The sequence below is a fragment of the Sceloporus undulatus genome, chromosome 4 (assembly GCF_019175285.1).
Source record: "Sceloporus undulatus isolate JIND9_A2432 ecotype Alabama chromosome 4, SceUnd_v1.1, whole genome shotgun sequence".
In the NCBI taxonomy this organism is placed as follows: Eukaryota; Metazoa; Chordata; class Lepidosauria; order Squamata; family Phrynosomatidae; genus Sceloporus; species Sceloporus undulatus.
Genome location: NC_056525.1, coordinates 49,638,418 through 49,710,506, shown reverse-complemented (window position 1 = coordinate 49,710,506; position 72,089 = coordinate 49,638,418). Strand labels below are relative to the sequence as shown.

At 40.5% G+C, this 72,089-nt stretch overlaps 1 long non-coding RNA gene across 1 annotated transcript; it reads right to left on the bottom strand.

The window, feature by feature from the left end:
- Nucleotides 1–21,306: 21,306 nt before the first annotated feature.
- Nucleotides 21,307–69,410, bottom strand: LOC121930035. Its single transcript, XR_006103803.1, has 3 exons — nucleotides 69,293–69,410; nucleotides 66,456–66,614; nucleotides 21,307–21,682 (listed from the first exon to the last, which is right to left on the bottom strand). It is a non-coding gene; the product is annotated as an uncharacterized LOC121930035 (long non-coding RNA).
- Between the last annotated feature and the right edge of the window lie 2,679 nt (nucleotides 69,411–72,089).

Genomic DNA, 72,089 nt, shown 5'->3' with positions numbered 1-72,089 from the left:
TCCCTTACTTTCTACAAGCCATGCTAGGAGAGAGATATGATTTGTCCTACACTCTGTTCCAGGCAGATCAGGATAAGGTAAGGAGAAATTTGCTCATCTCCAGGGACAACTGTAACATTAGGCAGATGCTGCCTCAGGTAATAGATGGTGGGGGAGGAAAACAAAGTTAAAGCTCTGCATATGCCTTATGGCCTTTCTTGGAACACACAAGCTAGCCTGCTGCCCTCGTATGAGATGAATGCTGCCCCATCACCAGTGCTGAAGAGTCAATTACAATCTTGTTGACTTATTGTTGGTCCACCTTGGGGAGCAAAATGTTTTGGGCCAGCCCTGCTCGTCCAGTGACCTTCCCTGTATGGAATGTGTACTTTGGGAGAATATAGGGCTGGAGTACCTTAGTGCAGGGATAGAAATCATAAGTCCTTCAAATGTTTTTAGAATACAGGTTCCAGCATTCTTTTCCATTGACTATTCTGGCTAAGGTGCTGGGAATTACAAGTCAACAAGATCTGGAGAATTTCCAGCCTTGTTGTGGTGGCTCAGTGCCACAGAAAATTCAGATTTCATCTTGGATATAAACCTATCATGGGACATTGCAGAAGATGTTTTTCTTGTTTGCCTTTGCAATATAAGGCAGGGGGTAATTTCCTTTATAGAGTTGTTGAAAGGCTTTATTGAGTAGTGTTTCTGAATATATATTTTTGAACAGTAAACACTATATAAATGAATTACATGCGATTAGTATTTTTATTCCACCACCTGCACACCAGTTTGCAAGAATGCATGCTAGTTTGGAAGTGATCATATTGACAATCTTTCTTGCTGACATACACTCTTCTCCATTCACTGCTTTACCATTTAGTAGGCTGGGCGTTCTGTGACTTTCACCCACTCTAGACTTTTCAGCCCTAGCCTGGTGGTAAAACCTCATCCGTACAGCTTTAAATACGAGCAGATTGTGCCCATACAAGCCCAGGAAAAATACAAGGCAGTCCAGCAGCAGGGTGTGACATCTCACGTGTGTTAGCAACTCACTTGCCTTGGTGCCACTTGAAGAAGGAGGGATAGACTGGATATGGAAAACATTTGCCCTGCTTTTTCTCTTCCTGCTGGTGGAGAGCAGAGCACTGAGGTCACCTAGGGGAGAGTTTTTCTGCAGTGCTGATATCTAGATTGACTGGATTATATATTTATTTCTTCAGAAGAGCACAGGTTCCTGCTTTGCTGCCAGTTGTTCAAACAGCACCTTTTCACTAGGAACTGACTATAGCCTCAATTTCTTAAAGCTTTTGCCAGAGCAGCAGTATTTGCTTTTTCCACAGGCATGGTGATGGTGATGATGATGATGATGATGATGATGATGATGATGATGATGATGATGATGTGTGCTTTCAAGCTGTTTTTATCATGAGGATTTCTTAGAAAAAATTTTGCAGAGTGGGTTTGCCAGTGCCTTCCTCTTGAGGATATGAGAGCGTGATTTCCTCAAGAATCCTCAGTTAGTTTTTGTGGCAAGTGGCAATTCAAACCCTGCTCTCCCAGAGTCCTAGCCCAACATTCAAACCACTGCACCACACTGACTTTTTACAAGCAGTATTACAATCTGAATATGCTTTGTCCAAACAGGAGGGTCATTTCTAAACTATTTTATATAAGAGGCAGAGCCGTACTTAAAATGGTTGAATGCCTTTTGCTTGAATTCAGTATTTTGAAACTGGCTAGCAATATATTTTAATTATTGTAATTATTAAAAATTATAATAAGACCATTAACATTTACTATTAAGTCTGTGGGTCTAATAGGACCACTAACAACTTACCATTAGGTTTCTATCAATGTGAAAGCAGAATGAAATTAAAAATGAGCCTTTTTCATTTATTTCTTATGTTCTATACAAGTTAGCATTTATCGGTTGTCTTGTTCATGTCATGGTCTTGTATGTCCTCTTCATGTATACAAATTAGTGGCATTCTTTCAATTGACCCCCCCCCCCAAAAAAAAAAACATGAAAAGCTGCTTATTTCAGTGACCACAAAAAAATTGGCTGTGTGAATGTGAAGTTAGTAATTCTCAGTATGAATATTAGTGCTTTATGGAAAATATAAAACAGGGATCCAAAATCATGTGCCAGTGGCATTCTGTAACTTGTCTTTCCCACTTCAAATAAGTCATATAGGTTGGAAACCAAAATAAAACACTCAGCTCATGAGAGCTGATGAGAGAAGGGAAAACCTAAATCTATTGAAGATAAACTCATGAATACTTAATAGACTCAGTTCACCAAACATATTTAAAAATTAACTGCAGCTTGGTGCAGGCAAGATTAAAGATCTGGGCCTTCAGAGAGAGATAGACAGTAGGGAAGAAAACAATTGCTTCCTCCCTGGGGCTTCCCTGATAACCTGCCCTTTCTAGTGGTTTCGTCTTTATCTGATTCTTGCCTTAATCCTTTGGTGGCTTAAAGATAATTGGATAGTACCTTAAAGCCATTTCTCTTCTTCTTAATGTCTGGCTGCTGGAGTTTAATGGTGTTTCCCTAAATGGTGGGTGGCCTCTCTGTAACCTTCACTGAACACCAAGACTCATGTATTAAATGATTCTCTACTAGTGGAGAGGTTTGTCTTCTAACAACTGGCTGTTCCCCCCCCCCCCCCCCCACTCCTCTGCAGGGTACAGACACAGAGTTTTAAGGGCATTGGAAAGCATTCCCTTCATTGGGGGGAAAAAGGCCTATGTGCAAAATGGCCCCTAGATGGCAAACTGGTACCATGGATATAGCTGTCAAAGGGCTACATCAATTCTGATGGGCATACTTACATAACAGCTTGCATCCATCTTTGGCAAGTGCAGCATGGTGGTAAAACAACAGGAGAACAAAAATACATTTAACACCCAGTAGGCCATTTCCAGGGGATATGAATGATTGCCAGGGCTGATGAAATCTTGGTTTAGTGTAGTATTATTCACTCGGAGGCTGGTAATTGTACGTATTATGGAGCAGCCTTGTGGCCCTTTAATTCAGTTAAACTATAGAATTGGTTTAACTGATCCGATTCAGCTAATGAGTGCATCTACCACCTGTCTGAAGAATTTCACACTTTAATCCATCCTTATGTCTGCTGGGTTTTTAGTACAATACATGCAAATTGGAGGCCCAGCTAGCTATTTTTAAAACAGCACTTTCTGCTGCAGAGATTGCATTATCCCAGCAACTACAATCAGTGTGATGCAATTGTTTTATCAAATGCAGCCATGCAATTGTCTTGCAGTACCTACTGGATACTCCAGACCCTTTCCCCTATTTGTTTTGTGGCCTTTTAAAAATGTCTGGAGACAGAGAGGTTATTGAAATTTTTTAGAGGACAAACATTATATATTGTGTGCTTGTATAGACAGTTATTTTTTTTCCAAACTGGGAAGATAGAATTTGGGGGGGGGGGTTAAAATGGGGGAGATAGATTAGAATTTGACCATGTAATTCAACATTTGCACTTCTGGATTGCAAAATAACTATTTTGTTTATCATCCATTCAAAGGGATGCTTCTTTATTTAAACAGATGACTGTGAAAATAATATGAACTAAATGCTGTTGCAAATCAGTTACCAAATATTAACAGCTACTGCAGTATTCCTAATGTCAATACTGGTGTTGAACATAAAGTATTTGCTGAATTTCTATCCATTTAGAAAATGTTCTAAATGTTGAATCTTCTGAATATTGAAACTTTGAAGAATATTGGTTTGAACAACTTAGGTTCATCTCTATAGAAAAATAGTTCCTTCCTCAGGAGTGTTCTGCTGTTTTATTAATTTTAAGTGTTTGTCCATTTTAAAATTATAAAATTAATAGTTATTTAATATAACTGTCATAACTAATCAGAAGGTGCAAAGTTCGTGTGAGGCAGGAAGCAAACTTTAAAAAGATCCATATACCAAACTAGTGGTGAATTTTAAATGGGCCTGGTGTTTCTCCGTTTTTATAGTCTTTTTATTCAACAATAAAGCATCAAGTACCACCTTTTTCTTTTTTGGTTTCTATCTTCATGTTTTCAAAGAAACTGAAATCCCACTCCTGATGAAAGAGATTGTTCCCCCCCACCCCTCAGCACTTTCAGATAAAATGTGGAAAACCACAGCAAATAAGCCATGTATTTATTTATTTTTAAATGTATTGAAATATTTCCTTTCCCCCCCTGCATCGTTTGTTCTAGTTCTGCCATCCAAGGGGAAGAGCAGACACTGTAATTCTTCACCAGGACCACTGGAAACTAACTAAAACTATTGCTGGGTTTGGAAATATTATCTCCTCATAGCTGCTAGAAACTTGCTTTTCCATACAGATTCCTTTTATCTGGATTCAAACACTACATTCCATCAACACCAGCTTTTGAGCATTTCCTTATGCACATGCAGAATGGATACAGACAATCTCTAGTAAGTCAAGGGTAATGCTAATACTTTAATAAATGCATCTCCTACTTATTGAAAGTAAATAAGGCTCATTCCTAAAGTGCAAATAATAGTTTCTCAGTTTTCTACCACTGCCCTGATGTTGTGGCTTGCACCAAAGCAATACACACCCAGTGTCTTAGTTATATAAGCCTATACCACCCAACCCATATTGCATCATAAATGTGAATATGTTTTATCATGTGTACTTTACATGTGTACTTTAGTAAAACATTTCTAGAACTGTTCACATGGTGCATTTTGGGTGTGTTGTCATTTGAGATTACATCAAGAGCCCAGAATTAGGGCTCTGAACAAGGTACATTTTGAACTCTTCTGTTTTATTCTGATGAGATAGATCTACATTCTTGTAAAAGTTTGGTACACAATCTTCTTATGTCTAATCTTCATACTGCTCTTATACTACTTGCTGCACACTGTGCCCTGAATCCTATTGAATCAATTGTTAAATGGTGAATCAATTGCTTCAGTTGGTCTACTCCAGTTAGGACTATGAATAAGACCAAGGCATATGTATCCAATACTTGGATGATGGTGTGCTTTTGGACAATGAAACATTGCTATGAATTCATACTTCTGTTGTTCCAGCAAAATGCCACAAAACACCAATCTGCATTACACCTGCTCCCTGCCAGCAGCACTTTCCAGCTCTTGCTCTCCATCCTATGAGCCAAACAACATGCTATGGAAAGCTTTATCCTATCCTAGTTTGGTGAAGGGAGAGCATTTTTAGCTATACAGTTTTTTTTTTCTTCACAGTAAAGAAAAGCAGAAGCTCTGTAATCCCATTTATTACAATGTACACAAACCTACATGAGCAGCTTTGCTGCCCCCTGAAGCCATTTGTAGCTCAGGATAGATGAAGTGTGTACAAAGCTCTGAAAACGATGTTCACATGTATTTACTGCTTTTGGCTCATAAACACTGAAAATATTTTTGTTTCAGGTTACAGAACAATAATGGATACATTTCATGTTAACCCCTTACCAACCTTTTCTCCGTTGCCTATTCCATTAGCAAAGGGTTTGCTTTGTGTATTTTTTTACCATAGCTGTGCACCTTCGTATGTTCTGTCCATTTGTAACCACTTTATAATACTCTGCCTACGTAGATCTTTTCATTGTCCCATTGGCCATCTTGATGCCTATGGGAAACCCATAAGCAGTATATGAATGCAATAGCACATTTGAAGCCATGTTCCCAAGCATCCCCCCCCCCCCTCTCTCTCTCTCTCTCTCTCGTGCTGCTTGGGAGTGAAATTTGTGAGCATAATCTTCCAAGTCTTCTCTTCCCATCTCATACAGCTACTACAGTTGGAGCTTGGTGGAGCCATGAGTGAACAGTGCGATGCAGCAGCTAAAAAAGCCAATGCAATTTTAGGTTGCATCAATAAAAGTATAGTGTCTAGATCAGGAGAAGTAATAGTGCCACTGTATTCTGCTTTGGTCAGGCCCCACCTGGAATATTGTGTCCAGTTCTGGGCACCACAATTCAAAAAGGATGTTGAGAAACTGGAGCGTGTCCAAAGGAGGGCAACTAACATGGTGAAAAGTCTGGAAACCATGCCCTATGAGGAACGACTCAGGGAGCTGGGGATGTTTAGCCTGGAGAAGAGAAGGTTAAGAGGTGATATGACAGCCCTGTTTAAATATTTGAAGGGATGTATGTCATATTGAGGAGGGAGCAAGCTTGTTTCCTGCTGCTCCAGAGAACAGGACCCGTAACAATGGATGCAAGCTACAGGAAAAGAGATTCCACCTCAACTTTAGGAAGAACTTCCTGACAGTAAGGGCTATTCGACAGTGGAACACACTCCCTCGGAGTGTAGTGGAGTCTCCTTCCTTGGAGGTCTTTAAGCAGAGGCTAGATGGCCATCTGTCGGGGATGCTTTGATTTGGATTTCCTGCATGGCAGGGGGTTGGACTGGATGGCCTGTGCGGTCTCTTCCAGCTCTATGATTCTATGATTCTATGATTCAAATTGAAGAGTTACAACCAAAGGTTTCTTATTCTGTGGCTCTTAGGGGCTGTGCAGATCTGTACAGACAGACTGGGGTTTTAGCAACTGAATGCCACGACCCCGATCTGGCCTTTGCTGGGCCAAAAAGGAGCTGCAAAAAGGGGAGCACAGAGGTGGGATATTAAAGATATTTAGACAAATTGTAATAGAAGGGAGGAAATATATATATAGAATTATGTATTGTATAATGATCAATATTTAATGTATGAATTTTAATATTTTTTTTAAAAAGCAGCTCCTTTTTGCACCCTGCAAAAGGCACAATAGCTACAGTGCTGCGACTTTACAGTGCTCCTTGGTGCTGCATCATGTGGATGCAGCGCCAAAGGAGTGCCGTGACACTGCACGCCGTGTGGTGCGGTGTGTGGCATCATGCTGCCCTGTGGGCAGAGCCGGGGCATGCATCATAGGGACGCTATTCCCTGACTCTGTCACCAACCCAGCCTTTCCCACTGGTGTGCACAGCCCCTTAGTTTAAGACCTCAGCAGTCCACTTTAGAGAGATGTTGGGAGAAGGAGTGTCTGTAGCTGGATATTTGTGCTATATATGGTTATATATGTGGGCCTTTCAGAGCCTATAGTTATTTGAGTTGAGTGAGACAGCCCTGTCAGTTGTGTGTTTTATGTCGACTGTCCTTGAAAGATATTTGAAAACAACAACTATCAGGTATCTTCAGGTATCAGGTATATACAACTATACAGGTATATACAACTATCAGGTATATTCTTAAAAACCAGATATTACCAGTCTTGCATCAACTGCTTGCTACTGAGCAAAATTCAAAGTACTGGCTTTGACCTATAAAGCCCAAAAAACCTTAAAGCCAGGCTGTCTGAAGGAATGCCACTTCTTGTATGAAACTGCACAGAATCTGAGATCCTCAGTGGAGCCCCTACTGTGTGTGTCTCATCACCCCAAGAGGTTACGTTTGTGAGTAAATGAGTCAGTGCTTTCTTAGTAGAAGCACCTTGATAGTGGAACTCTCTTCCAACTGAGGTCATGCTAGATCTATCAAGCTTCCAAGGGCAACTAAGACTAGACTGTTTTATGGCCTTTGGACCTAACTTTTAGACTGTTTTAATTGATTTATTTTTTAAAAAATTGTATTGATTTGATTTACAATGTTTTAATAGGTTGTGCATTTCTTTGGGGGCTGATAGGAATTGCAAAACCATTAAAATAATTAATAAAATAAATAATACTAGATGTACAGTGGGACCTTGTTATCCGCTGGAGTTTGGTTCCAGGACCCCCCCCCCCCCCATGGATAACAAAGTCTGTGGATGCTCAAATTTCCTTAAATATATGGCAGAGCAAAATGGTGTTCCTTATATAAAATGGAAAATTAAGGTTTGCTAATTGGAATTTATCATTTTTAAAAATATTTTCAAGCCATGGATGCTTGAATCCATGAATAAAAAAATCTGTGGATAAGGAGGGCCAACTGTACTATACAGGTATAGCCAACATTCTAGCAGTCCTTCACAGCTTTGCCCTCTATTAATTTATCTAGTCTCCTTTTGAAGGCTTCTAAACGAGTGGATTTAGCAACATCTGGAGGCAGTAAATTCCAGTTTGATTAAGGGCCCTTCCACATGACATGATTATAGCTTTGTGATCTCACTTTATCTACCATGGAATAATTCTATGGAATCTTGAGATTTCCAGTTTTGAGAGAGGCATTGAGAATTCTTAGCCAGAGAGCTCCAGTTCCTCACCAAACTACAAAACCAGGCATTCATAGGATGCAGCCATCCTATAAGTAGAGTTAAAGTAGTGGAATCACAGTTAAAATGGAATCCTAGTGTTATAATTATGTAATTAAAAGGACCCTAAGTGCTGCATAAAAAAACTGCTTTGTTTTGTCTCTCCTAGCTCTGCCACTCCTTTCTTTGCTTGTCCTAGTTTTTTTTTAAAAAAATTACTACACATGGTAAACCCCAATTACATCAGGACAGAAGCAGCATTGCCCATAATTGTTGCACAAACCACTTCCCATTCATAGCCGTACCATCCCTGACCTGTCCTTTTCATTTACAGGGAAAACCCTCAATGACCTGGAAAGTGCACAAGCCCCCAGGTGGTGTGAAACAGCTCCCGGGGCCGTTGCACAGTTGCAAGCCACATGGTGTTAGTGAGGTGGAGTTAAGGAAGAATCAGGAAGAGAGTGCAATGAAGGTAAAAGCCCCGGTTGCACAAATGAGAGGAGGTGCAATGATAGCTGCCTTGAGTATGTTCCCATTTCATTTTAGTAGCATGACTGCTGTGAGAATGAGTCTTGTGTGGAAGAGGCCTAATATTAAAAAAGAAAAGGAAACCTTTTTTCTATGTACTTTTCCAACAGCATACAGTGGTACCCCGGGATACGAAATACCCACGTTACGAAATTTCCGGGATACGAAAAAATCCCATAGGAAATAACTGTTCCGGGTTACGAACGTTTTTTCGGGTTACGAAAAAAAAATTGGTGCTTTTCGGCGCTATTTCACACGAAATCGCGGCTTTTCCCCATTAGCGCCTATGGGTTTTCGGCTTGCGAAGGCTTTTCGGGTTACGAAAGCGGCGGCGGAACGAATTAATTTCGTAACCCGAGGTACCACTGTACATATCTTGGAACACTTTTCTCCCACTACCCATTTCTTCTCTTTTTTTCCAATCTAAAAGCAACCAGACAAGCCTCTTTTAAGGAGAGTTGATAATTCCTCTAGATGATATTCATTACGTGAAGTCGAAGGCTTTCATGGCCGGCATTCATAGTTTTTGTGAGTTTTTCGGTCTATGTGGCCATAGAATCATAGAATCATAGAATCATAGAGTTGGAAGAGACCACTAGGGCCATCCAGTCCAACCCCCTGCCATGCAGGAAATCCAAATCAAAGCATCCCTGACAGATGGCCATCCAGCCTCTGTTTAAAGACCTCCAAGGAAGGAGACTCTATCACCCTCCGAGGGAGTGCATTCCATTGTCGAACAGCCCTAACTGTCAGGAAGTTCCTCCTAATGTTCAGGTGGAATCTCTTTTCCTGCAGCTTGCATCCATTGTTCCGGGTCCTGTTCTCTGGAGCAGCAGAAAACAAGCTTGCTCCCTCTTCAATATGACATCCCTTCAAATATTTAAACAGGGCGATCATATCACCTCTTAACCTTCTTTTCTCCAGGCTAAACATCCCCAGCTCCCTAAGTCGTTCCTCATAGGGCATGATTTCCAGACCTTTCACCATTTTTGTCGCCCTCCTTTGGACACGCTCCAGTTTCTCAATGTCCTTTCTGAATTGTGGCGCCCAGAACTGGACACAATACAGTGCTCCCTCGGGTTACGAAATTAATTCGTTCCGCGGCTAATTTCGTAACCCGAAAAACCTTCGTAACCCGAATTGCCATAGGCGCTAATGGAAAAAAAGCCGCGGCTCTGCCGCGGCTCCATTTAAAACAGCGCCGGGGTTTTTTCGTAACCCGAAAAAACCTTCGTAAGCCGAAACAATAAATCCCTATGGGATTTTTTCGTATCCCGAAAAATTCGTAAGCTGGGTAATTCGTATCCCGAGGTACCACTGTATTCTAGGTGGGGCCTGACCAGAGCAGAATACAGTGGCACTATTACTTCTCTTGATCTAGACACTATACTTCTATTGATGCAGCCTAAAAGAGCATTGGCCTTTTTAGCTGCCGCATCACACTGTTCACTCATGTTCAACTTGTGGTCTACTTGGACTCCTAGATCCCTTTCACACGTAGTTTCATTTAGCCAGGTGTCACCCATCCTATATCTGTGCATTTTATTTTTCCGCCCTAAGTGCAATACCTTACATTTCTCCGTGTTGGATTTCATTTTGTTAGCTTTGGCCCAGCTTTCTAGTCTATTCAGGTCATTTTGAATCTTGATCCTGTCCTCTGGGGTATTAGCTATTCCCCCTAATTTGGTATCATCTGCAAATTTCATAAGTATGCTTCTAATTCTGTCATCCAGGTCATTGATAAAGATGTTGAATAGCACTGGGCCCAGGACAGAGCCCTGTGGGACCCCACTGGTCACTTTTCTCCAGGATGAAAAGGAGCCATTGTTGAGCACCCTTTGGGTTCGGCCGGTCAACCAATTACAGATCCATGTAACAGTTCCTTTGTCTAGCCCACATTTTACAAGCTTGTTTGCAAGAATGTCATGGGGAACTTTGTCAAAGGCCTTACTGAAATCAAGATATACTATATCCACAGCATTCCCTTCATCTACTAAGCTGGTAATTTTATCAAAGAAAGAGATCAGGTTTGTCTGGCATGACTTGTTTCTCTGAAACCCATGTTGACTTTTTGTGATTATGGCATTGCCTTCTAGATATTCACAGACTCTCTGTTTAATGATCTGCTCCAGAATCTTTCCTAGTACTGATGTCAGACTAACTGGACGATAATTGTTGGGATCCTCTTTTTTCCCCTTTTTGAAGATGGGGACAACGTTTGCCCTCTGCCAGTCTGCTGGGATCTCTCCTGTTTTGCAGGAGTTTTCAAAGATTATTGCCAATGGCTCCGATATTACATTTGCCAGTTCTTTTAATACCCTTGGATGGAGTTCATCTGGTCCCGGAGACTTAAATTCATTTAGATTAATAAGGTATTTCTCTACTATCTCTTTACTTATTCTGAGCTGAAATTCCTCTATTCTGTCCTCTGCTCCATTATCCTCAGGTTGAGCACCCTTTGCCTTTTCTGAGAAGACTGAGGCAAAGAAGGTGTTTAGTAATTCTGCCTTTTCTCTGTCTCCTGTTAGCATCTTGCCATCTTCTCCACTCAGTGGCCCTACCGTTTCCTTCTTCTTCCTTTTGCTGCGGACATATCCAAAAAAGCCCTTTTTTATTGTTCTTAACCTCTCTAGCAAGCCTGAGTTCATTCTGTGCTTTAGCTTTTCTGACTTTACCCCTACACATGCCTGCTATTTCTTTGAATTCCTTTTTTGTGATTTCCCCCTTTTTCCATTTCTTATACATGTTCCGTTTTAAACTTAGCTCGGTTGAAAGTTCCTTAGTCATCCATCCTGGTTTCTTGAGACACCTCCCGTTTTTCTTTCTCACTGGAACTGTTTGAAATTGTGCCTTCAGTATCTCCCTTTTGAGAAAGTCCCATCCGTCCTGAACTCCTTTATCTTTTAGTATTTCTGACCATGGAATTGCCCTCAATACTTCTCTAAGTTTACTGAAATCCGCTCTCCTAAAGTCTAGGATGCGTGTCTGACTATGCCTGGCTTCTCCTTTCCACTGTATTACAAACTCCAGGAGAACATGGTCACTTCCACCTAACAATCCCACTACTTGCACCCCATTAACCAAGTCATCCTTGTTGGTTAGGATCAGATCTAAAATAGCTGACCCCCTTGTTGCCTCTTCCACCTTTTGGACCATGAAATTGTCTTCCAGGCAAGTGAGGAATTTGCTAGGCCTTGAGGATTTTGCTGAGTTTGACTTCCAACAAATATCAGGAGTGCAAGTCACACATGCAAATCACTCCTGCTTTTCCAGGTCACACAATATATATACCCAAGTCCTTTCCAGGCAAGAATTCTCTGAAGAGGCCAGCCACAGATGCTAGTGAAACGTCAGGAAGAAACTCTTCTAGAACATGGCCACATAGCCCGAAAAATCCACAAAAAACGATATTAATTACCTTTTTTAAAAAAAAAAATCTCTTCCAGTTCTATGAAAACTTTTCTGTGGTAGACCAGAGCTATATGACCATTGTTTTTGTTGCTTTGTGCCTTCAAGTTGACTTATGGCAATTCTATCACATGGTTTTCTTGGCAAGATTCATTCAGAGGAGGTTTGCCATTGTCTTCCTCAAATGCTGAGAGAGGGTGAGATTCCCTGGCTGAGTGGAGATTCAGAACCTGGTCTCCCTGAGTCCAGGTCCAACACTTCAACTACTACACCACACTGTATGGGCTGTTGTTGCCCAATAAATTTGTACAAAGGCATTCTACTGAATGATTTCCAACACAATTTGCCTTTTCTCATAGCAGCCACATACTGGTCAATGTTTTCATTAACCTAAGTTCCAAAATCTTTTTTGTGGCCATTTGCTGCTTCCTCACACCTCTTGAAACTAAGTTGAAAAGATGAGATACAGTATCCAATGGAGTTTGGTTCCAGAACCTCCTGTACATACCAACATCCCTAGATGGTCAAGTCCCATTATATACAACGTTGTCATAAAATACCATAAATAAAATGGCTAACAGCAAGGTTTGCTTTTTGGAATTTCCCCCCAAATATTTTTGAGCCATGGTTGGTTGACTCCATGCATGCAGAATCCATGGATATGGAGACCTGACTGTGCAAGCTGTAAATCAGTTGTGCTGTGTGTCCCAGCTTGCATTTGTTTCTTTCATCCCATTAGAATCAATGATTCATACATAAGCAGTGTTACATTAAAAAGAGAAACAATCAGGCAAAAGGTGGGGACAATACTTCCAAATTAGAATATATTTGTTTCAGTCATGCTGGACTGGTTTGCTCCAATTCTGGAATTTTTTTACTGGGAATGAGGAAGCAATGTTATTAGAGCTGCTGTTTATCTCATTTTCTTTTTGACAAGTCACTATTGATTTGTTCCCTTAAAGAGACATATGTTGATTAAACCATAAATGCATATTGATGGACCCTGTAAAGGGCAACACAGGGAACTCCATGCTCTCATCTCAGTTCCACACCATCCTTATGCTACCACGAGGATCCCATATAGAAGTAGCTGGAAGACTGTTCCTGCTCTCAGCTAACAGCATTTTACACTGTGCTTTATTTCACTGGCCTATAGCCATTATGTCTTCCAATGGGGTGAGGGTGGGGTAGGGTGGAAGAATCTCCCTGATATGAAAAAAACAGCTATGAGACTCTAGTACATGGAGGAGACCCAAGGCACTTATGGGTTGGTCCCTTTATCCAAATGGATACAGCAGTAGTGCAACTGCAAACATTACCACATGAGCCCCACTGTCGCAGCAATCACTTCAGTTTTTAAAAAATGGAAACCTAAAACTTTCACAGCAGCCATCACTGCACATCTTCTCATTTATGTGATTGGGTCTACTATTCCCAATCCACTAATTTCCTGATGCTCCCTTAATCCCCCATTCCTACCCTGTGCCCTACCCAACATGCTCTTCAATCATCATCATCGTCGTCGTCGTCATCATCATCATCATCATCATCATCATTTTTTTCATGCAATTCTGGAACTCTGATACTGCAAATTAATGGTTTTTAATTTTTTTTTTAATGGAATTAGGTTGCTTGGGAATAGCGAGAAGTGTGTGTGTGGGGGGGAGACTAACACCACCTGCCTGCCAATCTCACAACTGTCCCCACAGCATCATTTCACACCTGGGTCATGGACAGGTTTCACCCATCAGTGAAAAGGGAAAACAACAGTTACAGGTCAGGGATGTCATCATGTGATAAGCCACTTTTTTCCTAGACTAATCACAGTTTAAAAGTGACATGATGATTTCCTGCATCAAAATTTGCATCAGTTGCAGTGCAGGTTCCTTTGCAGACAGAAAACAACATTTGCAAGGGGCCTAGATAGAAGGGGGGCTGAAGTTCTCCTTGTCTATGCAGGTCACCAGCGTGGGTGAGAATTAAGAGCATTGTTGAAGTCTTGTATCTTCTTTCTTCATTCTCTGCCCCCTAGAGGATTGCCACAGCTGTTTGGTTGGAGCGGTCTTCCTAGCAATTTGATTTATTTCTAATTCTCATCCATGTACATCTTCCAGGCATCAGGCCCAGTAATATGAGAAACATAGAGAACAGCTGGCCTGATAGCTTTTCCCAGAGTAATGCAATTACATGTAGACAAATACTGTCAGGACGTCATTTTTACAATTAAACAACAATAGCTAAAAAATAATTAAAAAATTAACAGCTCTAAGGCTCTATAGGATCAACTATTTTAAAATAGTTGGGGCAGTTACATAAATTGAAATTAAGTATGGGAGAATTATACAATATATAATGACCACTTTGAGATTTCTGTATGCACAGAAATGGAAGGACAAGATGACCCCAATGAAGGAGGACTTGACAGTGCCTTGACACTAGGGTTGGCATCAACCAGTGTGGGTGCCCAGAAAGGGCTGTTGGGGTGGTGGCAGCAGTGAGATGCCCCTCCCCTCCCAGTGCCTTGCTAACCCAGCCACCTGCCCAGACCCAGAAAGTGTTATTTGGGCCGGGGGCGACAGATGGCCAGGCAAGTAAGGCAATAGGAGGAGACAGAAGGGAAGGTGAGAGTTCTCATTTGGCCTTCTCTGTTGCTGTGGCTCCCTCAGTGGAAAGGGCCACAGCAGCAGAGAAGGTGAAAGGGGCATATACTCCCTCAGCCAAGAGAGCCATGGTAGCAGAAAAGAAGGGGAAACACCAGGGGCTGCAGTGATCTGCTGGTGCTTCCTGGATGCAATGACACCAGGAAGGATACAACTGTGGTGCCACTGCCATCAGCACCTCCCTTTCCTGGTTGGTTGGCAGCCGCACCAGACCTGGAAAGGGCTGCCAGGTGGCAGCAGCACTGCACCCGCAACAGGCAAAGGACCCAACCAGGTGTCACACAGTATGGTCCGAATCCCCTGCACTCCCCTAGTGATGCCCCTGGGACTGAATATTGAAATTATATGATTTAGCTGAAATGGATAACTTGGCTTTCTAAATTAGAGAGAAATCTCTGAGTAATTTTAAGAAAGAATGGGAACCAGTGTATCTGTGTTTTACAGATACAACAAGTTTAGTAATTGGATTTGAAGATTAGCAGGATTAATCAACATTAGAAACTTAAGATAAGAGACTGATGATAGAGGAAGTTAGATATACCATGCATAAACATAAGTTGAAAATTTGGAAGTAATTACTCCCCCCCTTATTTACTTTTGTAGATTTAGTAGTGTGCTTGTAATTTTATGTTTATCTTTGTTTTGTACGTCTGTATTTCTTTTTTGTGTGATATTTCCATTATAAGTAGTTTTATAGTATAGAAAATTTCTTTTAATTTTTTTTTTAAAAAATCAGTTCCCATGTAGTCCCAACATAGAAGTAACTTTACGTATATTTGCAAGCAGAAGATAATAGGCACCATCTACTCTTGCTAATGGCACAGCACTTTTCTGTGTAGGATCCCACTAAGGCCCATTTGTTCTCTGTTTGCCACCCTTCCCATCACCATTTGTGTAGGACCCCCACAATGTCACACATGCAAATAGCATGGGGTGGATGGGCTGGAAGGGAAAGGAAGGCCCATACTCCAAGCCAGCACTCCCTATTGCTAACAAAAACAACAGAGAAGTGGACATCTAACCTCTGTTTTAAAATATTGAATAACTAACCTGACTGTTAATCTTTCCCTCCAAAAAAACTGTATTTGCCTTCTTCCCCACAGAAGAGCCCAAAAGGTAGGTCTGCATTTAGGAAAGTGAAAATGCGGCAAGTTTAACTTATTGCCAAAACACTTACAAGAGAAATTTCACCTGGTAAAATTACCTTTTTTATGCTGTAAACAAAGAAATCTCCAGAGTCTGAACCTGGCAGATGCTAATTCTGGAAATTCTACCATAATCATCGCATGTTTCTCAGACCCTCCAACATTTCCAGGACGCATATGGCCAGGCGACACCAGAGTTTGGTCAAGATGGCAAAAGGTATTAAAGAGGAAGAACACACAAGCTACGAGAGGATGCAGAAGTTTGCTTTTATTTGAGTTTACAGGGAGCAAGTTTCCACCCTTCCTCTCTACACCGCTGAAACCTGGTGTAAACAATAGGCGAGGGGTTGTGCCAAGCACAGTACAAAATAACTCCATGAGACATACACAAGGATACGTACAACTACAAATCTATTTAAAGTTACTGAAGACCATGCATTCTAATGGGAACTGACTTAAGACAGCTGTCCAAAGGACTAATCAAAAGCAATGATTTGCCTTTGAAGTAAGTGTACAGTCTTAGGTATGCCTTCTCAGAACTAAAACTCATTGTTTTAGTTCTTCTTTGCAGTCTTATATTCAGGAGGAACACAGGCTGAAAGATAAGCAATTGGCAGAAGGGTGGCTTTTAGTTTCACTTGCTATTATTAAATAGTTGGGAACTAGAAATCATTACCATTCCACTGCAAATCACCATGACCTACATTCTGGTGTGTCCCATCTACTTGCTCTTGAAGGTTGTGCATATGTCCTACCTTCCCTTTCTAAGTTGTATAAAACCTCTCAGAACACCCACCACATGCTGCTTCCTCCTTAACACTTCCTCTAATGGCAAGATCAGGACTTGGCCTACCATTCGATAGAATTAGGTGTCTATATTAGGAATAAAATGCTAAGAGAGAGGGAGGGATATGGAATTATTGGAGAATAAAACTGTGTGCCATGCAACTTGCTTTTTGCCACCTCAACTAACCCAATGTCCTCAGAATGTAGTTTAGGACCTTGTCACATGGCCAGTGCTGAAGTAAGAGTAAATTGCCTATTTGGCCAGTTTTTCTTTATGTAATGAGAAGGTGGCACTGCTTTAGCTTTGCTCCACCTTAGGCAGCAGAATGACTTAGATGAGCCCTATGTAGGGTTGCTGACTTTTTCTTTTTTCTCACATATATATGGTACACACACACATACACACATACACATACATCTTCAGCCTGAGAAGTTTCCTTTGCTGAATATTCTTTTACTTGCATTCCACTTGTAGGATTGTCCAAAGAAGTAGCAAAGGAAGCTGTGTGACAGAGCAAAGTTTAGTATTGGCTACGTGCGCAGTTTGACCAAGGGTGTTGGTAGGGTTGGTACAGATGAATGCCTTAACATTGTGTGATATTTCATGAGAGTTAGGAAGTCCAGAAATGCTTGGTGGGAGGAAAGTATGAGAGAATTAGAAAACAATTCCCAAGTCTGGAGTTTGCACATCCTAAGGGTTCAGATGCTTTTTATCACAATATGGTTTATTCTCCCTTCGTGTTCTAAGCCAGGAGCAGCTGAAAGATTTGATAGTGTGTGGACATATTGCTGCTTTTAAACTAGTGTCTCTTGGGCCATAGAGTATCCTTTCAGCCTTTGGGTTGCATTCCATTTTTTATATGTCAAGATTTTCTTCAAATCCCTACAAGCACTGGAGATTTTGCTTTGGTTTTTTGAAGCAACGACTGAGATTTCTGTGTCTAGCAATAATAATCCAAACAGTAGATGACTTGGTAATATATATTCAAACCCTGTGATGACTATATATAGTGTACTGATGATATATTTGCTCTACAGGGCTCTTCAGTGGCCTCTTAATTTATCACAGTCATTGAGTGCTGCTTAATACATTTTTCTTCCTTAGAGATTTGGAAGATCCCTTATTTTAAAGCATTGATTCTGAAACCATGTGCCAGAGTACACCAGTGTGACTAGAAAGAAATATAAGTAGATTACATAACATAAGAAGAACAAGGCTGGTTCAGATGAATGGTTTATCTAGGTCGTGTCCTGTTTCACAGTGTAGGCAAGCAGATATCTTTGTGAGGTGAACAAACAAGACCTGTGAACAATACATTTCTCTTTGATTGTTCCTGGGTGAGTAGTAACTCAATGATGTAGTGTCTGGACTGGACTCTGAAATGGGATCTAACATGTTTAGTGATCAACAGACCATTGTTGTTCTTGTTGCTGTTGTTGTTGTGTACCTTCAAGTCGTTTCTGACTTATAGTGATCCTATCACAGGGTTTTCTTGGCAAAATTTGTTCAAAGGAGGTCTGCCACTGCCTTCCTCTGATGTTAAGAATGTAGGACTTGCCCAAGGTCACCCAGTGGGTGTCATGGATGTTTATCACACTATGCTCTTAAAGAGCTACTATTCCAGTGTGACTCCTCTAGCAGCCTCCTGTTGCATGCTGGGATTGGCAGTTTTCAGGAGCTGAACTTCTCTGCCTGAGAATTCTAAATACCCCTCCTTAAAACTGCCAATCCCAGCATGCAACAGGAGGCAGCTAGAGAAGTCACACTGGAATAGTACCTCTTTAAGAGCTCGTCTGATAAACACCATGGATGAGCAGGGAATGGAACCCTGGTCTCCAGTGTCATAGTCCAACACTCAAACCACTACTCCATACTCCATATGGTTGTTTAATCCCATTTAAAACAATTTACAATGAGTGTTCGTCATATCTTTTTAGCAGCAGTATAGTTCAATTAAATGATTAAATATCTGAGCCTCCCATAAGTGTCTAGGCATGCATCCTTCCACTCAGTTTCCAAAAGGGCAAGTAATTTTCCTTAAAGAACAGATCTAACCTAAGCATGTTTGCACTGAGCTTCAGGGCCATGCCCCTTTACAGTCTTTTAGAGATTAGCAACTCTATTAGCACCCACAAGTGCAGCATCTCCTATTTACTACAATTGTTAGTTGTGATATATTGAATGTACTTTAAGGAGTGTAATGGAAAAGTCCCAGTTCCTCTCTGAGGTAATCAGTGAGTCTTTCCCATTGGGACTGACTGAGATAAGTCTGTCCCACTGGATGTGGCTTTTACTTGCTCCAAGTCTGAGTGAATGAATGGCTGTAGTTGTGTAGACTGCTTATAAACTGCTTGCTCTTGACATGTGATGTTTATCATCCTACCTCAGTCTGAAAATCCCAAGAGCAAAAAGCTATTGGGACATGAAGCCTAAGTACTACAACTTTGGAACCATTGATAAAGAGGAAATGTTATATCAATAGTTGCCACTCAGACAAATACATTTTTCACATATCAAGAATTTGATGGCATCCAAACCTGCTTTCCTTCGATGTAAAACAGTACTTTGGTCTAGTCCTTATTTTGTTTTGGGAAGTTGTATACCCAGAAAGCCAGTGTGGCATAGTGGTTTGAGTGCTGAACTATGACTCTGGATACCAGGATTTCAGTCACCAAGGAAGGATACAGAATGCCCAAAAAGGGCTGTCTGCCAGCACCTCCTTTTCTGCCGGCAGGAAGCCGCAGTGGATAAACCACGCAGTTTCTCGCCAGCAAAAAAGAACCCGCAAAAAACGGTTTCTTTTTCTGGTGTACTTGTGATGCCCGAGTGCACCAATGGCACACTTGTGATGTCACAAGTGCGCCACGAGGCATGGATGCTAAGCATCTGCCATGACGGTGCCCATGTGTACAGGGTGCTACCATTTTGACGTACGGAATACGTACTAGGGTTAGGGAGCATCTGCATAGTGCATGCTCCCTAACCCTAGTACCGCCACCGCCACACCACATTTTGCCCATCTGTAATGGGCCCATGAAACCTATTGGGTGATCCAGGGCAAGTTACACTGTCTCAGCCTCAGGGGAAGCCAATGGCAAACTTCCTCTGAACAAATCTTGCCAAGAAAACCTCATGATAGGGTCTTAGGGTCACCATAAATCAAAAATGCTTTGAAGGCACAGAAACACACACACACACTATGATGTAACTTCAGGTGGTTTATACAAGGCTGTGGTTATGAGTCATTACTAATCTGACCATTTGATTGCTTGGCTAGCTGAATTTGAATTATATTGACTTGCTCCCAAAATTGGAAGAACTCACTGTAGCTCAAGAGATTTGTTTTTAAAACCGGCACAAACGTCTAGCTTTGAAACAAACTTTTAAAAATTGTAACATACTTCTCTATGTCTCGGACTGAAGCAGTGATTAAGGATGGCATCTCTCCTCTGAATTGCCTGTTTTGGGGCGGTAATGGACTGGATGAGGGAAAACCAACTCAAGCTGAATCCAGGTAAGACGGAGATACTTGCTATAGGAACCCCGAATCCAGGAATGGAGTTGTGTCAGCCAGTTCTGGATGGGGTCACACTTCCCCTGAAGGATTCTGTTCGCAGCTTGGGGGTGCTTCTTGACTCGTCGCTCCAACTGACAGCTCAGGCGGATGCGACAGTCAAGAGTGCCTGCTATCACCTTCGTCTCATACGCCAACTGCGCCCCTTCCTGGAGCCGAGGGACCTGGAAACAGTAGTACATGCACTGGTAACCTCTCGATTGGACTTCTGTAATGCGCTCTACTTGGGGCTACCCTTGTGCCAAATTCGGAAACTTCAGCTGGTACAAAATATGGCAGCCAGATTGATCACGGGAACTTCTAGGAATGACCATATAACACCGGTCTTGAAGTCCCTGCACTGGCTGCCTATTAGTTTCCGGGCAAAGTACAAGGTGTTGGTGATTACCTTTAAAGCCCTATATGGCTTGGGCCCAGAGTACTTGAGGGAACGCCTTCTTCCCTATTGTCCGTCCCGCACACTAAGGTCCTCTGGAAGAAATCTACTACAGCCAAAAAAATCAAGGCTAACATCTGTCTCCCAGAGGTCCTTTTCTACTACTGCTCCTAAACTATGGAACAACCTGCCGGAGGAGATCCGTCACATTTCCACTCTGGTAGCTTTTAAGAAAGCACTCAAGACGGATCTCTTCCGGCAGGCCTTTCCAACTTAGTTACCCTCCCCAGATATAGAGATATTTGTCCCCTCATCTGTCTATTTCCCCCCACCAATGTTTCTGCCTATTTTTTGGTTGTTCAATGTTTTTAATGTTTTAAATGTTTTAATATTATTACTGTTTAATTCTGTTTTAGTACTGGGAATGGGGGGTGGTGGTAGGTCTAGGGTTTGATTTTTTAACTCTATTGTAATTTGTTGTATTTTATTGTTGTAACCCGCCCGGATTCTTCGTGATTGGGTGGGCTAGAAATAAATCTAATAATAATAATAATAATAATAATAATAATAATAATAATAATAATAATAACAACAACAACAATAATAATAAAACACTATCCTGGGCTTCACCTTTAGATTTTTACCTTTATTATTTTCAGATTCTGCCTGGCACTGTTCAGGTAGTTCAAAATGGTTAAGAAAGTGAGGATTTTTGCTGGTCCTGTGTCCTTTAAAGACTCACCTGAGTTGCTTGAATTTGATGTTAATTCCACCCACCTTCTGCTGCTCAGTTTATTTCCAGCCACTAAGAAATCAGTGGTTTCCTCATGAGAAGCAACATTTTTTTGCACATGTAGGTAATTCATGCTCTCAGAAGGAGTTTTTGCCAGCTGGAATTTGTCTCCTGGCCAGGTATTTTGCCACATAGGCTTTCCATGCTGCAGAGCGTCGCACAGAGACGTCAAACAACAATGAGTCCTCACCTGAAGGTCCAATCTTTCTGCAATCTGAAATGATACAGTTGAGTCCTGCAGTCTAACCATCTCATCTGTTATTTATGCAGACACCATGGAGCACAGACATACATTCATATATACCTACAGTTCAGAAGTTGCTTCAATGTGCACAGTAAATAAGATGAAGGAAAAGCCATGCCTGATCGATCTGCCCTTTAAATTACTATATTGTGCACATGCCTTCAAACATATCACAGTTGCAAATAAGGCAAATGTGATCAAGCAACACCAGAGTTTGGTCAAGATGGCAAAAATTATTGAGGAGGAACACATAGATTAGGAGAGGCTGCAGTTGTGTATTTTTGCCAACGTCTAGAGGGAAGGGCAAAATTCCACTGCCTTCTCTCCTCCCCTACTGCTGCATTAATTGAGTGCAAACTATTTTCCACTTTGACCTTAGTTTACACCAATGAAAGTCAGCTGAGAACAAAGGGGGAAAAGTGGAAGGAGGAGAGAAACTATGACATGTATGACAGAAGAGAAGCTATGACTATTTATCATAACACATGATTGTCCAAAGTCTTGAATTTAGCATGCATTCTTTTCTGATTGGATATTGAGGGGCAACATAGACTTAGTTTGCAAATTTGGGTGCTGAAATACACATCTCTGAGGAATCCCTGCTATGAGAGGGGGAAATGTCAATTTCAAGGTATATGCATTCTCCTTAATGTGTAATTTGTCTCTTATTCTTAACTACCTTTGAACAATATTGCTACTCGGAAGAAGCTTGCCTTCAAAACTTCCTTTTAGGTATGATGTAGGTATTGTCTGTAGTTACCCCTTTTTGGTTGGATGTATTACAATGTATTAGTTTTGTATTAGAGAAATCTTTGACATTTGTAGCTGGACATGTTTTTTTTAAATCATGTTTTGCAACCTGAAATCTAATTCAGAGTCAATGTAGTTGGGCCCTGTGTGCTTTTAGCAACAATAAATTGTAAATTTTCACCATTTGTTTGATGGCAAGAAGCTCTTACTGTTTTAGGTATACATAAAAGTGTATTTCATAGACAACAGCTTCAAGAAAACATTGTTTTTGGAAATATAGTCAGCCCTAACCCATGTTTTTGGAAATATAGTCAGCCCTAACCCATGTTCATGTCATAATCTTTCCTTTCTCTCTCTTATCCTTTTCCTTTCTTCCTTTTTGAAGCCAATATTTAAAGACTAAACAAAGCAAAGCAAAAATAAAACCCCAAAGGAGCAGTAACAGTTCTCAAATGTTTATTTTCTTGCTCTTTGAAAATGGGTGACGGAGCATTTAATATACTCTTTTATTCCACAGATCAAAGTGCAGACAGAGCTCATATTTTAATACCATAGCCTTGTTGTTCCAATGTGATGAGTGTTGCTGATTTGTGACCAAAATTCTGTGAAATCATGTCAAATATCATGAGGTATAGACCAGAGTTTTGTTACTCTGTTTGATAAGCCAGTTCCAGCCAAAGTAGACACCATCTCCATAATCAAGTAAAAATTTTAAAATACAGAGATACTTACTGATACTCTTGACTGTTCTACAGCCTGAATTTAAGTATGCTAATTTATGAATTATTTATTTATTTAAGTGTAGGACATAAATTTAACTATTTATGAATTTATGCACTGCTAGGGCATTTGAATAGAAATATGAGATAGTTTACCATTTATTCTGTTTGCCTGTTATGGAACTGACAGTACAGTCTTATACATTACTCAAAAGCAATTACTGTCAACCTCCTTGATTATGCAAACATTGACCATTTGCAGCAGGATTTATTCCCTAGTAAGTATGTATAGATAGGATACCAGCCTGATTCACAGAAGTGCTGGTCAAAATATCTGATGTTTCCTCTGGAGCAGGATGTGTCAAACCAGTCTGGTCCTGACTGAGTAGTTCAGAAGATGCCAAAAGGATTTGATTTACTGCTAAGAGATTTCTACAGAAACCTAAACACAGTAAGCCCCACTGACTCATTTCAAAAGAAGTGTGAGGGCTAAAGTGTATCTAAAACTCACTCTTTTTTGTATAAACATACTCAATTCATATCCTAGCTATGGGGGGATCTGACTGTGTAATTAGTTATTCAATAAAGGGACTCAACAAGTATATATTTGAGAACATAAGAGGAGTTTTACATGTGAGAACTCTGACACATATTCAGAAGGGATCCCAAATTCTTCCATCAGCTGCAACCTCCAGTCTACCTGACCATCTGAGTAACACATGCAGATTACCTCATCTTCCATTACAGTCACATAAAGGAATTTATAGTGGTTGTGGTTGCTGGGTTGACGCTTGTATTTGTGTTGCCAGCTCTGGCTTGCTAAGAATATATGTTCCTTAATTAATTTTGGCTTCAGAAAAATAGAAAAAGGAAAACTGAAGCATCTGCTTGCACAAGGGACTTTGTAATATAAGCATAAAACACTGTGAATTAGCTCTTTTGTCACCTAGCCAGCCTTCTCCTGTGAAGACAAAACAGTGTAAAGATTGTAGTAATGCTTGAATCATTTGGAATAGAAAAGCTGTTTCCATCTTGTTTTCTGCTCTTGGGTACGGCCTTTTGGACAGAGTTGTTGTGCTTGTCAGAGCTGAAGAACAGACAGCAATCAGCTGGTAAAGCTGTTCCAAACATAGGCAATACAGTTACAGGAAAGGCTGCTCTGGCTGCAGTTTTAAAGGCTTCTGTGACTAACATCAACTGATGAACTGTCCCACAGCTCATTAAGAACATGAGAAGAGCTGGGCTGGATCAGATCAAAGGACTATCTAATCCAGCATTCTGTTCTCACACTGGCCAAGCAGATGCCTCTGGGAATACCGTAAGCAGGTCATGAGTGTAACAGTCTCTTACAGTTCATGCTCCCCAATACTGATGTAGAAAGAGATATTGCTTCTGATACTGGAGGTAATAGATAACCATCATGAATAGTAAGTAGCCAGTGATCCCTTCATTCTGATTTACATGTTGTTGCCTGAAAATGTTTGCAGTTGTCATTCTGTTAATGATGCATGCAGGCATAAGCTTACGCCTGCATACCCCTTTTTTATTCAGTCTGGAGGTTGATATGCTTTTCCACCCTTGCAAAGCCTCTGCTGGACTCACCATTTTGCCACTGCAGCATTCAGGCACTGATGGAGAGTAAAAGGCTAGGGTAGTGTCTGAGAAGCAGTAGTGAATATCATTGGTCTGCATTTGGCTAAGGGGTCACAGCCAGATGCTTCTCCAATCCCTCCCTCTCTTCATCAGCCTTGAATGGTGTGAGACCACAGTGGCTAAATGGTGGGTGCAGGAGAGGTTGAGAGGAGGTTGAGATAGCAGAACTATTACACTAGATTGTGCAATATAGGCTCTCACTCTGTGTATATCTAATTCATTCAAAGACATTATTCTACAGTAGCCATTGTTCTCAAGTATTGGACAGGCATTTTAAGGAGATACAAGCGAGGGGCAAGTTCTTCCCTGAGTCACTCCTCCCAACCTATATCTTCACTTATTTTGACAGAATTGGGAGGCAGAATATGAGAACTTTATCACACATGGCTTTTTAACCACCATGAAAGTTGGATAATAGTGTCTTTGGTGATACCTATCGCATGGCACCATCTCCCTTTCATTGCTGCCTTGTCCTGGAAGTATGGTTAGTTAGCCCACACCTTGATGGGAAAGCCCATCAATAAACTCCTCAAAGCACTAGTCATCAGGTGTGGTAAATCACTTCTGTGGCAGTTCCAGAATTGCGCAGTAATTTGCTATCAGTGTCTCCTCCGCTCCTCTATCTCCCCTCCCCTTCACTGTGCCAAAATGATTCCCCCCTCCTCTCTTTTCCTGTTAAACTGCATTTGTGAATCACAGAACTGAATTTAGAAAAACAACCCACACACAAATGCAAGGCATGCTGGATAAGACATAGGGCAGGGAGGCAGGGTAAGGAATGGGGGGAGGGGGGAGAACAGAGCACAAGGGGTCAGCTACAACCCAGTCATGCAGTAGGGAGCATTCCCCAACCATTATGTGTGCACTTCCCTTCATTAATGTGATCATGGCAAGAATAAAAATGGTATGATAAACTCCTTAATGTTTAATGGCTTAGCTTGATGTAAATTAAATTGCATTGTGTTCCTTGCATGTTTAAAAAGGTAGTATTAGGGAGCTCTTTGCTGTCTCCAATGTCCTTTTTCTGGATCCTTGCCTGTGACTAGCAAAATATTATTCCTGTTTTGCTCTTAAGTTTCTATTGGGCATGCTTTTTGTCACAGATTCAAAGCAGAATGATTCAGATTTGCCTATAATGATTTATTTCAATGGCCATAGGTTGACCAGGGTATGTCAATACCTTTGTCATTTCCCTCTAGTCTAACATAGAATGGTTAGACTACCCTTTCTATTATCCCCAACAAGCATGGCTAAAGAGCATTCTGGCTGGGCATGATGCGAATTACAGTTGGACACACTGCTGTTCCTTTCTTGTATTTGTCAACAAACTGTGTTAAGAGAAGAGTGGTTGGTGATGCACCTTGAGTCTCACACATGTGGATTTGAAATGCCAGTTCCTTGTAAGAATGGATTATCCAGCCAGTGTGAAAAATGAAAGTGTTGTTAACAAGTATTCACATTTATCCACATAGGTTTGGGGTTTTTGACATGGGTACTATTGCTTTCAAATTAAGGAGCGGTGAGTGCCCAAGCTGTGAAATGAGATTTAGGAATCGAATGTACAATAGTTCATACAAGCTTAATATGGCTGCTGCATATCATGAAGGAACTAAGACCTAATAGAGAAAAAAAACTTGTATTTAAAAAGGGACTGCCAGTATATCTTCCTTTCTGAAATGTATGGCTGCTGGTTCACTTTCACTAAAAGAGGATATTTCAGGCTCTTCTTTTTATACTTCAAGAGCATTTCAAGGGCTCATCCATCAATGTGTGTATATTACAGCTGCCTGCTTTATGAATGAGACCTAAATGCACTGTTTCCAGTTCTGAGATCATGGAAGTGACAATTTGGCAGAAGAAACAACATTCACCAAAAGAGTGCCAGAGCAGTGCATGCTCTCTTGTGCCAGGTTAATTCTTAAGCTGCATTGTCCATCAGTACTGGCCCCAATGATAGCACAGGTGAAGGCACATTACCATAATGTCCTTCAGAGCCCAGTTTGTGTGGCTGCACTAATGCAGTCCCTGGCAAAATCCTGAGAACAGCGCCAAGGCTGCTGATGAGTCAGCCTTTTGCCAACTGCTTAGTAAATATGTTAAGCATGAGACAGCCTTCCCTAAGGAGGCTGCAAGTTGCTCAGCCCCCTCTCTTTACCCTTAGTATTTGATTTGGAAAATGAGAGATTATGGGTCTCAGGCTGAGCCTGGGGGTTCTAAAACAGCAGCACAAAGATGATTAATTTTACTGCATAAGAGAAAACATAAGCTATAATTGTAGAATTGTAGGTTTGTCCTACTTGCATCAAGCCCAAAATAGACATTTTTAAAAACTTTGTTCAGTGACAGGCCCCAAGGAATGTAGATTCAAGTTAATTACCACTCTTCCTTTTGGATATCACTTGTTTGAGAACTTTGATATCTACTTGTCAAATAGATATTACTGGCTGGGTTACACAGCCTTTGGGATCATCCCTATATATACCAAGGTCTTAGGCAAAAAGAAACTCCAGAGGCACATCCTCAATGAAATTTTTTTTTATAAATGGGGAAATCAACACACACACACACACACACACACACACACACACACTTCACAAAACTAGAGAAATAAAGATGTTAGATTGAGATCGAACTAGATTGAATCAGAGATACTGCACCTGAAGGATCACAGCTTCAGTTGCTGAGAGTCCTGGGGGACTCAAACAGTTCTCATTGCAATGGGGGGGGGGCGGTTGGGGGATCTGCTTGAGGAGCTTGGTCAAATAGACTGGCAGCATTTCTGCCTGTTGCAAGACTAAGCTGAGAAGACAAAGAAAGGCACCCACATTTATAGAAATTTTTTACCCTGGGGCAAAATTCAGAGTGTTCCTTTGAAATGGGTTTGGGTTTCTTTGAAGTCAGTTTTCTGAGAAGCTAACAGTGGGGTGTGAATGAGTGCACTGGAAGTGGATTTCCAAAGCACAAGGCCACTGGACTGCAGATATTTTTGACTCATTGGCACCATCCCTTTGTTAGTACAATTCTGGCATTTATCACCTCTTCTGAAATGTATGGAAAGCAGAGTCCTGGAAACTTCTTATGCTAGCTTATCTGACCTGCTGTTTCCACATTAAGATTATAGAGGGCTTATTTTCTGATATAAAAGAAGAGGTATGGGCGAAGCTAACAAAGGCAAGGGTGTTTGGTATACATGGATGAAAAACAGGCAAGCTGGGAAGAAGAGCATTAAGGTTGCCAGTTAAAAAACAAGGGGCAATTCAGATATTTAGTTGTAATGATAAAAGGAAAGGAAGACATTTTAGAAATATGAAGACATTCAAATGAGCAAGTGGCATAAAACTGAAGAAAAGAAAGAAAAGAGAAAAATAAATCACAATACCTCCAGATTATGGACCTGGGACAAAGAAGAAATAAAGAATTTTTCTAAGCAGCAGAGAAAAGGGAAATGGAAATGGACATATCAAAAATTTCTTCATAGAAAGCTTAAGCTTTAAATGGTGAGAGAACACGCAAGATGAAACAGCCAAGAGGAAGAGTTGGCAAGACATGTAGCAGATGAAATATAATGTTGCAAATCATCTAGGGGAACGTGAAAAGTGATATTAAGAATGATTAATAGGAGGACATGAGAAGGGGAAGACGAGAAAGAGTATAGAGAAATGGACCCAGAACAGAAGACTGAAAGACTTCCTCTGAAAGTGGAAAGAACAAAAAACAGTGTTGGAAAAAGAAAAAAAATAAAGAAAAGAATGGCTAGACAGTTAAGAATGAAACCAAGAATGAATGGCCCTTATCACACGTAAAACTGGAACTCCAATCCAGAGCCAAACCGAATTGAAGGGGAAGCAGAATCAATCTGAATCCAAGGCAATTCATGTGACAAATTATCACACATGAAGAATGAAATTGTGGTCATTCCTGAGTCAAAGCGGAGTGAGTGCACATTAAATTATCACACTGGTATATACCATGCCAATTCAACAATTTGAATTGGCACCCTTGCACATGATCAGTGGGGCTCTGAATGCATCGAGAACTTTTATGCTTCCGGGATGAAGGAGGGAGCCACTTCCTGGTTTCTGTTTCACGTGAATGCAACCCTCACGTGAATTGTTCTTGTCATCTCTCTTTCCAGCCCCAGATCGCCCCCTCCATTGCCCCGTCCCCCCCCCCCCCGGCCCCAGACCCCCCCTCCATTGCTCCTGTCATCTCTTCCCCCAGCCCCAGATCGCCCCCTCCATTGCTCCTATCTCAACACTATGGAATTCTGGGAGTTGTTACCTCTCCCCCAGCCCCAGATCGTCCCCTTCATGGCTCTTGCCATCCCTCCCCAGCCCCAGATCGCTCCCTCCATTGCTCCCATCTCTCCCCCCAGCCCCAGATCACCCCCTCCATTGTCAGCTACATCCAGACATGCACTCCATTCTTGAAGGAGCACCGGAAGCAAATGCAGCAAAATTGCAGCACCACGTCATGGGAAATTTGCCACCTTGGAGGTTTGGGGGCGGGTGAACCAGGATGGAAGTAAAGTTGTATTCCACACCAGAGCAATTCAGATTGAAATCGAAGTGAGCTTAGAAACAATTTTTGTGAATTCGCTTGTTACCGAATTCACAAAAATGTGGAGTCACTTCGAATTGACTGTGGATCCGCCTCGGAATGACCCTCCCCCCCCCCGAAAGCAATCACGTGTGATAATACATCACATTTTAACATGAATTCGCATGGTTGGACCAGGAGTGACTCCGGATCTGAACTGCAAAACCCCTTGTGTGATAAGGGCCACAATGTGCTGAAAATCAAAGCCAATGAATGATGTGAGTCCTGATAATACTTTTAATCATGGTTCAGTCCAATCTTTAGTGTCTACAATATTTAGATAATGGGAAATTATAAAGGCATAGAAGATTTGCAAATAATTGTGTGGGGCTAGGTGAACTTGTGAAATATTCCTGGACTTTATTATGCAAGAGCAGTGACCTGTTCAGATTCAAAGGTGGATGAAGGGTTTGCCACAGTTTCAACAGTATAGTATAGGAATGGGGGTTATAATACCTTCCTTTTACTATGCTGTATATTAGTACTTAGCTGAAATTGGGGTTGGGGGATGGGTGCCTGATGGTCACATCTCTTGAATTTGATTTCTTCTTCTCTCCAGGGACATTTAAGCTCAGGGGCGGGGGAGAGGTTACTTTCCTCACAATTTTAATTGTCCTTTGAGGATTAATAAGGCTCAGAGGAAGCAATTTTCCTCCACTCCTGATTAATCCCTCCCTCCCAAAGTACCATTTAAGATACAATGACAGTATCCTCCCCCAACAAATTAGAAGAATCTGGAATGCAAGGATGTTCCCCTGGGTAAGCAGAAAGTTTATTCTTGTTTATAGCTGGCTCCATTTTGTGGTCTTACCAATCAGTACAGGGCCACCTAGTATGCTATTAGAAGGAATGGCTCGCAATAGAATGAATGAAATGAACCAAAACCAGACTGATAGGACTCAAGCAAACAATGAAGGAAAAAGCAAAGCCACTTTGCAAGAATTAGACATTCAAGAAGGTTAGCAACAAAAGGAAGGAGAGAAGGGGAATGATTTTTAGAAAGAGAACCAGAATCCAAAACAAAGACTCCATATAGACAGGCCAAAATAAAGCTGCTTTGGGTCACTTTGAAGGTATGCTGTTTAAATGATGCATGTATCCTAAGAGGCCAGAAGCCACGGCAAAGTCATGCTCTAGTCTTCAGGACTGGAGCGTAGCTTTGGTGCAGCATCTGGCCTCTTAAGATGCATGTGTCATTTACAAAGCATACCTCCAAAGTCACCCAAAGCAGCTTTATTTTGGTCTGTCTGTACGGGCTGAGAGATTTTCAGAATGAAAACAAAACTACAAGTACATCTAACAGAATATTTGAGGTGGAATGAGGTGGGTTGGAGTGAAGTCAAAGTAACCATGCTAGCCATAGAACAAAATAAAATCCATGATCAACAAAAAGGCAATATCTTTATTGACCAGCCAAAATGCACAAAACTCATCATGCAAGCTTGTGAAACTCCACTGGCTTCTTAATGTGGCAAAAGGTGGTTAAAAATCATTCAGAAGAGGGAAGATGTGATGGTGCTGCATTCTCAGACATAAGCCCACATCTTGTACAAGTTGCTGTCTCTGCTGTAGTTCAGCTGTTTTGGAAGGATCTCAATCCAGGCAGAGGCACTCCTCTCTTGGTTGGTGATGTGGGAGACCAAGACAAACAGGCCAATGGCAAGTTGAAAGCTTGCACACTAGATAATATGTTGTTCTTTCCATTATTCCATCATTGTAGTATTACATGATAGAATGCTAGAAGTAGCATTTTTCAAAAAAGCTCCTCCCAAACTGAACCTTTTCTCTCAGTACACAAGCCATATTGCCCCAAATGGTGAATTGGTACCAAGTGTGCTGAATAAGGGTGACTATGATCTCTCTCTCTCTCCCTCTTTCTCTCTTTCATTCTCTTTTGGCAAAGTTTATACTTTGGAAAATAGGTCATGACCTTGCAGTTATTATCCTATTATTATGCAGTTATTTTTATGATGTTGAATTTAGTGCCCAGTTTGCACTTTCACTCCCACAAATCGTTGCATGAATAGCCTAGTTCATTTGACCCTAAAATATATCATACATCTCCTCCACTGGGAAACTCTTTCCCTTCTCTATCATTCTCCGAGATAAAAGATGTTTTGTCCAATGCACATCGGTGTAAAATGGCACCAGTCATGACGAAAGGAATAATAGCTGTCTCTCCCAAAATAAGCATTGGTCACTCCAAAACAAGAGACAATGTGGTATAGTGGTTGGATCACTGGACCTTGAAGACCAGGGTTTGAACCCCCCACTGAGCCATGGAAATGCACTGGCTGACATTGGGCAAGTCACACTCTCTTAGCCTCAGAGGAAAGCAAAGGCAAATCCTCTCTGGACCAATCTTGTCAAGAAAACCCCATGATAAGGTCACCGTAGGATTGCCATAAGTTAGAAAGGACTTGAAGACACACATCTGCAATACATCAGAAACCCTTCAGTTGGGGCACTGCCAAGATGTTTTTTTTTTTTTTTTTTTTGGCAAAAGCAGCATTATCAGACACACCACATATTGAGGTGATAGAGCTCTATAATTGTAGTTCTGTCTGAGAATGCAGGATTGTGTTCAATATTTTCTAATGCTGCTGGGTGAATTTGCTTTCAGAATATTGTACATGCCAGGATAAACACCTGCACTACATTACTGATTTTACATCAGTGCATAATCAGTTAATATTAGAGATTCTGTTCTATATTCTGGCTAACCTTTAGTTGCTGAGAAGACAATTGAATATATGGACAGCAAATATCATTTCTAGGGCAGTGTATCACCTATCGTGGACCAGCAAGGACACAGCCTGCTGATCAGTTTGTAAGGATACAGCACTATGATTCCTGGTTAATTTTTTTAGAACCAACACAAGTAATAAAATGCCTCATTGTTTGAGACAGCAAATCACCTTAGCAATATGGAAATTCCAGATTTAGTCCATTGTAAAGATTGTAGGTCCATATTTGCCAGAGGATAGCTGCCAAGCATACTAAAACAGAAAGGAATGGTTAATAAAAGCAGTGATTCCATTTAGAAAAGAATACATAGAAGAGTACCTTATGCAGAAAGAGTTTGTGAACCTGACTGTATTTTTTCTGATGAGAAAACTCGACAAAAACAAGGAATGCCATGTGAAGAGGTTATGAAGGCAGTGAAAACAAAAACAGTCTTATTATTATTATTATTATTATTATTATTATTTTGCAGTCACAAAAAAATCACTGCACAATCAGAAAGCAGGACGAAAATATTCTTGCAATTATGTGGATACTATAGCAGCAGAGGCTCATTATCATGCATCTTGCTACAAGAAGCACACAGCTTTATTGTACGGGGCAGGGGAAATGATGCAGGCAAAGAATATGACTAAATAGAAACCCAATTTACTGAAGAACTGAAATAGACGCTTATAGGAATCGCATAGGTACAGAGGAACTCTAATGAATCCAAACTAATTTTTTAGAATAATTTTTTTGCTGAAAAGCTTGAAAGTAAAATGAGGTCAGGAAGAATACCAGCTATGGTCTTGGCAAATAAAAAAAATGTACAGTACGTTGAATTACAGCATTACTGCATCATTGCAGGGAAACTCCATTACTTTAATCATAGTTGTTGTTTTTTAAAGAGATTACTGGTTGTACCCTGCCATGTAATACTTGAAGACGTGAAGGTTGCTGAAAAAGAGAACTTGAAAAGAGATCTTTCATATTTGACACCAAGAATGATGATGTCAGTCACATCACCAAGCAAACATCTTAACATTTATGATCTCAATATTAAAAGACAAGAAGCCAAAACTATGGCCTTTCCACCCTTCATGGACTTTTCATCATAACTTGTCATTCTTTTGAGAAAAGATTCTTTCTTCAGTTATTCTGCAGAGGTCCAGAATGCATGCTCTCCTCTCAAAGTGAAGGTGCTCATGCAATCACTTAACCAATACACAGGTCTGAGACAAGAATAGGAATTGTGTACTCGCTAGGTGTTTTTAGGCTGCAACATCTAACATACTTCACCACTGACTATGCTGGCTAGGCCTGGTGAGACATGTAGTTCCATAAGACCAGGAGGACTGCATGATTCTCACCCATCCATAGCCTGTGATGTCACATGTGGCAAACAGAAAATTCTTAAGCATATATTGCTCCGCTACTCTGTAAAAACAGGCAATAATTGGTTTATCAAGATATTGAACAGAGTTGGACATGTGGTATCAGACTCTCAAATGACACTGCACTATGTCTCCAGATATTACCAACCACCAGGAATCAGCATGTTCTGCCTGCTGCCATCCAGAGTGATGTGTTCAAATCCTTGCCTAGGATGGCATAGACAGACTGGACAAAACTTTCACAAAAAGATGGACTGTCACGGATGATGGGAGTTGTAGCTCTTCACCTCTGGCTCTAACTCACCACCTTGTTATGCAGCAGAGCTGACCAGCTTTGGTCAGTGGTTAATGCTTTTCTTCCAAAGCAGCAGAGTTTCAGAGAATAGGCTGAAGACCCTGACAAACTCTCCAAGCCTTCTCACTCTTCTTCCTCAGAAGTCTCCAAACTTCTCCAGGATTCTGCTGGCTCTTGTATCTTCAGTCAAGACACCAGACAATTCAGTAGTCTTATATAAAAGATCTACTTTATTCTACTATATACAAATACTAATGCCCTCCAAATCACAATCTCTACAATCTCTAAAACATTCCAACTATCCACTAAACTCCAAACTACTCCACAAAATACATTGGCAATCATCGCAATTATTATAGCCATTGTAAAACACCACCCACTTAGTCAGTTTCCACCCAGTGGGCGTGTACATCCATTTTGATTGGTTCTCATAGTTCAACCCATACTTAAGGATTTCATCATTTCACCTTGTACACTTAATGAATCTCAGGTGTTTTCAATTGTACACTCCATATTTCTGTCCTTGGCATTTAGGACTGCTAAATTACATTAGCTTTTACACCTGTGTGGCTTCTTAATTGCTTTTGCTTAGTCATAGTGACTTTCACATACATGTTTTATTTCTTCTACTGTATATCCCATGTTGCTTTTTCCTTAACATGGACATCTTAGATGGTGAATGGAATAGCAGTGTAGAGATAACTCTTGGAATTAGTAATTCCCAAATGTTCTCTACCATGCATTCTGAAAAGTATGAAGAAGATGTTCATTTATTATCTTGTGTTAAGTTGGACCTCATATTGCTAATAATGATGATGATGATGATGATAGTGATTATGTTTATTCTTATTCAGCAAAAAAAGGAAAAGATAACCACAAGAGCAAAAGAAAGCATGTAACAATATTAAGATTAAATTATTTATTTTAGCATGAGTTTCTGTGAATTTCAATCCAGATCCTTCCGAAGCAGATATATTCTTGTGGGGATCAGAGAGCAATGGGGTCCAAATAGATGTAAATTGTGACACTGTCCATACACCTGTAAGTGGTTCTCTCAAGCAACTGGGATGCCCATCTTAAAATGTCAAAACAATATATCCTGCTTACTGAAAATCAATTGCCATGAAGTAGGAAACTTTTCTGAGGATTATTCTTTTGTTCTGTGTGCAACTGGGAAGAGTTGTTATATATATTAATCTGTAACTTAAGGTATGTAGTGTGTCAAGCAGCCATTATTTCTCTTCATGGCTCAATTAATATATTGGAATTTGTGAATACAGTCGGCCCTTCTTATACACGGATTTTTTATACACGGATTCAAGCATCCAGAAAATGTTCAAAATAAGTATAAATTTCAAATATCAAACCTTGATTTTCCATTTTTTATAAGGGACACCATTTTGCTATGTCATTATATTTAATGGGACTTGAGCATCCACGGATTTTGATCTCCACAGGGGATCTTGAAACCAAACCCCAGTGTATAACAAGGGCCCACTTTACTTTCCAATTCAGCCATTTCTCTTTCCAATCTTTCCTGCCTTGAATTTTTATTTTTGGTTCCAGAACAGTTATGTGAAGGTCAGTGGCAATGTGTCCAAAAAAATTAAAATGCCCTGCCCCTGGTTTGGAGATATTTCCATTTTTAATATAATCTTTGAGCCCATTTATCCTCTTGTTTAGAGATTGTCCCATATGTCCAATATAGTGGGGGATATTGCTGATGAGGATGGCATGTATCACATGAGAGGATGAGCAAGCAAATGCATGTCTGATGCTGCTGGAAAAAATCTTACTCACCACATTTACTTCTAAGTGTGGTACTGGCTTTTGTACTGTCTGAAATTATCAACCCCTCTATTTATTCACTTTTGACAGGAAATTCAAACAGTTTAATTAACAAAACATTCAATTACACTGTTTTCATTGTTAGCTTCCATATTTTTAAAACGTTCTTGTGGCATTTTAAAATTTTAGTGCATTGGCAATACATAAAGAACATCCGTTACTTTGGATTGGACAGGTAATTTGAGCTTTTCAGAGTCCTAGCTTTTCACCAAAAGTGCATGTTGGTGCCTTTTATCAACAGTTTCCTGCTTGCACATTCACCAGGTTGTATATATTTCTTTTGGGTGGGACTGAGGAATCGATACTGAATTGATCCTCTCTGAGTTGCTTCCCATTGCCCATTTCTTTTCTTGCAGGAAAATTTTTTAATCACTGATTTCTTCACGTTCTTTTTTCTTTTTTCTAAAAAAAGTAAGTTCTATATTGTGAAATATCAACTGACAGTAAGAAAATTTAAAGAAGCTATTTAAGCTAGACTCACCAGGAAGCAATTAACATGAGCCTACAAGCCACACACTTTTGATTAGCACTGAAAAGACTTTTGCTAAATGAGACTGATTTCTGACAAATATAGAAAGACCTTGTCAATTGGGGTGGGAAGGCACTGCTTGGTACTGTTGTGCTGCATTGGAAATTGTGTGGAACCACCATTTAAATTCTGCTTCCACATTATTGTTGAAGATCAGTATCTGAGCAATGCTAAAGGGCACTAGTGTGAGAGCAATCTTGTTAACAAGTGTCCTCTACAGCTGTATGCATGAACTCACTCACATGCTTTCTGAGATACACACTTATCTCTGACCCTTGACAGCAGTGTAGCTTAGCAGACTTCACCCAAGAATTCACACAGGGCTATTTCTTAGGAGAATTTTATCTGACAAATGAGAATTAAAATGTAAACAGTGATTAGGAATGATTCAAACAGAGAATTGATTAGTTCAGGAAACAAACAAGAAAATGCATACCAGCATACAAGACAAAGAATTAAAAATAAACACTAAAAGCCACAAAATTAGGCCTCAGTTGGGGACATTAGCGAATAAAGTCTACTTTGTTGGTTAAAGCAAGGACTATGAGCCCTGAAAAGGAATAGGCTGTGATAAGGTTCTTTGGATGTTTTAAACCAAAAGTACAAAAAAGTGTAGGCCCTGGGACACATATGCCCCCATGCCCTATTTTGTAGCCCCCCCCCCCCCCCCCCCCGGGCACCCCCTCCAAAGCCCATAGATCTCCATTATAAATATTTTGGGGCTGTTTTGTGGCCTAAAATATGCAAAAAGGGGGACAAAACATTTGCAAAACACAGCAGTTTTGATCCCGCAGTCTCTGAAAAGATGCCCAAAAATGAAACCAAAACTGATATGATGATGGTATGATGCAGCCAGCACAGTGTGGAGTTTTCAGCATTAGACTATGATTCTGCAGATCAGGGTGCAATTTTCTGTTCGACCATGAAAACCACTGAGTGACAGTAGAGTGACATCTCAGCTTCAGAAAACCCTGTGATACGTTCACCTTATGGTTGTCATAAGTTGGAAATGACCTGAAGATATACAACAACAACATTATGTGGATAGTAAAAATACTCCATCATAGCACAGTTGTCCACCCCTGTTTTAAAGACATCAGAACACACAAAGAGAGAGGTGGGGTGCCATATTTATCCTTGTAGGAACATTATCTTGTCAATCATTATGATTCAAATTACAGCCATAAAAACATGAAAGTAAATCAAAGTAAGCAAGCCTTAAGGAGCAGTTTGAAGAGGCCAAGGCCCTTCTAATGCTGATTCTTTGCTCTTGAGTGTGAACTCTTTATTACAAAGGTTGTCAAACAAAAGGCTGAAAACCATCTATAATGTTGCACCCCTAGCACTACAGCCTTCCCTAACTTTTTGCCTTCCAGATGTTCCAGACTTCAGCTCTCATCAGTCACTATGATCAATGAAAAATGATTATGGGCATGGTTAAAAACATCTGGAAGTGTGACAGACAAGATTGTGTTTCACAAGGCCAGTTTCATTATTCTCAAGTCTGAAAATGACTGATTGTCCCCTTGGATAATTTTGCCTCAATGCCTATACTTGGAAAAGCAATCAGTGATGAAATTCAGTCCTGTTTAAAGATGTATGAAGGACCCGTAGCATCTATCTAAACAGCTCAGAAATACACCAAATTATATCTCCCAAAGTTGTGAAATAGTGTGGTTTCTTTCCAAATCAAACTACTCCCCCATGTAAATCCCCCGAGTCACTCAGCCAAGGTGTTAGATGGCACAAGAGATCTCTTTACCTCCTAGTGGTATGCAGTACCTGTTGTCTAGAACCAACAGCCCAGCAAGTAATCTTATGTCTTGTTCCGCTTTTCAAGACACATTTCTTTACATTTTAATGCTCAGCAAGGAACCTTTCAGTACAATAAACAACAGGTAGAATGCCCACTGGCTAATAGGATTTCAGCACAGAACAAGGCTGTGGATTAGAAAGTGAATGAGGAGAGTTGGGGGGTGGGGATTCTTCTCTGGCTATGAGAAGAAAGCAGGGTCTTAATGCTCACCTTCTCTCCCCCTTTTATTCTAATCCCTGGTCTTTGATCATTAAAACCCCATGAAACCCATATAGAGAGTGGAGAGATTATTATTATTATTAACCTTTATTTATAAAGCGCTGTAAATTTACACAGTGCTGTACATACAATCTTTTTAATTGGACGGTTCCCTGCCCTCAGGCTTACAATCTAAAAAGACACAACACAAAAGGAGTGGTGGTGGGGAAGGGGCATCTCTAGTAGGATAATACATATAAAATACATAGCAATACAGGAAATGATTCAATAAAACAGACAACAAAAGAACATCAAATAGCAAGTGACAATTATGCAATGCCTGGGAACGCTGCCCTGAACAGAATGGTCTTCAACTCCGTTTTGAAGCTGGTTAAAGAAGTGATGGCTCTTGTTCGCGAGGGAAGAAGGTTCCAGGAGTGAGGGGCAGCAAGTGAAAAGGGGCGAATCCGGGATGGGGCAGAGGAAATCCTGGGCTGTGACAGCAGGCCTTGACTACCAGAACGGAGGGCCCTAGTGGGAAGGTGAGGAGAAATAAAGTCTGATAAGTAAGGGGGGCCAGCCCATGGAGGGCTTTAAACGTCGACAGCAGGAGTTTGTACTGAATGCGGAAAGGGAGGGGGAGCCAGTGAAGGGATGCCAACACAGGAGAGATGTGGTCAGAGCAGTGGGTGGAAGTGATAATGCATGCAGCTGAATGCTGGACAGAAATTAAAGGACGGAGGTGAGAAAGAGGAAGCCCAGCCAGGAGGACATTACAGTAATCAAGTCTTGAGATTACTAGGGCATGGACCAGGATCTTGGCAGTAGAGGTGGAGAGATATGGTCGGATTTTGGCAATATTATACAAAAAGAATCTACAAGCCTTGGCTGTGGTCTGGATCTGAGGGATACATGACAGAGAAGAGTCAAAGATAAAACCAAGACTGCGGGCTTGCTGGACTGGTTGAATAGAAATGTTGTCCACAGAGAAAGAAAAGGAGTGTTGAAGGGTGGGCTTAGGAGGAAAGACAAGAAGCTCCATCTTGGACATGTTGAGCTTCAAACACCGATGGCGCATCCACTGCGAGACGGCTGTGAGGCAGGACGAGACTTGCTGTTCAAGCCTTGGAGAAAGGTCAGGGATGGAAAGATATAACTGGGTGTCATCGGCATAGAGATGGTAGGAAAAACCAAAAGAGCAAAAGTAAGATCTAAACCAGTCGAGAACAGAGTCTGAGAACCCTCAGAGATATAATTATTTGGTAGTACTACTAGTGTTATCCCCCTTTTAGAATGAAGATAAAACCAGAATAAGATAACGCTCCATGTCTTAAATGTTCTTCTAGGAAGAAAACTGTAATAAAGAAGACATATAAAGTAGAAAAGAATTGAGACACCATTTGAGTGGTCAAATACTTAGTGTGTCTCTGAAGGACAAATCCATTCCATCTTGGCATTTCCTGATTCATGATTTCTTCCATTTTTAACTTGAAAAAAGATTCTGCACAGAAGATATTTTATTAGCTTGGCTTCAACTTAGGTCCAGTGCAAGTCTGCTAAACTGATGTGCTCATCATTTTTAAGAAGCAGTTTCACATTCTGTTTAATGCTTCTTTGGAGGTATAAATGTAATTCATCCTATCATTTAGAGGGAAACAATACTAGGAATCCTACTGAGATGTATTGTTCAGAATATTTTCTCGATGCTATCTCAGAACATTGCAGAATCCCAAAACCATACTAAATTGATTGACTGACTGCTAATTTTGTTTTGCTACAAACACTGGAAAGGTTAAAAAAGGCCACATATATTTGACAAAAATCAGTTTCCAGAAGCAGTGATGAAAGGTGGAATGGAGGTGGGGAAAGGAAAGACAGAGAAGAAGGTCAAAAGAAGCCAGATTCTTCTGTAATAACATTTTAATTTTGGAAATAATGCCTGGGAAACAGAAACCCAACTGTAACACCCACTCCAATTATATGCTTTGTTGGCACGAGTGACCTGACGATAACAGAGCACACCACCATTTGCATATAAATTAAAAAGGATATTTTAGAAATAAAGGCTGGCTGGTTTGTCTGAAAAGATGCACAAACCATTTAATTTATCCACTGTGTTTCAAAGATGGGCTTCAGACGTGGAAATGCAGTTAAAGAATCTAGGGCTTGTCCATTCCTTTTGTTACTAGAGCTCATTTGAGATGTCAGACAGAGCTAAGGGGGGACTGAAAGTGTTCCCAATAGGGTGGACCCATTTTTCAAGCACAGTAGCATTTACTGCAAACTATATTGGGAGTAAATTCAAGCTATAGCCATATTACTCTGGAATATCAGTATGGAAAAGGATCTTGTAGCACCTTTGAGACTAAGGGCCGAAACAGATGGCCTGGCAAATTCAGATTCTGGGTGGCTTGGGGGCATGGCATTTACATGCTGCATACCCTCTAAGCCTCCTGGAAGTCATCCCTGCTGACCAGTTGTGGCTAGCTTCACGACATTCCAGCTTTTTTTCTGGTCCAAATAGGAGTGGATCCTTTCCACTTCTACTTGGGCCAGTTCTGTGGTGGGTTGGGGCTGTGGCGCCATGGCATGTAGCTCCACGGTAGCCCCAATCCACCATTTTTAGATGGTCTCTCCTGCCCCTAACTGAGGAAAAGACATTGTAGCATAAGTTTTCATAGACCTGGCCTACTTTCTCAACTGTATCTGAGGGATGCTACAACATCTTTCACTCAGTGAGTCTCAATGGTGCTACAAGATCCCTTTTCGTGCAAACTATACTGTTTCTAATGTGCATTTTTAAAAATGTAACATAATTATGCAGTATTTGAAGCTTCATGGTTTTCCGTTATGATTACAGTTGGTAACTGGAAGGCTACATTAGTACTCTAGCAAACAAGGAGCCCTAGAGAGGGGTTTGGTTTTCACTCAGCCTCTGCCTTACTTCGTTTCTCAAATTTTAGGAGCCAGTGGATACCAGCCAGTTGTGGATACTGTATAGTGGACCCTTGTTATACACTGGGATTTGGTTCCAAGATCCCCCATATATAACAAAATCTGTGTATGTTCAAGTCCCATGAAATATAATGACATAGCAAAATGGTGTCCCTTTTAAAAAATGGAAAATCAAGGTTTGATATTTGAAATATATACTTTTTTTTTAACATTTTCAAACCGTGTATGCTTGAATCTGTGTATAAAAAATCCGTGTATAAGAAGGGCTGACTGTATAAGTGGGACAACCTGTGGTGATGAAAATGTAGACATATCTTTCTGTCCATTCATCCAAGTGATATTGTAGGGTTGCCAAAGTGAAAACTGGAGAGGGATCCTATACCTTGAATGGCTGTGAAGAAATGGGAATTTCAGCAGGTCTTCCTTGGTACCTTCTACACCACCATTAAAGGCACAGGAGCTATCTCCACTTTTGGCAATCCTAGGCCAAACTGTGGATCCATAATGGAATCCACACAACAAAAGTTGTCTTCTGTAGCTATGACTTTAACTCTTCCCTGGTGTGAAACTTCTTCCTTTAAATTGGATTTTTTTTTTATTTCTCTCTACATGCAAGAGAAATAAAGCAAATCAGTTTCAACAGAAGCAAAATAGCAGCAGCCAGAGACTGAAGGTGGCAAACCCAAGTTCCCCATTTTCTATCCTCTATATAATTTCTCCCTCATTGTTGCCAGGCTGGATATATCCAGCAGACAATTCTCTTCCAGACTGGAATTTTGAAACCCATCTAAAAGGAGAGGGAAGGCTGGGGTTGAGCAGGTGGGGAGAAAAGGCAAATAAAATATGAGTGTAGTTTGTTATCCATTTTAAAACCCAGAAATGAAGGAAGTGTCTGAATTAACTTAAAGATAGTATTGGAATGTCATAGAGACTGAAGATAGTATGTCCTCCACTGCACACTGTGAGAGTACACAAATGTGTGTCTGCTCATTCTGAATTCTCCTTTCGAATGAATTTTATGAAATCCTGAAAATATGCCCATGCGTAAAATGATTTCTGTATTTCATGTCAGTCAGAGTGACCTCTAATACCTTCAGTAAAAGGGACACATCCTTCACCTGCTTTTCACTCTCATAGACACAAGAGGGCCATACAGAGGACTACTTTTTGCTTTCCCTAAGCTTTAAGCTAAGGCTTCTGGAATTAAAAATAGGCTTTGTTTATGATGATGTCTTCCAAGAGAGTAAAGCGTGTTTGTTTTTACAAGGAGCAAACTGCTTTCATGCTTTTGAGTGGTTATATGTCCCTCCAGGATGCAGCATTAACTCTATTTTGGACTCCTGACTGCCAGGTGTAAAATACACACACACCTCTTGCTGCTGCTGTTAGTTGGCTGGAGGGTTCCACAGGAACACAATGTTGTCAGCCACAGTAATAATGCTGCTGCAAGGCTACACTCTCTTGCATGCTAATTCAGAAGCAATTCTAAAACTCCCAATCATTTCCTCTCTTGGGGCTTCCTTCTGCCAAGGCCAAAGAAATGTGACTATTTGCCACATATACTGTTAGTATACAGCTTTACAGCACCACACAGAAAATGCATGCTTATAGATGTTGGCATCGTAAAGCTCAAAATCAATCTGAGGAGCAATCCATTTTTAAGTAATAAAATAGTTGTTTACAAAAAAGCATTTGCACGCTACTGGAAGGAAGAAAATTGATTCAAACAGTTAAAATTAATCTCCCAGATTCTCTCTTTTTGGTCAGAGCAAGCATTTCTGTGCCTCCTTTCCTTCTTGCCTGCCTTGAATCCAGTTTCCACCCTGCTTGAATGGACTGCCACATGTTTCCCTAGGAATGTGACAGACAGTTTGTTCTGGGCCCTATGGCAGATTTTCTCAAGCCTCTAGGGATAGAGTGCTACACACTGAGCAGGTATTGCCAACTGGGAACTAACACAGTCTTTGGGGTCTCTTGAAAATGCTAATCATCAAGTTACATAACCAGTGCTACGGTGCTGAAGTGACTCATGTTATATTCAACATGGTGTAGGGTAATAAGAGGTGACAGGCTGTAATGTAACTTTACACATATAGTAAATATCCCAAGTTGAACATGCATCATCATTCCTTTAGAACTACTATTCAGCTAAGCAATTGCTAATATATCAGCAGCAAACTATGGAAATAAGTCCCTATTTCATCACCTGCAAGCTTGAAAAATTGCAGGACTGGGGAGGGAAGAAAATTGGGAGTGATGCCTACTGGAGTGTGGGGAAAAACCAGGGCAGCTCACAGAAAACTCATCCCATCAGCAGTTCAGATAAAATAAATACTCACCCATACATGCTGTAAATCACCTGGTAACTCAGAGCCATTGGAAAGAGTCAAGGGAAAGATTTGCTTTATTTAAAAAAGGAGAGAGGAAGGGTCTGTTTGGTATAGAATGCCATAGAATTAAAGTAACAGATGTTTGCTGTTGTCATCATCCATACCAGTCACTGAAAGGATTTACATTAGTTTTATGAGAATGGGGATAGCTTCACACTTCGTATAACCATTGTGTTTGCACAGCACTGCTAGATTAAACCAACATTTCCTGCAGTAAACAAAATGTGATGGGCAGGTATATATTCCTAAGCACACATGAGCTCTTATCAAGAAGATTGTATTGGGTTCTGACTGATTTCTGCTGATATACTACAATGGTTCGAAACTAAGACTTCACTTTCTTCATTCTTAGAGGTAGCTAAGATTAACATTTAGTTACTTCTCCTCCCCCAGAAAAAGTCTGAAGCCTATAAATCATTTCCTTGGGGTTCAAAACCCATCCATTTTGTTGTTACCTCAGTGCTCACAACAAACAGTGACAGTGGAAACCATCATTTGACCTATGTGAGCCTTCTCTTCCATCATTTAGTAACAGCACACCTCTACACTGCAGCTATAAAAGTATGTTAAAAAGTTAAGATTACAGTGCCTATGATATGATGCGATCCCTCATTCAGTTACAATTGCAATATATCTTAATTATATTGTAATTATTGGGAGAAAAGAATGACAAGTAACTAATCATTTATAACTAATTACTGCTGTGCCAGTTCTATTTTCAGAGGCTTGCATGCTACTATAATTCGGTGCAGATGCACAATAATAAACAAGAACAGTATACTGATTTATCTTGTGGCTTCTTAAACTGATTTCTAGCATGTCCAAAGATCTTTTAGAGGGACATCTAATCTAATCTATTCTACTCTTCAACCTCTCCCATTGTCTATATTATCATTACAAAATCATGTCATACTCCAGTTACTTTGAATTACCAGCCACACAGATATGTTATGGAATACAGAAAATAACCATCAAGCAAAGGTGTAGAGTGTAGTCTGTAGGAGAACCACAGTAGTGTAATGGTCTGAATGTTGGAAAACCAGGGTTTGAATTCCCACTCAGTCATTGAAAGTCACCATATGACTTTGGATATATCACATTCTCTCAGCCTGAGAAGAAGAAAGTGATAAAATCTTTCCAAGATAGGGTTGCCATGTCATAGTTGGCTTGAAGGCACATAACAACAACAAGCAGTGTGTGTGTGAAGCTTGACTGAATCATGATTTATTTATTTATTTATTTATGATATTTATACCCCGCCCTTCAGCCCTAATGGCTATCAGAGCGGCTTACAATTATTATTTTTAATTGGACGGTTCCCTGCCCTCAGGCTTACAATCTAAAAGTGATGTGTTATAGATGTTGACCATGAGAAAGGGAATGTAATTTCATATTTTAGACTTGGTTTGTGTCTCTCAATTGGAGAATGAGATCTTTTGGCATGTTGTGTCTCCTTCAAATGTACCTTAAATTCCTCCAGCTGACAACACCATTTTTAAAGAACTTTTTCTGGCCCACAGATAATGGAGATCCAATGGACTGAGAGAGTGGTTGCATTTCTTCTAGAAACTCATACTATTGTGCCCTCTCTTCAGATTAAGCAGAAATAACTACAGACTGGATAGTCTCCAAAGGACAAGAAACAACCTTTTTGTATAGATGGAAAGAAGTTGCTGATAAACTACAAACCAATACAGTATATCTTTGAAAAAAATCTCTGCTCATTACTGGAGCCTCAGAGAATTATCCCTATTTTTTAATTATAAATATTGAGGTACAATAGAATCTTAATAAGGTCCTATCTGCCCTGTTCCACTTAGTGCTTTGTACAGCTGCTGTCTGCCATCTAATCTGCATTCCAGTGCAAGAGGATAAGGCAGATCTATTTCCCTTGGACAATGAGAGCTCTCAGGCTTGATTATGCATAATGGGTTTCTCCCAAGTAGCATTATTAGTACAGTGTTAAAATTTCATGAACAAAAAGTGAAATGGGTGAATACAATTGCCGGTGAAGTAGAGGGAATATGCAAACATTTTTAGAATGTGCAACCTTATCAAAGAGACCCTTCCAGACCTGGCTGTTTATTTTTAGGTACCTCCGGCCATTATTAAGGAGCTTTTGACTTGAGCCTCTCCTGCAACTGTCAGATAGGTTCAAAGGACCTTAGTAAAACACTAGTGTTGGGTACTAAAATGGTGGTAGGTGGTGAATAAGTGAATGACTCGGTCTTTTTTAATACCTTTCGACCTGTATTTATATACTAGATCTTACAATGTTTAATGAATATGGAGAGCTCCTTCTCGGTTTTGGCATTCTGACTGAAAAATGTTCTCCCTTTGATCTGACTGGCACCAATGTTTGTTTCCTCCTGGTGCCAAGCCAAAGCATGCCTATGTAGGAAAGACTTTCAGGAGTAAGTTATTTCATACTGCATGTACATGGTTTTATGTTGCTGTAGCTTTTAAAGGTGTTTAATTTCTATATAGTTTCATATGATTTTATCTTCTTGAAATAATTCATGGTTTTTATCTGGAAGTGTTTGAAATTGTTTATATTGAATGCTGTTGATGATAAAAGGCAAGATATAAAGATCTTGTCTAATAAATAAATAAATGAAGTGCATTTAATTTTTGGCCTCCCCACTCTGACATAGTACAGACTATTGTTGCTGAATTCTGGAATTCTGGACAGCCTCTTTTTAATTCTGTCCTTGTATCTTGGCATCACCATGTCTCTCAACTCCACTAATTCTTAAGATTGCCACCATCATCATTGTTCTCTCCTATAAAGTCCAGCTTGTAGCTTATGACACCAAATTAGGAGGAGTAGCTAATATTCCAGAGGACAGGATCAAAATTCAAAATGATCTGAATAGACTAGAAAGCTGGGCCAAAGCTAACAAAATGAAATGTAAGGTACAGCACTTAGGGCGGAAAAATGAAATGAACAGATATAGGATGGGGGACACCTGGCTGAATGAGACTACATGTGAAAGGGATCTGGGAGTCCAAGTGGACCACAAGTTGAACATGAGTCAACAGTGTGACGCGGCAGCTAAAAAGGCCAATGCAATTTCAGGCTGCATCAATAAAAGGATAGTGTCTAGAGCAGGGGTAGGCAACCTGTGCACATTCTCTGACTCTTTCTTTTGCTGCTTTGACTTTCTGTGCACTGAGCAGATGTCTTTATCGAGTTGTCCGCAATGACATCCTGCTCTCTCTTTGTGAGAAGTTGTGGTTAATTTAGAACTCAAAAGTGTGTGTAATTTTCCTTCCTAAGCTTCCCTCCCCAAGTTCTATTATTTGTTGATGTGATGACTGGTCCTCCAGTCACCTGAGGACTTCTCCTGAACTACAAAGGGTTAATCTGGGAGGAGGTACATGCTAATGAGAGATGACATCACATGCTAATGAGCTGTGACATCATAGCTGATGTAAGGTCTAACTGACCAATCAGAGAGTAGGACCGCGAGATTCAAGAACTTTCTATGGGAAATCTTTAAAAGGCCCTTTGCGGCTTGTATTTTCTCAGCTAACATGTAGATCAAAACACACCTTCAGATTCTGTATTTCTCCAGATTTTGTGATACAGTATTCAGTTCAAAAACTACATACAAAAATGTATAATTAAAAATATTGTGTATTAAATATGAGGTGCATGTACTGGGGAAATATAGATACAAAAAGAAATGCAAATTTCTTTTAATTTTTTTTAAATGAAGACTTATGTAGAAATTGGACAGAACACACTCATGATCTAATACTTGCAAAACTGAAATGGACCAGATATAGAAGGATTCATAAACCTTTACTGTAGCTGTGCCCTTGACAACAGTTTGTGCAGACATAAACATGCTATTCAGCAGCTAATTTGAGTACATAACACAGAAGCAATGAAAGACATGAACAGGCTTTTCTTAGTCATTTAACATCTCAAAAGAACTTTCAAGAAAGGAAGTGCCAGCTAGAAAACAATAGCACTAGTGTTGATCTATGAAATATGTACAAGAACAGAAAAAGAAGAATAACTATAACAACAGCAACAACAACAACAAGAGTGGAGTTATAGTATAAGGTAAGCTCAAGGTATATTCCTTTAACTCCACTACAAAAAGCCTTACCACAGGCACACTTCAAAGGCATTATACCACTAGTGATATACCCCAAGGGGAACAAAACACTGATTATGTGCAGGAGGCTTAAGTACTGGAGCTACAGATAGAGAACGATTCCTTGCCGACTCGCATAAGTCTGCCAGCCATCTGTACTGCTAGAACCTGCCAAATGTTTACAACAGAACAGCAGGAGAATGTCTGTAATGGCATGCCATTCATGGTTGGCTGTATTGCCACCAAAGTGGTCATTTGCCAGCACCTCATATTGACTTACTACAGCCTCCATCATTTGTCCCATCCACAGAGTCCATTTTTCAAATGCAGACAAAGCAGTGTTGACCATAAGATAAATTCTAAAACCTTTATTACATTACTACCTTTATTCTGACAAGCAAAAAGCCACGCAGTTGTGGGATGGCTTAATAAAAGTATTTACACAATATGGACTTTGGATTTTAGTAGTCTTGGTTATTGCTCTAAAATTGATCTGTTTTTCTCCAGCAGCCCAGGTGACAGATGGGAAGTATGACAGGACCCCTGCACCCTTCTTTAGGTGCCACTCTTCCTACTCGTATGTGTACATGTAAAGAATTTATAATCCATCCTTCTACCTGTTCTCAGGACATCTAGGATGACAAGCTGCCAAAAATCCCTCTTCTGCACAACTGAAAAGGCTTCCTGCTGTAAGAAATACAAGAACTTTGTCCTCCTTTCTGTCCCAATAATCCAAGTGTAGCCTTTTATCTACTCTTTCACTTGATATCCAGGTGGTTCCTGGCTGGTGACAGGTTCTTCTAGAATCCTAAGTGACATGTGCTCAGAACTTGCTTTGCTGAATGTAGGATTTGAAGCAGATGTAATATATAAAGTGGGTTCACAACCCTGTGAACAGATTGCATGATGACGTTATGACAGACAAGCACACTAAGCTGTTTGCCTTGCCATGATCTGCCCACTCACCTCCTCCATGGCTTGCCTGCTGACACTGACACCTCTTGTTCTGGCTGGGAGAAGTTTTTTAAAAATCGTACAAGCAGACCAGGATGGTGATGAAAGGTGGGAGAGAAAATGGAGAGTTGGAGGAGACTGGCAGATTGGTACACTCATATGACAATCCTGTTGTGAAAGTGCATTCACAATGTTGCCAGCCAACTTGAGCAACAGAGAAAATATTCACTCTACAATCTTCTTATCAAGACACTGTTTTTCAAAAGTAGGATCTATCTGTAAATGTAAATAGCAACATTTTGTCCACTAGAGAAGCCTGGGTTGCAGACGGGCTGCAGACAGGTGGCCAGAGGTGAATGCCTTCAAGTCATTTTCATCTTATAGTGACCTTAAGGCAAACCTGGTCATGGGGTTATCTTGGCAAGTTTCTTCAGAGGAGGTTTGCCATTGCCATCCACTGAGACAGAAAGAGTGTGACTTGTCCAAGGTCACCTAGTGGGTTTACAGGGCCGAGATGGGATTCAAACTCAGGTATCCAGAGTCATAGGAGATTATCTCACATGCTGTATCCCCCCTTTCTCCTGAAGGGATACATGTGCATTTAAGCTATTTTATTGAATTAATAATAATGTCAGTGTTTTATTGTATTTTATATCTGTATAACAATCACAAATTCCCTGAAAAAGCTTCCCATATTGTTTAGGGAAGCTTTTTCAGGGAATTTGTGATTGTTATCTGGCTGTCTGACAATATTTGATGTGATGTGATTTGTTTGATATTTGATGTTTTTAATCTGTTTTTTCCTTTCTATATGGTAATTTTATCTATTCCTCTTTTAATTGTTATTAACTTAGAATGTACGCCTTGGGCAGGCTTTTATTTACCCCTAATTTTACCGACTTTGTACAGCGCTGTGTATAATTACAGCGCTATAGAAATAAAGTTTAATAATAATAATAATAATAATAATAATGTAACCCCACCTCGATCTGCAGGGAGTGGCAGGAAAATACAAATTGTTATTGTTATTATTATTATTATTATTAAGTATCAAAGACAGATCTTACTGCATTCACCCGTGGCCACCCATCTGCAGCCTATCTTCAGCCCATGTTTCTCCAGCAGATTTTCAAGGATGGGAAAATCCCATCTTTGAAAATCTACCAGAGAAGCCTGGGTTGTAGACAGGCTGCAGACAGGTGACCATGGGTGAATACAGTAAGACCTGTCTTTGACACATAGGAGATTACTGCATTACATCCTTGTAGTTCTGCTGTTCCACTTTAACTGCTCTGGGTGCTTCCTGTTGCCTTTTGGGATTTGCAGTTTAGGGAAGGGCATTTAGAATTCTCAGCTGGAGAGCTCATAGGCCTCACTGAACTACAAACCTCAGAATGCAAGAGGAGGTAGCCAGAACAGTGAAAATGGAATAGCAGCACTATAGGAATGTAGTGTGGTAATCCCCTTAAATGTGCATGTATCTCATTGGGAGAAAGACGTGATACAGTGCATGCAATAATCTCCATAGTCCAATGCTCAAACCACTACTGTACACTGGCAACATTTATGGCGCCATACATCTAGCTTATGTGTGTGTGTGTGTGTGTGTGTACCTTCAAATTGCCTGTTGACTTAGGCAACCCTATGAATTTCATAGGGTTTTCTTAGGCAAGGAATATTTAAAGATGGTTTTGCTAGTTCCTTCCTCTCAAATATAGCCTAAAGTGTCAGTTGGTGGTCTCCCATCCAAGAACTAACCAGAGCTGAACCTGCTTAGCTTCCCAGATCTGGTGCCTTTAGGATATTTACGCCCTAGCTTACAATGTCATAAGTACTGAACAGGATTTGGGAACTATTTTTGTTTTGCAGTAACTGTCAGAAGGCATTGAAACAGGGGTGGGAATCATGTGGTTCACTGAATAAACTGAATGTTTCTGTCTCCACTATGTCCAAAAGCTGGGACTAGATGTTCACTTGGACGCACAACTCTCTTTAAAAATGTCTGGTCCAACTTCTCTGGAAGGAGAAGTTCCAGAGATACAATGTTTCACCAGCTTAGCTTTCTTTGGATTTAAACATGGAAGGCTTATTCAATTTTATAACAGTTGCATTTATGTACAAATGAACAATTTGTGCCAGATGGAGACATAGCTTAAGTGAACAGCTTAAATCTGATGTTCCCATACCAGTTCATGCACAGTAAGATTAATCATCATGTGTGTGTGTGTGTGGGGGGGGTGAAAGACATGTCCTTTGACCACAATGGCCCTCACATTTTACAGGAGTCTTCAGGAATTTTTAATTATTGTGGGCTATTTATGTTGTAAAAATAAAGTTTAAAAAAGGTAAAATTTCCTAGATATGCAGGAGACACCTTGCTACAGTTTTCTGTAATAATTGCTGGTTTTATAGCTACACTTGGCTCATACATCACCATAATTCTGTGATCAGATTTCCTGTACTATGAAGCATTCTAGGAACAACGGATCTGTCACTTTCTCCGCATCTCTAGATCTTTATTCATTACCATTCATCATCAGTGTCACAATTTGCATAATTCTATATGCCATTATACTTTGATCCCACCCCACAAGTGCTTAAATACCTGTGGCTTGAAGATGGTATTCCATCTATGCTTCTGGAAAAGTGGACTGAAATCCATAAAAGCTCAAAATCAGTTGGTGTAAAAGTGGCACTGGATTCTTCCTCCCTCATTCTATTAATATTTTCAAGCCATTGATAGTGGAATACATGGGTGTCAATTCCCTGGATACAGAAGACTGACTGTATACTGAAACAGACTAGCAGAGCTATCACCTTGAAAACTACTATTTATTTTAGCAAAAAATATCTAAGGTAGCCATGTTAGCAACACACCAAATTACAATAACAATAAATCTACAAAACAGCAATACCTTTGTTGGGTCAATTAAAATACACAAAATGCATTATGCAAACTTTCAGAGCTCCACTGGCTTCTTCATCAGGCCAAAGTGTTAAAAATTAGACAGGAGGGGGGAAATGATGATGTTAGAGTCATAGGCCTATCTTTAGTCAAGATGCTGTTGTTATTGTTATTGTTCTCAGTTAAGATGGTATGGAGGGGTATCTATGTAGGCAGAGGCCACTCCTCTTTTTTGGCCATGTGGGCTCTGGTGACAGAGTCATAAAGCCCAGGAAATAAAATTTAAACTCTATTAGCAACAGAAAAGGAAACTTATTTTAAGATCCAGGCTGCCTCTGTCCTGTGTGAGGCTACCTGGATCCTTCTTAGGCAGAGAACTTTGAATTTCTTAAGAAGGGTCTGTGTGATGTTTAGATAAAACATGCCAAATGCAGTCCTAGTTTTAAAAAGTTTTACTTCTGATGAAGGTAGAAATCCCAATGAGTTAAGTCCTAGCCCCAGTCACTTTTTCTGTTGCTTTTAAATTGTGAGCTGCTTTGAGTCCCAATGGAGGGGAGAACTGGGATACAAATAAATATAACAACAACAGCAACAATGACAAATGATCGTCATTAAATCCATAAGAACAAGCCACCAGTATACTGAATTTCTTTGTGTCTTAAAGGTTCCATGCATGTCCTGAAACCATATCGGTCAAGCAGGACCTGCAGTCCCATGGATGAACTAGACTTCAGATTCCATGGGTTGTATGCTCAAAAATTTTGAAGGTCAAGGACGGCCCAGTTCTGACACTGGACTTTGCATGTCATCCCCTCTACAGCTGAGGCACCTCACACTGTGTTATGGATGAACAGGGCTCAGTGAAGAGTTCAAGCAGGACAACTAAAAATGGCCAACAAAGGAAGACTAACCTCCATCATGAACTAAAGGAGTGCCACATCTCAGATGCATTCAGTTTCCTCAGAGGACTTTATCTAGAAGGCTCCTGGAGGGTCAAGGGTGACCCCAAGAAAAATGAAGTACAACAGCAGAACAAGTTGCTTGAGTAATATTGGTACATATAGATTATAGGTATCATGTAGTTTCTGTTCCTAGAGTACACTTGAATGTGATCTTTTTTTATGGGAATTTACCAAGCACCTTTTTTTCCTTAAAATTTATTTAAGCATAAAAAGCATAGAACAAATCTCCATTATTTTAAGTAATCTTTTGTCAATCATGCTGGACTGGGGCTATAAGTGGGGCAGAGGCCATCCAAGACATGCTTTATGAGGAAATCTTAAAGAACCTCCTCAGTGGCTGCTCCGGCATGTGGAATTCCCTTCCCTGGGAGGTTCAATTTATTATTATTATTATTAATTTAGACAGGACTTTGATGCTTCAGTTATGTTGCAGAAGGGTATTTTGAATGTGGTGGGCTGTGCTTGTTTCTTTTAATTATGTTTAAATGCATCTTAAACTGTTTTGACTATGTGTGTTTAAAATAAAATTGTTTGTCTAATTATTTTTACTGTTTGTAAAATAAGAATTTTTTAACAACACTTTGTTCAAAGTTTTTGTAAGCAGCTTTGAGTCCCGTGCTGGGAGAACAGTAGGCATAAATAAATGGTGGCTGGCAGCTCCCATGCCAATGGACAGTGAATCCACTCCCGAGTGTAAGTACAGACTCCAAAGCAACTGAGAGCCTGCATGGTGTAGTAGTTTGAGTGTTGGACTATGGAGATTAATGGAAACTCCTATTAATACCAAATGACAGGCCCATTACTGTTTACAGACAGGAGAATCTGATAAGAAGATAGCACAGTTTAACTATCGGAGAAGGACGCTTACCTCCTCCATGTGATAACCTCTTATGACTCTGGAGACCAGGGTTCAAATGCCGGCTTAGCTATGAAAACCCACTGGGTGACCTTGGGCAAGCCACACCCTCTCAGTCTCAGAGGATGGCAATGGCAAACCCTCTCTGAAGAAAACTTGCCCAAAAAACCTTGTGATAGAGTTGCCTTAGGTTCGCCATAAGTCAGAAACAATTTGAAGGCACACAAACACACATGCTAAAGAAACTACTGAATATTTTCTGTGGATAGAGTTTAGTTCCTTGAACCTGGAATTGACCACCACTTCACAGACATCTAGCCACCAGGTGCTGCTAAGTATAAGTATTCTAAATAAAGGCATTTGCTGACCAGATTGTGGAAAACAGGATGCGCTGAACTGGTGTACCAAAAATGTAAAAAAAATTCTTTGATGCATGGTCACTCACTTAATGTATAAGATTTACAGGTGCAGAAATAAATCAGATGTCACCTCAGCTTTCCAAATTAATTTTTCTCAATCTCTAACAAAATAAATGGAAGGGAAGTTGTGAGGCCTAGTGGAATGACAAGACATGAAGAACTCACAAACCAAACAGTACCTTGGAATTGGAAGGTAGATTCCTGAAATATTCTATACATTTTATCACTTCACTTAACAGTACCTTGAACTCCTTGCTAGGAGGCTGACGTGCTTAAATGAATTTGCAGCTCTGTATTAACTTCCTATTAACTTCCAGCATAGTCTGAATATCAGGATTGTATGTAGTGGAGAAGCTTCCACTCATGAACCTTTTGAATGGGAGAATGGGCACTCAGTAACAATTTCTTTAAAATGCCCTGAAGTAGGAAAAGCATACAAATATGCATGTTGCTTCCACAAGAAAACAGGGCTAAATATGAGTATTTCAGCCCTGAAGTTTTCCATGCCATCCTAATTAGAGCACAAGAAGCACTTAAAAACATACCATTTCAGATTTGTTTCAATAAGGCGATTTGAAAACATACAGCTTATTAGAACTGTGAATAACTTTTTTTAGGCCAACAGGAGAAAAGAGCTGGGAGGGAAATCCTTTGTAGATGCTGCCATAATATGGTATATAATGTTTTTGAGATCTGCCAAGCATGGCTCCCCTTTCTTGTTAGAGTGAATGCATATGATATTCCTTGCTCCTGCCCCATTCATGTTCAGTGAAACTTGTGAAATAGCCTGTTTATGTACAGCTTATAGATAGTTATGATCTATGTGCACAGGTGAGAGCCCTGCAAAAATAGTATGGTCTCTGATCACATATAGGTTGGGGTGCAGACACTTTTACAAGTTATATCAATGGGTCAGAGAAAGCTGGAACAAGGACAGCAAGAATCTGTATCCATTTAATGTAGGAAGTGGATTCATACGCTTAGTGAAAAAGGATCATGACACACCACCATTTCATGACATAGTTTTTTCATATACAACATGGGAGTAGCCATAAATGATGTGTTAGAAGCATATTAAAATGCACACACAAAGAAGTAACAGATGGAAAATCATCTCAAGAGATGATCAACACTTTATTCTCATGAAAACTCAGATTGGAAGGAACTTTGAAATATTTTCCAGTCTATAATAAATGTAATCTTAACTAACTGTCTGCTAAATTTATGCATGTACATGAAGGAGAAATTGACCATTGTGTTGTCAGCTAGCACTCCAGACCTTTTTGTAAGCTTATGTGAGATTCTGCTTTGATCACAACTTGGTCGAAGTGAATGCTTCTCCACTGATAAATAGGTTCATGTTAACACTATTTTGGCAATAGCAAGCAGTAAAAGAAGTGTTAAGAGAAAAATTGTCAGTGGTTTTCTATTCCAGCCAGTGGGATTAGCTACTTCAGAAGGGAAACTATAAATTGTGACTTCCACTTTGTATACTTCGGCAGTTTTAAGTATCTTCTGGCTGATTATGACACATCTGTGGCCCACAAGAGTAGTGAAACTCCAGATATACTAGATGACATATAAAAAAAATATGATGAACCTTAAGGGAGCTCTGAAATTTCTTTTTTAGTAGGGAGGGGAGACACAGGTAGAAGTACCAAAACCTGAAGAGGTTTACAGGGTGATGTCAGAATTGTTTTCTATGACTGGAATGAGAACAAGAGCAAGGTTAGAAGAGCACAGTACAATTTACACAGTTCCATTAATTCACTAGCCTTGTTTCACAAAAAGGAAAAGTTTGGAGGGTGATCTGATGCATTTTTATTTGAAATAAGCCCTGCTGTGATAAGTGGGAATTATTCCATTAAGGCTATAATCCTGTAAACATTTTTGTAGGAGCACACCCTATTTAGCACACAGCAAGTTATGGGTGAAGAGATGTAAGCCTGAGATGTAAATATCCATAGGCCTTCAATTTTAATCTGACAGGACTAAGTCTATCTCAGTTGTTCTACAGTAACAAATTTTAACATAGATACAAATACAACTATATATTTTGTTCCACTTGAGTGGTAAGATCAAGGTGGGTGACAGTTGAAATACTGGCATATCCTCTGCCTGGCCTGGGCCAGCAAGAGGCATGATTTTTACATTCTTTAATATTTATCTCTTTAGTGTTTCTGTCAGTCAATTACTGACTGAGCCACTGTACCATCAGACAGGATGAGGCAACTGTTTTAGGCAATGGAGGCTGGGGGATGTGGAAGGGGATCAAATTGTTTGAAAATAGAGAAGTCTGTGCTATAAGCCCCCCCCCCCCCATACAATCCATAATGTTAGCAGGACTACCTCTCTCAAATGCTGTGGAGGAAGATTCTGAAAAATATTTAAGCACCAGGCCAGTCAGGTTCTGTAAATGGTAGTAGAAGGAATACAGGTGCAGTTTTGTCCTTTCCCTCTAACAGCAAAATATCATGGGACCTTATCGCACACACAATTGTCAATGTTCTGGGGACTGGAGGAGGACGCTCATGTGCACGTGCGCTGTGCAGAAAATGGAGTTTACCGCACACAAAGACGTCCTCCAAGAGGCCCCGTTCCGTCCCCCGGCGCACACCCATTCACATCCAGTCCTGACGGGTGCCATTTTTTGCTGATGGAAGATAATCTGTCAGGCAAAAATCATACCCGTCAGGACTGGACGCGAACAGGTGCATGCCAGGGGACGGAACGGGGCCTCTTGGAGGACGTCTTCGTGTGCGGTAAACTCTGTTTTCTGCAGAGCACGCATGCACACAAGCGTCCTCCTCCAGTCCCCGGAACGTTGAAAATTTTCTCTCCATCTCCCACCCCAGTCTCTCTCACACAAATATATACATTATACAGCATTTTGAGGCTCAAATTTCTCAATCTGGAATTTTTATGACCAAACTGATCACTTGCCTCATCTGCTTCTCATGACTTGCAGAGATTCTGTCCTCAGTTTTTTTTTCCCTCTCCCTTTCCAAACTGGACTTTCCCCCTTCAGCCTTTCCTTCTTTAGCAAAATCTCTAATTGTCAGTGTATGTATGTATGTACACCATTATATTAGGAATTCCACAGGACAGAATATAGCAGCTGGCCTGATGATGCAACATCTGGAAAGGTTGCACCATTGTGGAATGTCACTGTCACACCACTTGGAGGACATGCCCAGCAGGGTTCAACAGGCTGATGCAAGGGACAACTGCAGTCACCTGTGTAGGGAGACATGGACAGTCTGCATAAATATGGGCATGACCTATGGACAATGTGGGTTATTGGGTAGTGACTGGCTGGTTGTTGAGTAGAGGACAGTTGGTTGTTGTGTATATAGTGATGTATATACTTAGTAGTAAAGTTCTGTAAATAGACCTTGGAGACTCTGAGTATTCCTTTAGCACCTTGTGCAGTTGTAGGTGCTGGCAGCATTGCAAAGCCCAGCACAGACAGACCACGGGAGTGGAGTGTGGGGCTTTGACACTAATTCACTGGAAACAGATGCCCATTCTTCTGTCCTCACTCTACACAGGCTCATCAATCTGTCTCATTGCTGTCTCTCATTATTTGCCTGCCTCTTCTTCTTAAGACTCAACATTTTTGCATAGTAACTAGTTTTATCACACACATTATGTATTTTACACTCCTGATCAGCGTTCTGTGAAAGTCACAGCTGGTGACAAAGAGGCTCTGGAATCATGAATCATGTAATTTAAACTACCTGCAGTTTATAAAGGGATCAATGGAAACTACAGAATGCAGCATAAATATATGGCTTTCCTCCTATTTTCTCACCTATATATAAATGACAGAAAATAAATAAATAACATGGGCAATATGGGAGGCGGTGTGCATGTGTATGTATGCTTCAGCACAGCTTCCACATTTCTTGGATTCTTCGTCCCTGTCCCTACAAGAATAAGGGATGTCTAAGGGTTCTCTTTTATCACTTTTACTAAGATATTAAGCAACTTTACTGAGAGAACACACTCTCGTTTCTCTCAAATGTACTTCCCAGGTCTGACAGCATGTTGGGCATTTATTTCTCCTCTTTGGTCTTCAGATTTATGAAATACTATCTTCCTGCTGAGGATAGGTATTTTGCTCCAGGTGCTGGGCAAAATATAAAGTTATGGTTTGAATACTCTGTTATTTGGCCATAGACACAAACTTACTCCTTGAGGCAAGATGGGGAAAGTGAAACTGCTTCAGTTCCCAGCTTTCCTGAAATTTAAGGGCATTGAACACACCACTGTTTGGGGTTAGCAAGAGCCTACAAAATAGCAATACATTTCTATACCGCTTCATAGTGAACTCAGCACTCTCTACGAGGTTTACAATCTGTAAACCAATTGATCCAACAAGCTGGGTACTCATTTTACCAACCTACAAAAGGATGGATGGCTGAGTCAACCTGGAGTCTTCTGGGATTAAACTCACAACCTTGTGGCTGCAGTACAGGTATTTAACCACTGTGAACCAGGGCTCCTTGTGCTGACGTACATGTGAATATACCACAGTGTTGCAAGGAGACACGCATACCACACAACACCATAGCTATTTATTTTGAGTAGGAATGTTACAAAGTCATTTAACTTTCTATGTTAAAGCATCTTTCTAGTGCAAAGCATCTGATGAAGCTTATCTTAACTCTAAAATCTGTTACTTCAGGAGACTAATAGAACTGAACTTTAGACAAGTGACTATGGTATGTTACATGCATGACTAAACCAACCCTGACATTTTTGTTTGGAAGAAATGTGTTCCTATTTCAAGCCATCTGCTCATTTCAAAGTACAGTAACCTCAATAGCAGAACAAATATGGATGATTTGCTGCTTAAGTTTCCCTTCACTGCCCTGACAACATAGCAGTGCAAATAAAATGACCTTCCTCCCCTCAAGATCCTTACTTTTCATGGTATTTTTCTATAGAACTGAATCATTAGTCAGGCCAATGAAAGGAAGCACCACCACAGAGTGTGGAAACAGGTGGGATAAAAATTGAACTTCTTCCATTGGGGATTATGGAATATATATCTTCAGGTGCACTACCATAGACGATTTTTAAAAAGTGAAGGATGAGTTTCACTATGCCATTATACATAATACTCAAGCTTGCAGAACAAGATATGACTTTCCTGACACTATTACTGCTTGTAATAGGTGACTATTCAAATGAACAAGCTGAAGATGATATAATCAGGCAGTAGATTTGATGACTAGAGATCCATTGCAGCTGTAGAGAAGCTGCAAAAGAGACTTCTGCATACTTCTGTGGGGTGGAAGCCATTGTGAGGTAGTAGAAAACATGTTTTACATTCAAGAGATTCAAGTCTAGTTCCTAACATCTTGACTTGGTCAATTTCAGGTAGCTGAGATGGCAGGAGGTGCTATTGTCAGTCAGAATAGACAATACAGTAACATGGGCCAGTATTCTGATTTAGCATAATAGCTTCATACATTCACACATAAACTTGTGGTCACATACCTCAGGCTTGCATCCTTCCGAGGTCGCTAAATTGAGTACCCAGACTGTTGGGGGCAAATTAGCTTACTTGCTAATTAGCCTACTTGCTGTTCACCGCTATAATCTTTGGAATAGCGGTATATAAATAAAACAAATTATTATTATTAATAATAATAAACATTTGAAAAAAAACTACAGAATAATCCAAAATATGCATTTATTAGGGCAGTCAAAAGACACAAAATATGTTACTCAAGCTTTCAAAGCTCACTGACTGGTTCTTCTTCTTCATCAGGCAAAGTTGTTAAAAATCAGTTGAAGTCATATTGTGTGAAAAGGATCACTGACATAAAAGTACTCTTACACACATGCACACATATATCTGATGGATAAGTAAGCTTCTCCTAGATGGGTACATGTGAGACACATACACTTTTAAAGGCAAAAAAAATGTACATATGGAATTTCACTTACTTGTTGTCATTTGACCTCTGAGCTGCTGTTGTTACTATGGCTGCAATTGCTGAGAGTAGTCCCTCATGTCAGAGGAGAATAATGATGCTGAGTTATCTTTTTGGATGCCAAGGAAGTTGGAATGGCCAAGGGAATCTTAAGCTAATAGTTTAAATGGTACTTGGCAACTAGATCTGCCATTGGATTCAACTGAATTAGTAGCATCTAAATGACCTTGAGAATCATACAGCCTCCACAAGTTATATGGTTTTGGGATGTGATGACACAGGTTTCCTTCAGCCAGGAAAGTAATGGTAATTAATTGTCTGGATCAGACAATCAGAGAAGCAAAACAACCCAGGTTTTGCTCTCTAATAGGAATCTGCTGGCCTACAGCCCAGAAGCTAAAAGAGGAATCAGAAGAAAATGTGCAGCTGACAAAGACAACTCTCAGCAGTATCAGTGATCAGATACATCTGTGTAGCGTGTAAGTCACCTGTCACTCTGGAGTTGGTCATGGCTCTGTTCTCTGCTCAGAGGCAATTAATACAGCAATTTGATACTTATAGCAGGCTTAAGAACATAGTGCCTGTCATGTCTCACATTCTGGTGGAGTAATATCTTATGGTTAAAATGAAAAAAATGGAGGGTTACAATGAAAGGCAGAATAGAGGCAGGCTTTCAAAATGGACACGTGGAACTATATTCATTCAAAACAGTTGCCATTAGCATAAGACCCACCACTATATTAATGACTATAAAATAATTTGAATACAGTTGTGATAGAAGACCAAGCTAAGAATGGAGGAGAGGGATATTTGTTCACTGAAACATATCTTCTTGGTCCCCGTATGTTCTTGCATCAGAATTACTATTTTAGTATAAAGAAGACTTATTATTTTCCCTAGTTTCACTCCCTTTCACTCAGTGTGAAATGATGAGGAGACATCAGTTCAGTTGCATTGTCTCTCTTTTAGAAAGATGAATTGGGGAAATAGATCTGTTGTATATCTATGACTGCATATGCTGTCCTACAACCTGTTAGAGGCATATGCAGGTGCACTTTGTCCTACGCATGTGGTCCATGTGGTAGCACATTAAAGTACATAGAGTAGTGTGTGAATGAGCATTGCCTCTGTATAGCTCATTGCAGTTCAGCAATGGAAAGTTGGTCATGCTCACCAACCATTTATCCACATTTGTCATGTTATATTGGTATTTAGTACAGGACCTATGTAATGCAACTGCAGTGTAAGTCTGACAGTGGATATTTAGGGTGTGCTGGAATGATATAGGTTCTTGGCCAATATGTTGTAGGTGGTAGCTCACCCAATGCTCATTCTGAGATATTCTCATTGCAACCTTCCCTAAGTAAGCAGGCCATTCAGACTTCATCCCCTAACCTAACTTAGATTGTTGACTGCAGCTGCATAACAGCCCTTTGTTTATGTCTTTATGACAGTGTGATGTTACAGCACATAATTTGTATGGCATCTACTTCAGACAAGGTCAGTTCAAGGATCTCATAGAATCTTAACCTGATTCTGAAGAAGACCTACATACCTTGCATTGGAATTGCCTCCTCATCAGTATGTACATGCTCCTTGAGGAGCTGCTAGGAGAGCACAGTTGCTCAGACTGCTGGAAGTTACAGTTCAACTACACACCTGGCTTAGGGTATACTTTCCCTAGACCTCAAATGCAGAAGAGTTTTACCTAGTCTCTGGTCAGGAATTTGATATATGCTGTAAATGGAGGGCAGAGATGTTGAGTTCAAAGTAGATGTCTAGGATCATCACAGTGAACAAAAGAACCCCTTGAATGCATGAGGGATGGCCTATCACATTCTAAAAATAATAAAGAAACTTATCTCAAAATGTTAAAAATATATCTAATCATTTTCAGAGCATCTTGAGATACAGTATGTCTTATTTCCTCTGCGGTTTCCATTTGATGTTCCCAGTTTCTGCTTCTTTTGTTTTACCACTTATTGGATAACTGAATTGGCTTTATAGACCAAGCCCCTGAAGCAAGTGAAGTAATACTCACTGAGCCTGTACAGACAGGCCAAAATAAAGCTGCTTTGGGTCACTTTGGAGGTATGCTGTTTAAATGATGCATGCCTCCTAAGAGGCCAGAAGCTGTGCCAAAGCTGTGGTCCAGTCCTTAGGACTACAGGGTGGCCTTGGCATGGCTTCTGGACTCTTAAGACGCATGCATCATTTAAACAGCATATCTCCAAAGTGACCTGAAGCAGCTTTATTTTGGCCTATCTGTACGGGACCATTGTTACACAAATTGCTAGGTTACTGAAATGGCACACACAAATTAATAAATAAAGAATTTTAATAGCTCAAATTAATAACAACAAGAGGACTCCAGGTGACTTCAAAGAGTAGGGATCTTGCCTTTGTTTATCAGATCCAAGAACTAAAACTCTCAGAGTGCAAAGTACAACTTAGTTTTATTGACTAATAGCAAAGGGGGAAAATATCATTAATGCAACAGTATTCACACACACACACACACACACACACACACACACACACACACACTCCCTCTCAAAAGAACTAAGAAAATTAAAGGGAGTACCTTGTAGCAAAGTTGAGGGAAGGTAATACCTTAGCAGTCCAGAAGTGGAGTTCCAAACAGGGGGGTGATGGAAGTGACAGTGGCTCAACAATGCTGCCTTAAATATGGGGGAGGGGGGCACCCAGTTTGTATTGAGGGGTCAATACAAAATCCAGCAGTGTTTCTGCCTGATTTCAGACTGAGCCAACATGTGAGTGCTAAGGCAAGCTTTTTATAGAGTCTTGAAACATTTGGATGCATTTTCCAGGAATCTCAAAAACAATGGGTTTCCCACCTGGTTGATGGTTTTAACTTCAGAGTTACAAAAGGAATATTTTTGATGTGGAGTCAAAGGCATTCATTGCTGGCATCCATAGTTTTTTCTGGGGTTTTCAGGCTATGTGGCCATGTTCTAGAAGAGTTTCTTCCTGACATTTCACCAGCATCTGTGGCTGGCATCTTCAGAGAATGCCAGCCATAGATGCTGGTGAAACATCAGGAATAAATTCTTCTAGAACATGGCCACATAGCCCGAAAACCCCACAAAAAAACTATGGAATATTTTTGGTTGGTGACAATGATTTAATCAAGCCATAATAAGATCAGGAGAGCCCCAGGGAGTTTGGGATAGGACGGGGTGTTGGAAAGTACAGCAGAATGGTTGGCTTAAAATGCTTTAGGCTGACAAACCTTTGTCTATCACCTGCAAGAGGAAATACACAGCACAGCAGAGGGAAGCAACATTATTCACAGCACATTATTCACAGTTACAGGGTCCTTTCCACATGCCCTCAGTCCTGTGTGACCAGTTCACTTAAAGGTCATTTGACCTTTCAAGGTTCATGCTTATGGCCTTTCTGTAACTGCTATTATAACAAAATGTAACAAAATATTTGTACCCCAGAATAATGCAAGGTATGCAAGGGTGCTAACACAACCTAAAGATCATATCTGACTGACATGAAACACACTGTACATCTAAAGAATAATGGTCTAACAATGAGGTCCAGAATAAAGTCCTGAGGGGGGAAAAACACTAACTTCACCACTCTTCTAGAGATAGTTGCTAAAGTAAACTGGCACATAAGTATGCCTTATCTTATCTTATCTTAATCGCTTCCCCTGGGACGGATCACCAGTTATGCAAAGATGCAATCAGGAGGAAGAATTATTTTGTTCTGGACTCCATGCCAGCACTCAGTCTAGTAGGTGCCATTGTTGCCTCTGGAGCTAGAGCTCCTGTGTTGTTGCTGCAGCCCTTTCACACTAATGTAATTAAAGCACTATGGCTTCAAACAGACAGCCCAAAAGGACGCATCAAGACGATCCAGGGGCAGGGCACATGATGCATGCCCTCTGATCACTTGGAGGTTGTGCAGAGGCCCAAATGTGGCCCAAAACCAGCTGCAAAAGGAGCTGTTTCTTATCGCTACTTTTTGCGACCCATTCAGGACCACAGCAGTGGGCACCCTCAGGACCGCAGTGTCTGGTTACTATGGTCCCAGGGTGGTCCTGGGGTGAGTGGGGCAGGCGTCTGCTTCACCCCTTTGATTCCATTTTAGTTCCCATGTTTCTAGCCTATGAAATCATGGCATTTGCAGTTTTGTTGTTGTTGTGTGCCTTCAGGTCACTTTTGACTTGTGGTGACCCTAAGGTGAGCCTATCATGGAGTTTTTTTGGCAAGATTTGTTCAGAGGAGGTTTGCCATTGCCTTCCCCTGAGACTGAAAGCATGTGCCTTGCCCAGGGTCACCCAGTGAGTTTCATGGCTGAATAGGGATTTGATCCTGGTCTCCACAGTCATAATCCAACGCTCAACCACTACACCATGCATTTGCAGTTTAGGAGGTAGTTTTTAAAATTCTCAACCAGATAACAAGAGTGCCTCAACAAATTACAAATCTGAGCATGTTGTATGTGAAAGGGTCCCTAGTGCTATGATAGCAATGGTAATTTCCTGGTCCCACTAAGGTTTCTCTTCTCCTAAGCCTTCCGCTTTGCTCTCCTCAGCAAACTGTCTCTTTGTGTATACATATGGGACTATGAGGCTTTACAGACCAATCCCCTTTCAGTGCTGGATCAGGGCCATGGCAACCGCATGCTGCGGCCCTGCTAAAAAGAAGAGGAAAATGCTGCTCCTTATAGTGCCAGTAAAAAAATGGCTTTGCCACGGCAGCATCAGCTTTTCAGCACTCCTTTGGTACAGCATCTCTAAATGTTGTGCCAAACGAGCACATGACATCCCCTGCCATGTGGTCAGGTACATGGAATGATGCCAGCATCTGGATGCAGACCTCATGCCCCCACTCTGCCTCAAGGCCAGCATTAAATGGTGTTTTGCTTAGACTCTGCATTTGCAGGATTGTGTGAAACTGTTTTGTTTCAACATTTTCCCTGAGAGCTGAACTACACCAGCTCGAGTTATTTTACTCCATAAAATAAAACATCAGATGGAATGTCCCCTGGCCCCAGATCAAGATGCATAGTATTCATGACCTGCCACACTGGCACTTGGAGCAGAAAAATCATGCAAGTATCTCTATTACCTTGGCAAGACAAATGCTTCAATACCCAAATAGCTATTAACAAACTGCATTTTTATGCCCCCCCCCAACAAATTAGCTACCTCATGGCATCACCACATTCTGCTTAATGACAGCACTGGTATAAAACCCTTTTCCCTTACCCAATTAAATGTGATGGAGCATTTTCAGCTCACAAAACTTTCAGATAACATTATTCTATTCAAAATGTAGACAAGATAAATCTTTTTCTTTTTTTTTGTAGAAGAAGACCCATGTGTTATTCAGCACCTAAATAGGTCTGAAATACAAAGAAGAAAAATCTACATTCTGTTTGTTGGAGGAAATCTGCCAGAGAGTGAAAGACTCGAAGAACTGGAGTGAGATGAGGTCATGCATGTGATTGGATTGTTGTTGAACTCACCTGAAGAGACTTCTTACTCCCATTGTTTCAATGCCATGTTATTGTTTAGATCAGCTGGGAGTTGTGTGACCTTCTAGATATGGGGTGTAGCTTTGGGGGGTGTTTGTGTGAGTATGTGTGCATGTGTGAGTGTGGGAGAGAGAGAGAGAAAGAGAGAGAATTCCTTCAAGCAAGAGTTCTGCTGCCTCAAGTGAAAATTTCCTTTATTCTCCTAATTCCTAGCATTGCAGAGAATGAGACACTGAAACCAGTTCACACCTAGAAATCTTAGTATTTTTTGTGTTCACATTCCCATGGTAACTTTGAGGCTGTGTCTGCAGCCACCTCCATGTTCCCCAGATCAGGGCTGTGGCACCCACATGCTGCAGCCCCGATCTGGTCTTTCCAGGTGCTTCTTTGGCACTGAGTCATGTGGACACAGCACCAGGGGAGCGCCGTGATGCACACCAAGTGGTGTGGTGTGCAGTGTCATGCTAGCCTGGGGGCGGAGCCTGGGCATGCATCATATGGATGCTATGCCCTGACTCCACCCCCAGCTGGCTTTTCCTGCTGGTCTGCGTAGCCTCTATATCTACTTTTTTTAAAATGCCCAAACTGTGTCTTGGATCTTAGAGGCAGCACCTTTTCGTATTGTGAATGGAATTAAATTTGATCTTCTGGACTTTGGAATGTCAGAAGGAGGAGGGGCCTGCTTGCATAGATATCCTTGCATACCATCTGCACTCAGAACAGTACCAACAACATCTGGCCAAAATGCAGGGTTGTGACTAATATTGTCATATATTTTTTTCTTCTCTATGATTTTAACATGAAGAAGCCAGTGGAGTTTGGAAAGTCTGCATCATGTATTTTGTGCATTTTGGTTGTTCCAATGAAGGCATCACTGTTCTATGCATTTTGGATGTTACTGTATTTTGTATTATGTCCAACACAACCATATATATGTTTTCTGTATTTCTAAGTGTTCAACTGAAGTTTTAGGTTACTCTAATGCTAGAAATTTGGGAACTGAAGGAAAATTTCATTTGGGGGCATATTTATTGGGTGGGGATGAGAAATACTCTCATTTTGCCCTCCAAAGGCTATACTCCTTTTCTAGATACTATTGAACTGCAACTCTCAGCATTCCTTATCACTGGGAGTTGTAGGTGGACCACATCAAGAGGACCACACAATTTCTATGCCTGGTATAAGCAGTGCCATACTTACAGCTGTGGATATAAAGGAGGCTCATCTATCTGTGGTGGAGCTTAATTGCTGGAATCCTGTTGTTAGTTCCAACCAATTGCACATGATGAATCCCATGTCAGTGCTGTAAATCTATTCCAGGTCTTGGCTACCTTTTAAGAAGCTGTCCACAGTGCTGAACTGAAAATATCGTAAGAAAAATAGGGTTAGACTCAGAAGGAGTAACGATAAGAGAAACATCAACAATCTAAGATATCTGGATGACACCATAGTGCTAGCAGAAAACAGCACAGACTTGGAACAATTACTAAGAAAGGAAAAAGAAAAAAGTGCAAAGGCAGGCTTAATGATGAACTTAAAGAAAACTGAAATTATGATCACAAAAGAAATACATAAACAGAGCCTGGACAATGAGGAAATCAAAATAAAAAGTTCCTGTACCTAGGACAGCTGATTATAATGGAGACTTCAGTCAAGAAATAAGAAGAAGACTAGGAATGGGAAGGACAGCTATGAAAGAACTAGACAAGATTCTAAAGAGTAAATATATACAAATGAACACTAAAGTCAGAATCATCCAAGACACTGTATTCTGCATCACCATGTATGGATGTGAAAGCTGGACAGTGAAGAAAGAGGATAGAAGAATATCAACTTATTTGGAATATGATGCAGGTGAAGCATGCTGAGGATACTGTAGACAGCCAAAAAAGACAATCAAATGGGTCCTTGACAAGACAAAGTCTGAAATTTCCTTGGAAGCCAAGCTTATCAAATTGAAGCTGTTGTACTTTGGCCACATCATGAGAAGGCACGACTCATTAGAAAAGACAATAATAGTTGGAAAGGTACAGGGAACCAGAAAGAAAGGAAGACTGCATGCCAGATGGATAGACTCAATCAGAGACATCAAAGGCTTGAATTTGCAGGATGCAAGCAGAGCAATGGAGGAAGAGGCGGTCTTGGAGATGCCTTATCCACAGGGTCACCATGAGTCAAGGTCAACTCAAGGGCGGTTAACAAAAAGAAAGAGCTCCTTCAAACTGTGCCACAAAAGCTAGAATAGATTCGCCACCTCACTGACATGGGATGCACCATCTGTCATTGATCCCAACAAGAATAGAACCATTGATTAAATTGTTAAATTATGTGTAAATTATGCTCATAAGTAAATCCAATTATTTCAACAGCACTGGTATAGTTGGCATAATGTGATATATGCTGGAGTTGGAAGACATAGGTGCTTAGTTTCGGGTAGGTGACTAGCACCTTGTTCAGCAGAATGAACAGGAGGGCCTCCAGATCCATCAGAGCTGGCTTATCCCGTTATTAAAAATCATTTTTATTAAACCTAACTACAACCACAGATTTTATACATATGTCTAAAACAAACATACAAACAAACTTAACTAAACAACTAGTGATGAAATCCATTGATGCAGAGTCTGGATACAGACGGTTGACTGTACAGTACTGTAATTTGAAAACTGTGATAACATGGAACATTGTCCCATTATAAACGTGCTCCCCACACAAACACACACCACATGAAGGATGCTGAATTGCTTAGGTGTGTGCCAAGCCTACTGAATTCTGATAAATTAGAATTCAATAGTCTAGAAATCAGAAAGGGTAACTATAGTATTGGGATATTATCTAAACTTAGAAACATTGGCGGGGTACAGACCGCCACTTTGCGGCGGTCTGCCGCCGCCGCCAGTAGGTCCACGGGGGAGCCGGAGCCTTCAGACGGCCCGACTCCCGCGCGGACCGAAAAAAGAAGCTCCAAAATGGAGCTTCTTTTACCGTCGCGTTTGCGACATAGCGAGGCGCCAGGGGCGCGCTCGCTACGTCACAAGCGGCGCGACACGTCTGGACGCTGTGCGTCCAGTACGTAAAGATGGCGGCGCCCATGTAGAAGGGGCGCCGTCATCTTGTACGGACGGAGTCCGTACTAGGCCCAGGGGCGTCTATAAGAGACGCCCCTTTTTTAAAATGGGACGTCCAGAGGACGTCCCAAATGCCGGTGCAGAAAGCACCAATAATGCTGCTGGAAAACATTACTACTGTTTTCTCTGAAGGACTAGAGAAAAACTATGTTAGAGCACCAAAAAAGCCCACAACATGGTTCCGATATATGGATGACACTTTCACTATTTAGAGCCATGGAGAAGAAGATCTGACTGGGTTTTTGAACCATCTGAACAACATCCACCTGGACATACAATTCATGATGGAAAAAGAAAAGGAAGGAACATTTCTATTCTTGGATGTCTTGGTCATCTGCAAACCAAGCCAACGACTGAACCACATGGTCTACAGAAAACCTACATGCAGAGACAGATACTTATACCAGAATTCCAACCACCACCCAGCACAAAAAAAGAAGCACAATAAAATATTGGTAGACATTGCAAAAAGGATCTGCACTGTACTGAAGCACCTAAACTGGGCTCTACAGGCTAATGGTTATTCCAGCTCAGACATCAGAAAAGTACAAGACCCAGAAAAAACCACAGGAGTGAAGAAAAACAACCACCAAAGGGAAGGTATTTTTACCATACATCAAAGGAGTCACAGACAAAATAGGAAAACTGATGAGGAAACACAATCTCCAAATAATCTACAGCCTAAACAAAGAAAATCCAGCAAATGCTGCACTCAGTAAAGTACAGGAGAGACCCTCTCACAATCACAGGAATTTACTGCATATTGTGCAGTGTCCAAACGCAAATCAAGGAACACAAGAGACATTGCACACTGGGCCAGCCAGAAAAAAAATCAGCAGTAGCAGAACATGTTATAAACCAGTCAGGACATAAAACACTATTTTAAAATACTGACATTCTGAACCATACCAACAAATATCAGGTCAGAATGCACAGAGAAGCCATTGAAATCCACAAAATCAAATGGAAAGAAGAAACCCTGAAAGTAAACAAAGTTTGGCTTCCAGTCCTGAGAAACAAGACTCAGCAAATGAACATCGCCCAGGGTCAGGGTGTTTCCCAGCAGATAATGGATCACTAATTAAATAGATACAAATCCTTCTTGCATGCCCTCCCATCCTTCTGCCTTGCCATTCAGCAACAGACCAACACACAGGTTAACATGTAAATCACTTCCTCTCAACCAAGGGTCACTCTATATATATATATATACTGTACACACTTCCATGCCACCATTCTCTGAAGATGCCAGTCACAGATGCAGGCAAAATATCAGGAATAAATTCTTCCAGAACACAGCCACATGGTTATTATTATTATTAGCTTTATTTATAAAACGGCGTAAATGTACACAGTCCAAAAAACCCATAAAAAACTATATTAGAACTGCCTGTGCTAAACAGGAAGGAAGGTATTTCCAAACAGATATATACACATATCAGCCCAGTTCAATTTCTTTCTTTAACTGGATTGGAACCCTTCCTTTTTTCCATTTTCCCATCTGAAGGACATCAGCAGGATCTGGCTTTTTCATAAATGCTTGGGGATTATCAGCAACCAGCTGTTCATGTAGGCTCTTTTTTTTTTCTTTGCCCCTTTCATTTTCCTTTCTTTTTTGTTAAGTACATCTTCCTGGCCTGTACCAGATGGCACCATAAAATGAAACATGTTCAACAAATCTTTAGGGGAAGGAAAGACAGAGGAACTACATTAGCAATGGCTGCTGCTGCTCCAATGTGACAGTCCTTATCCTGAGCAAGAAAGATGAGAACAATGAGAATTCATGATCAGTGAGCTATATTGAGAGAAACAGGGGACCCAGGACCACTCACTGTGTGGATGTGGGTAGCCTAATAAGCTCTGCTTGCTTCCTTGGCTTTGTTCAGAGTTAGCTGTCCCTCCTAGCTATTGACTGAGAGATTCCAGGAGTTGCAGTCCAAACAAGTAATTTTTCCAAGCTCTGGACTATTGCAAAGACAACTGGGCATTTCCAGATAAGTCTTTTATTGTGCAATTGCCCTGTCTCATTCAGGTTGGCTTAGTGTTTTAGGACTACACTTTTTTGAATTGGGGACTGGGGTGGGGGTAGTTAAAATACAGAAAAATCAACTACATATAAGTGAAACAAATAAAAAATGAAAGTCTACGATCCTACATCATTAATGTAATTATTAACATATAACTATGCATCATTTCTTGACCCACCAATGAATGAGGCTGTGACATTCAGAAGACAGACCCCTGTTGCAACTCCTCATCCCATCACAGATTGATGGTGGGAGGGGACTGAAACCATCATTCTGCTGCACACAAATCTCCATCAGAACAGACTTTCATCACTTGGTGTGGCTACTGGCTCTTAATGGGGGTAGGTGGGAGGGATTTGTGCTTGTGGCAATACTGCCACAAGTGTATATATGAATGTCAAACATTTACAAATCTGAAAGTCTAGCTTACACATTTGTAACTGCTCAACAGGATGTTAGTCTAGAAGAAAATAATTAAAATTAATTAACATATTCATTAATTATTATCATATTCATCAAAAACAATTTATACTTTATCAATGAGAAATGCAGAAAAGTTGATTTAGAATTGAAGAACTGGTCAGTGGGTTTTCTCTAGTTAGGACCAACAATTAGATTTAGTTCATTTGATGATACTGACATTGACCATCCCATTGATGATAAGGGCATTCAGTTCTTTCACCCATAAATCCATGAATCTGGTTGGCAAATGGAAGTATTCATTTTTAAAATATATATATATGGGGAGTACTAGAGGGCCGTACAAAACCAATGGTTTAAAGGAATTGAGGGTTAGACAACATCACTTTCAGTTTATAATCTTCCTATGTTTCTCCATTGCTTCTTCCTTGTTTCTACTTACCAATCAAATATTTATTACTGAGAGGAGGAGAACATAGCCATACTGAACTGTTTTAACTGAAAGCAATGGAAGCTGTCCATCTAGAGGCACCTTTGAACTACATGTTATTTGTTTATTTTTAAATCTCTTCACAAAATTGCAATCACAAACACAGTTTGGTTCAAGGACAGGGTGTCTATCAGTGTTACAATAGCTACAGGAAACACATTAGCAGTTTCTAGAATAAATATACTTATATGAGAATCAGGGATCAGATTTCCTTTGTTCAAAATGTAGATGTAATGGAGACACCAATTCAACAGCTCTCTGAGAAATGTTCTACAAACCTGACCTTCTTTCATGCAGTTTGAAAGCAATATTATACTAGGAGTTAAACATTTTCCATATATGCACTGTTCCACAGGGTTTATTTTAAGCTTTTCTTCTTACTGCACAAAAACTCAGTGGGCACGTGTCAAGGAGATGCTTTCTTTCTATCTGCCTGCCATTATGTATTACAGTGCCCCCGCGTTATACATGGGTACGCCTTATGCAGCTTCCAGCATACACTGGAAGCCGCACCGGAAAAAACCCTGGCGCACCCTGGAAGAAGTAACAGGTTGTGCACCCATGGGCGCACACCCCATGCTGCGCTGTGGCCACAAGCCCCATTACTTCTAATGGAGCTTGAGCATACACGTTTTTCCCTTATGGGGGGGTGGGGGGTTCTGGAACAGATCCCTGTGTAAGGGAAAGGCTCACTGTATTTCACATGACCATGCATGATGTGGCCATGCTATTTTTTCCCTCTGGCTGTTGTGTGTAAGAGGTTCATTGA